This window comes from Mytilus californianus, unplaced genomic scaffold (genome assembly GCF_021869535.1).
Source record: "Mytilus californianus isolate M0D057914Y unplaced genomic scaffold, xbMytCali1.0.p SCAF_3, whole genome shotgun sequence".
Taxonomy (NCBI): Eukaryota; Metazoa; Mollusca; class Bivalvia; order Mytilida; family Mytilidae; genus Mytilus; species Mytilus californianus.
In genome coordinates this window covers 28,737,385-28,809,473 of record NW_026262679.1, presented here as the reverse complement: position 1 = coordinate 28,809,473, position 72,089 = coordinate 28,737,385, and the positions used below count along the sequence as shown (strand labels likewise).

Sequence of the window (72,089 nt, the reverse complement as noted above, 5' to 3'; positions counted from 1 at the left end):
TATTCGAAAATACTGATAATTATAACGATAGACCAGTTAACGGTGCTTTTGAGATAGCAAGTGGTAGGCTGCGTTGCCATTCCTGTTATACTTATAAATAAGTATCATTGGTACAAAAATGATCGACACAGAGTTCTTTTTTATTGATAAGGTGTAATACCACCACTGATACTCCCCTATTAGTCTTTGTTAAATTTGCACGTTTCAAAAATTTGTGCAGAATTTATCTTTGTTTCAAATAAAGAAATACTTGGCATGAGTCAAGTTTTATACTGTCCAGTACTATAGACAAAATTGCACACAACATTTCATTGCATATAAGAAAATAACCATCACTGGAAGTTAACCAATCAAATTTTCACCCATTTTTTCTGTGTACAAGCTTGAGTAACCATGTAACCTCAAGTTTCCAAAATATTCTATAGAAACACAAATAAAAAAGGTACTTTGAAACACCCAAGATATATGTTTATGACTCAGAAATTTTTTACTGCAATGAAATGTAGGATTAATTTCCTACAACTGTCAAATTCAAAAACTGTGTTATAGTAGTTTCAGAGTTACGTAATGGAGGATCAGGAGGTAAAGTGTTTCCGAGGGATAAACCCATTACATTTGGAGAATATGACATATTATTATTCAATGCATTGAAGAACAATTTTTTGGAAAACAAGAAATGAGGTCTGTTATGAATTGAAATGAACATCAGTACAAGAGTGTGAAGGAAAAACTAGGAGAATATCCAATTGCATTTTTTTATTAAAGGAGGGATGTATTCTGAAATGGTGATATGTATGTTAAACAATCAGTTTTCAGAATACATTGGAGTGTGTCTATTGAAATCCAGTTAACAGATAGCGTATTGACTGCTGTTTATGGAAGATAGTGCTATTGAAAAGGAAATAGTAGTTGAGGATATTGAAAGTGATTATTAGGGAAAGAGTAGTGAAGAAGATATGGAGGACCTTTAAAACTGACAATTTGCCATATTTGACTGAAACCATCAATTATTTAATGTTTATTTACCACCTTTTATGTTGAAATACAATCTAGATAGCCAAAAACGGTTGAATCAAACATGATCTGCAGTCCAAGATAAACAAAATACCAGTGAGACTTAAACCATCGATTAACTTCTTATATAAGTGATTACTCCTAAATAAGGATAATTTTAACTATTTAAACCTTTTTGCTTATACTAGTATAATATATATAGACACATACTGTAAAATTAACAACTCTAGGTGGCCTGTTGCTTGCCAAATTTCTGTCTGTTAAGTGGCAGGCAAAATCTCTCGCCCATATCTATACTCAAGTGGTTGATGCTGGTTGGTTTGAATTTCAAGCGGGCTGAAATATTAATTATAGTAAAATCATGGCGGTTGGAAGGAATTTTTTTTTCCCTTCTAACATGATTTTTTTTTTTTATGTTTGTCATGCATAGTGAAACATTGACAACTTTTAACAATAAGAAAAAATAAAATTTTACAGCAGTTAATGTGCTTGCACAGTCTGTCAGATGATTCCTTAAAGAAACGTACTCGTGACCAATGCGTAACCTAGCAGTCAAACCATGATAGAAAAAATATAATATTGAGTTCAATTCATGTTATAAAATCACTACGAGCACATGTAAAAAGCCATCATCGAGCCGAAGGAACACCACTTCCATTGCTATTCGTCAACTCCACAAAGATATTCAATGTGAAGAATGGTACATTGGACGAACTGAAAATTCGCTACGCGAACGATTCCGAGTTCATAGACAACAAATAAGGACCCTAGCACAAGAATGATCTATTTAAGTAAGTGAACATCTAGAAGTGTGTGCGGACGAACAATATTCTGTGTTCCCATTTTACAAAATGAGTGCAACAAATGAGTTCAAAAGTTTTGCGAATCACCCTACTTTCAATTATCTTAACATCATAAGCCGTCGTCGTTACATTCGCCAGAGGAGTGTCAAGAGGCACGAAAACGTAAGCGAACATTATTTGATTTTTATTGTGATTTAGTTCTTTTTATTTATATATATCTGTACATAGTGAAACTTACAACTTTATTCTATATATGTATGATTATATAAATTGTGTGTGTTCCCTATGGCAACATTTCACAAAATGGTAAAAATCAATCATTTTCATTGTCGTCGTCGTCGTCATCCAAAATTTCTTTCCATGATGTGCATTAAGGTAACAAGTACGTAAATGGCTTGTGCAGCGATTTTTAAAAAGAAAGTGTATACAGTTAGAACTTTAAAAATATAATGAAAAATCGAAAAATTTAAGTGGGTAACCGATCTTCTTTCGGAGTTACAGCCATTTGAAAATGTGAGGAAACCACTATCAAGTACATAGATATAACGTCAAATGTACCAACATATTTGAAATTTAATGGTTAATTTATTCTACCGTGAAAACCAATCCTACGATTTTTCTATAAAAATTAAATGTTGTTAGGATGGAAATTTCCTTTCTTTTGGTATATAATTTTTATGGGATTACCGAAATCCTTTTTTATATATCAGCCGTCAAAAAAGTGTTGCTGACGTAAAAAGAGTCGAAATTGCATGATGTCGCCACCATGGACTTCGCGACGTCAGTTTCCATCAGCAGAATCATTGTCTACCAACTTTAAATAATGTCATAAGAAACAATCAGTACGAATGAACGATCGCTTCATAAAGGTGTCTCTTTGGTTTTAATATATTCTTCTCAATTAATGTGCTAAAGAGCAATATAAAACCATTATACTGTCTAAAGAGAGTAATACACAAACTTACCGATTATTATTTTTTACGGATTATATGAAATCTTTTGAATTTAGAACTTTTTTTCGATCAATGTGAGATGTACGTCAATGAACAACAATTCAACGACAAAAAAGTGTTTAAACATATGTCAATCTCTAAATGGTACAGATCTAGAAAAGTTATGAAAAAAGTTCTATTCTTTTGCCGATTTCTTTTTCTAATTCTTTGAAATTCTTTAATGCAATTGTGGTAATTTAAACACAACAACAAATTGTATCTTTATGATGGTCTTAAAGAATACTACAGTGCTGGACAGGGACTGAGACTTCAAGGTTGAACAGCCAAATTCCGAACAGATACAACCTTGACTACGTTATTTATTTAAGAATTAAAAAATTGTGTATTTTCAAATATTATAGATATAATTGTTTTACTGAAAATGAAAAATCATGCCTCAACAGTGCAGAAAATAAATAGTACATAAAAATAAATAACCCATCCAAACCCCCCACCAGAATATCACTGATGCCCCTGATTTATCTGCATTTGTATATCTTGATTTGTTTTAATGGTATTGATATTATCAACAGTATAAAAACTATTTCGAACATCTAAAAAAAATACTCATGGAATATATTTTCTGTTTTTACTGCGTACAATCTTCAAAAACGCTGCAAAGAACATCACCATTACCATCACAACGCAAATTAAAAATAACGTCACAAAAATTTTGCATATATGACGTCATTTCCTTTATTTAGAGGGATTCATAGCCACTGTCTCATTCAACCCCGGTCTCCCCTACATCACCTTCATTTAATGGCTGATTCATGTCATTGTATTCATTAAGCAGAACATCATTTTCAATACATGGTATGTTACTATCAACACACATGTGCAAAATAAACACACCAGCAATTATACTACAATATTTTGTAAGTGTAAAACATAGGCATTATCAATTTCTTCTAAAGCGAGATTTCACAATTCCAATTAGCTGCTCTATTGTTACCCTAGTTCCGCAATTTCTCCTATAGTACTCGTCCTCAACTGGAGTAGTGGGGTTCATAAATAGAACTAGTATCCAAGGTTTCCTAGCGTAACCGCTGCTACTTGTAATCAAACGGCATAAAAACGTTTAAGAGAAAAGGTGTTCAGCAAAGGGAAAAAAATCAAAAAAGCAATGAGGATGAATGGTTGTTAAACGTCCATCGGCAAATAAAACGCATATTCAGGACGATGACATGTTAATGCAATATGAATATTAACCCTTCTTTGTACTAACCGACACGATGAGCTGAATTTGTAACGTGATAGTTCACAAGATAACAGTCAAAAGGAAAACATGTCATCTTACCCAGAAACATTATTCTATCTCCGAGCCAATCAGTCTTAGTATTACTCCTAAAAGCCAAGTGTTTAGCGAAGAAGCAGCAAATACCAATTTGTTAGTCTTTGGTTGAACCCGGCTACGGTTCGAAATAACGACCTCGCGAACAGGCTACCACGAAACCATCGAGGCGGTTAACCTATGAAAAAGGCAAGAAAACACAGGATATAAGAGAAAGATCTAAGGTGGCGTCACCGAACTGATTGTTCTCACTGTGACGTAATAACATAGGCATTGTGACATAGGAAATTTATGGGAAAGAACACGAATTTGAAAGTCGTCTATTTTATTTTTTTCTCGCTTAATCGATTTATGGCTATTGAACAGCGGTATACTACTGTTGCCTTTATTTATCTATTAAGAGCTGAAAAAAATAACCTCGGATAATAGTGTGAATATTCTGAAATACAAAATGCAGGAATCAGTTGTGTACAAAAATGAAAACAAATGTTTGCACGATAAAGCCGCAAAATAATAAGCATGCATAGCAACAGATGAAACTGAAGAGTCAATCCTAAAACAAAATCTAACATCCTCCTTGATAATCATCTGTCATTTATTTTATACCAAAGGAAGATACTTCCCAATCACGAGACATTAATATGTACATTTTACATTTTCATCCCGCCACGGTAATACTTGTTAGTAATGTCCATCTTCATTGGCTATGGTTGACTCCATTACTTTCAAAGCGCGTTTATCCTCCTTCGTTTGGATTGTTTCACAATTTGTCTTGTTCAGGCCTTTTATAGCTGATTATATTTGAAACTACCGATCTGTTTTAAATGTATTATTTTCACAGAAAAAAAATCCAGTTTGAAACATTGTAGATAGATTGAACATGCATATTCAGCTTTAAAATCACTGCAGTTGTGCCTGCTGGTATATAATTTATAACACGAACGGTGGAACATTTGTGTTGTGATCACATTGAGAGTTATTAAGTCTATGTGCAGGACTTCGAGGCCCATTTTAGCGTACTGACTTGATGTGCGTGTGTCGGGTATCTACTGTGAAATCTAACTCACTTCTCCAAGGGCGGACACTGGGCTGAGTACCAACCAAATATTTAGTGCCTTGGTTATCTGGATTAAGGTATCTTTATATCCAAGTAACTTCATTTTTGTTCCAACGGTGTGTGGAAGCTAGTAATCGACCATGGTGAGTCCCATTCTCACCAGGTTGTCCTTTGCTATGTGGTCCTTCATTACTTAATGGACTAGAGCTCTGGGACTGCTTACTTGAAACAGCATGCCTACGAACCATTTTCCATCCTTCCCAAATTTTCTTATACTTGTCTGCCCCTTCTTTTCTCTCGATCTATCCTAATAAGGCAGCTCTTGTCCTGATGGCAATGGTGCTAGTCCATTATTATGTCTTTATCACCCTGATGTTCTCTTCTAGTCTCTTTGCTAACAAAAACCTATTTGGTTCAGCGAGGAAGTCCTTACCATCGCGAGGTCACTGTGCATGGATAGCTTGTACATGCGTCCAAGGGTTCTCTCACAGTCTACACATCATGCACAGACTAATCTGTATAAAGAGTTTTCTAATTAGCACGACTTTTCAGATCTTTCTTTTCAAATGTCACGTGATAAAGCCAACTCTTTGACGATACTACTGAGCTCATTCTGTAATACAAAGAAAACTAAAATTAGTGTATGTATTCTTTACAAAACGTTAAATCCCTCACAACCACCACCATTCTCATTTTATGCTTATCTACATGGAAAGCCAGCATCCGTAGGCATGTGAACTTAACTCAAATTATGCAAATAAAACCAACAATAGTTGATTCAAAACAACTGGAACTCTGTGAAATGACTGTAGACTTCCTGTATTCAAAGATAAACTTGACTAGACTTCTCCTTATTCAGGATATCCTATCCTGTGTCTCATTGTTTTGTCAAATGAGTGGCCGAACACTCTCCCCGACAGATCTGCCATATAAATACATACTGCAGTATATTCAAAAAATAAAATGACGAACAAGTACATATAAGTCTTCAATTTATCCACCAACATATAGCAAACTAGCCAATATAATTTCTGGCCATTATTCACTTCCTTCAAGTCAATCATTCTTCGAAATCCGCTGCTCACGATGTAACATTAGTCTACCCGCTACAGTGCCAAATAAAGGCTACAGTAGTATACCGCTGTTCAATAGTCATAAATCGATTAAGCGAAAACAAATCCGGGTTACAAACTAAAACCGAGGGAAACACATCAATTATAAGAGGAAAACAACAGAACAACAGAAACACTGAACTGCAACAAAACCAAACGCCAACATACATAGACACGGTCTATTTGATAACAACTTCCATATTCATGACTTGGTACAGGACATTTAAAGAAAAAATGGTGGTTTGAACCTGGTTTCATGGCATGCTAAACATCCCGCTTTATGACAATGTTAAAAGATATCGCTAAAACACTACGTGACAGAAATACAGCACAAACACACGCAAGAACATTCATAAGACATAACAGAGAAACGCACAAATAAATAATTTAATAGTCGACACAACATGCAAACCACAGAACAACAACGAACATATTCCATCAATGAAAAACACCACAGAATATCAAAAACAATTCGTCCAAACAATTTTCATGACAATGATGGTATGGAAAGGAAAAAATTTCAAAGTTTAAACAACTTTTTTCAATACCTGTTGGTTTTTACTTTTGTTAGTTGGCAACTCCTCTAAAATTTAATTATTTCCTCATCAATGACAATAGCTTTGTCTCCAAATCTTGTTTTTTGTTCCTGAATAATGCTTGTGACTCCATTAATAATGATATACCGCTGTCATTCATAGGAAAACACTCATACTTGGGATAATAGTTTCCAGTAACAGAACACAATAACAAAACTCATATCAATAAACAATCTGCAAAACTCATTTGCTAGAAACAAATTTTCGATTTCCTTTCTATAAATACATTGCTCCATTTAACATGGGGTCTTTCGAGAGAAGCATGTCCTATAACAATGTCAATGAACAAAAGACAAAAGAACTAATCAATTAAAAAAAAGCTGAGCGTTGAAGCTATGCATTTTCTGAAATGTGCCTATAATTATTGTCAGAACATGAAAATTCCCAATTGAAAATTAAATGATAGAACTTGAACATAAAATATTCGGATTGTTTACTTAATTAATAAACTGAAAGTTTGACAGCATGAGCAGTATGAGAGTATCGATATTTGACTGAACTATGACGGTTTTTCCGTATCCTGTAAGCAAAACTACCAGCACATCTTTCTCTTTTTTACATACTTCAATTGCTCTTGTTTGTTGTTCTTTAAGAATAGAATATTTTGTAGTAATAACAGAGTAGTATTTCAGAAACGTCATCTACATACACAGACGCCATATTCAACTGGAACTGTTTATCGACGTTAACAAACCAGGAATTTAAACGCGCAAGTTCAAGGTCATCATTAGCCCATACCGATCGTTAATATATATATATATTCCGAAGGCATACTGAATATTTTACGGAGGGAATCAACCAAATGAGCTGATAGACACAAAAAAACTTTCAGCCAATTAGAAGACGTGCTACATCCAAAATTAAATTATTTTGTAATAGATTGAGCCGTAACTTTTCTCAATTCAATAGTTTAATATTTTTCATGTCGGGCATTATACACTACAAAAAAATTGAAAACAACACGTTTAATAATTCCATGCATCCGAAGCGCTTTTCTGGATTTACCTTCATCAGGAACGCTCAATGCCAAACATTTGAAATTCGAGGGATGTATAAGTACCGAAACAGTTGAAGAGCTACATGACAAAAATACCTAAAACAAATAGCCAAATTCATCTAAGGTCAACTTTGCCTGAGGGAGTTGAAACCTTAGTTTCTTTATAATTTCAAAATTTTTAAACGGACAATTTTAGAAAAGTTTGTTATAAATCATGTTAGTACCGAAGTACTGACTACTGAGCTGATGATACCCTCGGGGACTGATAGTCCACCTGCAGAGGTATCGACCCAGTGATGTAAAAAATTGAAAACAACACGTTTAATAATTTCATGCGTCCGAAGCGCTTTTCTGGATTTACCTTCATCAGGAACGTTCAATGCCAAACATTTGAAATTCGAGGGATGTATAAGTACCGAAACAGTTGAAGAGCTACATGACAAAAATACCTAAAACAAATAGCCAAATTCATCTAAGGTCAACTTTGCCTGAGGGAGTTGAAACCTTAGTTTCTTTATAATTTCAAAATTTTTAAACAGACAATTTTAGAAAAGTTTGTTATAAATCATGTCAGTACCGAAGTGCTGACTACTGAGCTGATGATACCCTCGGGGACTGATAGGCCACCAGCAGAGGTATCGACAATATACGGTATGGTTTTTTTCGTTGTTGAAGCCGTACGGTTATCTATGTCTTACATCAACTTTATTTGACCTTTGATACATAGTTGTCTCATTGACAATAAAACACATCTTTTTGTTTTTATATTGGCAAAGTAAATACACGATGAAATATACATCCATTTGTTTTACATCTTCTTTTTTTAAATGCTACATGTACATAGCCGGTTGATAAATAATAGCCTGACCCAGGAATATATGCTTCAATAGCTACACATGTTATTTAACAAGTGAAACCCTCTACCCTCGCTACTGATTATCCCCGAGATTATTTTTTTTATGTGAAACAAATTTTATGGTACTCGAGGTAAAGTTCGAAAATGAAGTAAACAGGTCCTAACTCTAAAACTACGTTAGTAGCATTGACTAGTTCAAGATCTCCGAAACCATGCAATAATACAAAATTGTATTCCAGAGTAAGGCACGAACAATTCAGAAGATTGACGACCGTAACTCAAAAATATTCCTCTCGAACTATCCATCTTCTTTAATATCGCCTTAAAAATGTAATCTATCTCTTTTTTAAAAGGAATATTCATCCAATAACTAGCTAGTGTACAATTCCTTCTATTTTTTGGAACGGCCACCCACGGACCCCTCAAAGATTTGTTGCTTTTGCTCTTAAAGTGAAGACAGCGTGGCACTATATCACTATAGGCGTCGGATGAAACGTTTCCATCTAACCGGACGTGGCTGTGTATTTATTCATCCAAACGGACGCCCAGCTTTGATAAGGATTTCACTGCCGGTCAGACGACGACCAAAAGTGCCCATACTTTGTGTTTATTTTCTCTGCTCACTTGGGGTTTCTAGTAGTTATAAATTAAAAATTTTAAATTAAATTAGTCCTTTCCCTTGGAATGATACTTTCTTCTTGGCGCTACGTGTATTTGCCCCAATTCAGTTCTAAGACACATATTTGAATCTGTTCTCTAAAGATGAAATATGTTTTCCTCTATGTAATTATGTCGTTCCAAGTAGTGAGTATGTTATTGTTTCAAAGGAACAATTCTTACGTCGAAATGCTATTTCGTTTCCTCGCCAAATATTTTCACTTTTATAAAGTTTGAGATCTGCTCCCTGCCATAAGATACTAATATGTTTTCTTCAAAGAGATGTGACATTCATTTCTGATTCCTAAACGGAGAAATAACTTTTAAAAAAAAAGAAAGAACAAAAACTAATTCCTGACTGTGGGAATTTAGAAATTATTAAGAAACTAAGGTTTCAACTCCCTCAGACAAAGTTGATCTTAGATGGATTTGGCAATAAAAATTTATTAAATTTCCAAAGAAGCTATAAAGCAGCATTAAAATCTACAAGGACCGAAATGAAAAGTGGGGCGAAAGGAGAGGTTAGAGCTGACTTGGACAAGACAAATATGATTTTTCGTTATAAAATGAGTAAATATTTGTCTTCGAAATGTGTTTGTTGTGTACAAATCAGCATTTGAAAGAAATTTTTAAACTAATTAGAATCGAGATCGATTTCTTACTTCCTAATTTCAAAACAGATTCCATTCTTTCCAATGCCTTCTTTCGCATATGCTAATCTCTATAAGCTGCACTATGGACATCCGATATTGCAGGTTCTGCTTTGTACAGTTCTATTAAAAGAACACCTTTCCCTTAATTATCTTCTATGCTTACTTATCTCACGTTCGTCCTTTCGTTTTCAACCATTATTGAAGTTCGCGGCGAGTTTTAAAAGGTCGAAAATATTATGATACAAGACTATATAGAACAACGATAATTTTTAATAAAAAGAACAGATTTTTTCAAATAATTGTCGAAGTATTTGAACAATTCAAGCTTTAAACAATATAGTGATACAGAGAGGGTGTTTTTTTTTGTAAGTTATGAAGAAAAAGGGGAGGTTCTGTACATGTATGTTTCCTTAAATTATTTTTCTTTGTTTTATATAGCTGTTTGTAGTATCAGCCGAGCAAGAAATCGCACAGGTTTGTCGTTCCTCCATTCTCACGATGCAATTTCGAACCGATTTGTCGTATATAAATGGGGTACCAACCGATTTTGAAACGACATTTTGATTAAACAAACGACATACTGATTAAACAAACGACATACGATTTTAGTGTTCACAACGTGCGATTCTTGTTGAAAATAAATCGGATGGAAAATAGTAACGTGTAAAGCTACCGTTAGTGCATTTAAATAGATTTAACCGTAATTTTCAGTTTGACACAACAATGCGTTTTAAGGCTCCACGGACAAATCACTGGGAAACTTTATTTCCAACAGTAAATACACTTTTGACCGTCGACAAGTATTCAAATCCCATTATTTATTCTACAATATGATTCCAATTGTAATAAAATGTAAGTCTCGTGGTTAGGTGGCAGTTTTAAATTCTGGATGTGGGTTCCAACAAACAAAATGATTGGCTTATCTTGAGCATCGTAGTACCATGTTCCCCTTTTTGAATAGGATAACTCTACACCATATGATAAAATTGCATCATTTCTATGTTATCCTGCTTAAATATGATAACTCCATACCAGAGGGTAACATAGCAATTAATGCTTTGTCTATTTGAATAGAATAATCCCCTACCATATGTTAACATGGTATACCATATCGTCTATTGAACAACGTAACCCCACTAACATAAGATCTATTTAATAGGATAACCTCAGTTGCATCGGATGTTTTCGTATATATTATAATTGATTTCAACAAGAGTCGTGCTTACCTATGTCACCTTCCTCAAACTGCCTGTATGTGGAAGTTATTTCAAATATAGGAATCATGTGTGCTGTCTGGACATCTGAAAATAATGTTGATAATTCTAAAGTTGGCATCATAGATACATTGGACATTTATTTATTGAATGAATTTGTCTTCGGTTTACATACTGGTACTGTAATCATTGTCATTATAGGCGCCTTGATATCAATCTGCATACCATCAAGTACGTCTACCACATTTGGGAAAAGAGCTCTTTTGTAGAAATAGTTTTTATTAGCACCTGCTTTGACTTCATTTGGGGAAAAACTCACCAATGATACCAAGTGTATAATAGTGTATGCCAGACGCGCGTTTCGTCTGCAAAAGATTCATCAGTGACGCCTGAATCATGAAATTTTAAAGGCCAAATAAAGTACGTAGTTGAGAGGCATTGAGGGCCAAAGATTCCGAATCTGTATGTATTCATTTATTCTAAACAATGCTTCTGTTTTACGTCACATATAAGATCACTCCCGGTTTTTGGTGGGGTTCGTGTTGCTAGTCCTTAGTTTTCTTTGCTTTGTTTTGTGTACTGTTTGTCTGTGTTTTTTGTCATGGCATTATCGGTTTGTTTTCGACTTATGAGTTTTGAATATCCATTTGGTAGCAATATACAGGAATTTGGTTTAGGATTTTGGCCATGGTGAATTTTTTAAACATGAAAGTTCTTGTGCAATAAAATTAATTTTTAGATAGCTATAGAATAATTTAGCCTTCAAAGTGGGTTTATATGAACATCAATATTGGGTTTTTATTGCATGTTATATAGGCCATTTGTTGTTTGACAGTCCATATTTTCACATCCGTACCGCTCATAGGTCCAGAAATTATTGTAGTGTTTTTCAACAAATATTAGACGCTCGAACTTTTCAATTTAATTTTATGGAAAATTGAGGTGAAATGCATAAGATCTTTTTTTTTTTTTACCTCTTGATAGATAAATGTCAATGGTTTCAGAAAAGGTATTACTCTAATAAATTAAAATTCTACTTTGGACCAAATTTTGGGGACTTTTGTGACATTTTCACCCCTTTTTTGCAATATTTTATATCAAATAAATGCAGATTGTTGCCATGGTTACACCAAAAAGAGATTATATTTCATCATTTTAACTATTGGAAATAAAATATATGATGGATGCTGTTTCCATTCATATGCACTTAACTTATTTGTTAGAAAGCAAGGAAAATAGGGTGGTTAAAAATTATGAGTGTCAATTTTAAGTTCTTTTCCTAACAGTGTATTGCTACCTTTCGCCTCTCTTTTGTGAATCTGTTAACAATTGGTTGGATCATTCCAAAAACAACCCCTATATAATATTCTAAAAACATCCACTGACCGAAAACTGCAACACAGCCAAAGCCTGCAGGTTTACAGGAATACATTGAGATCCCCATATCTGGTCTCATTACACAGCTCAATGATTTTATGACTCGGAAACCTGTATGCCCTTAATAGAAAATCATTAGGCCTTAAGGGTTAGGTATATCCAAAAATAATCTTTCTCGTCTAGTGAATCTTTCGTTTTCTCTTAATATTAGAGCTGCATTTGAAAATACAAATTAGTCGTGAAGTTAAGACAGTTTTGTGAATACGGTGCCAGGTAACTTTTATCTCGTATTCCTATTATGGTTCATTAGTATTGTCTCGACCAAGAGTACTTTTGTTTTCTCTGTTAGGGATACTGTGGGAAGTCCCACCGTCTTCAAGGTGTTGTCTTTTAGTTTTCAATTGTTTCGATTCTTTTATATAAAGTATCACAGTATTCTCCAATTCTGGCAGCAGTTCTGAGTATTTTCATCTTGCAGATGCTTTAGATTCAAAAAAAGTTTACTGACAAAGGAGATTGTTATTTTGAAAAATTATGGAAAGAACTGCAAACTGAATCTGTTCATTCCAAAATCTGTAAATTTTCACTTATCGAACCATAGTAAGAAAAGTTAGTATAACTCTATGAGTTCACTAGCAAAATATTTATACATAGATTTATCAATAATTTTTAATATGAAATCCAATTTGAAGAGATTTATTTTGAACAAATTTAAATTAAAGTATTATTAGTATAATCTTTAAACGATGACAGAAAAAAATATGTCATTTGGAAATAAACTCAGAACATATAGACTCTTTAAGAGAAATATAAGTTTTGAACCCTATCTGTCTATAGGCAATAGGAATCAGAGAATTCAGACGACAAAATTCAGAATAAGTAACCATGATCTTGAAATAGAGAGAGGTTGATACAGAAGACTTCATGCAATAATTCCCAGTTCAATTTTATTGCCGATAGCACTGAATATGCTATAGCAACGAAAATATATTTCCAACATGACAAATGATAAACAGCAGGGAGCAATACATAAAAAGCATAATAAGAAAAAAAATAACATTTAATTTAAGAACATTATGTGATCTGATTGACCATTATAAAAATAAACAGATGCCTATTTTATGTAAGCTCACAATTTCTTCATAAGTAAAACAGACGTTAATTTAACTAAAATACTGTAGCTTAGTAATGTTTGGCCAAGAACGACAAAATGTTAACATATATTTAGACGTAATTGATCTATTGGCAGGGCATACTAATAAAAAGTGGTATTCGTTTCCAACACACTGCATTTTACAACATTTGCACAAACGTAATTCTTGAGCCATATTAGTATATCATCCTGTTGCAATGTTCAGCTTTCGTGTACCACTACGCAATTTAGTTAAAACGTATGAATTATAACAGTAATCGTAACTTAATATTCTTATAAATACTAAGTGTTTTGGCCACTTTCTACTGATGCTAACCCGCTTTGTAAATACTGATCTTCAATCCTATTCTTAATAACATCAATATATTCATTATTATTTCTATGTTTTCAACGCTTTTCTATTCATAGTCCCATCAGCAGGAGGTATAGAAGGTCCTTCCTAGTTATTGGGTAGTATAGTTTATCATGATTAATTTAATGTGTTGCTTTACTTAACCAGACTAGCTAGATCAGTTGAAGAATTAGAACCGTCTTTATATAGATTAAAGTTGACAGCTTTTTTTTTTATTTTGTTGACGGTTTGTAGTGCTGGCATTGAATCGATAGAGTATTTAAGCTGACAAATTTCATGTTCTTGTTTCTAAAGTGCGGTTTATATAACGGATGTGATTGCTTATTTCCTCACGGTACTTGTTTCAAAAATATGTCATCATCAGAAATTGTTCTACATTAAAGATATATATATATATATATATATATATATAGATCACCCCCGGTTTTTGGTAGGGGTTCGTGTTGCTCAGTCTTTGGTTTTCTATGTTGTTTTGTGTACTGTTGTTTGTCTGTTTGTCTTTTTCTTTTTTAGCCATAGCCTTTTTAGTTTGTGTTCGACTTGTGAGTTTGACTGTCCCTCTGGTATCTTTCGCCCCTCTTTTGGTATCCTTCGCCTCTCTCTTGTTAGTAAGGTGGAATCTCAAGCAAACTTAATTTATATCCAGGATATTTCTTTAAAAGATCAGTAACTTCTTGGTTGTTATTAACTATCGTTTTTACATAATCTTCTGTTTTAAATCTGAGTTACTGTGACTATCATAAATAGTTATATCATACACATAGGGCAATGTTGTTTATATGGCCAATTTTAAGATCTAAGTTTTCCTTCAACCATTCTTGAGAGTAATAGCAATGTACGATCTAATTGACTCCACCATTTAGACTATTTTCTACTAAATTGAAAAGTATTGTTCTACATAGTTTCCTTTACTGTCTGTAAAGATTACTGATGATAACCGTTTTTTACCTGTTGCTATCTCAAATGACTCGGCAAGGTATGTCAAAAGTTTATGTTTAGTTATGAATATACAATAAGCTCAATAAATCTATATATTCCTCTACAATATTCTTTGACACGTCAGCACAAATACAATAAAAATCGGAATGTTTTAAAGTTTAGATTATTCATATATATGTACAATACTATATTATTCTACGCTATTATATACAGCTGTGAAAAGCAAAAGCAGGAAAAGCATTCGGGAACAACAGGTAGTTCATGCTAGTATGTGCAAAAAGCAAGTTAAGCACTAAAATGTTTTAGAAATTAATTAATTCAAGTAAAACTTCACCAGCCCATTATCATTGATATATATGGTCATAATTATAAGTTAAATATTTACACAACTTTGATTTTTTTTTCGAAAGACTACGGATTTTCTACCCCAGGAGTAGATCACCTTTAAGTTAGCTTTATTTGTCAAAACCTTTCGGAATGTTTGGTTCTCGATGCTCTTCAACTTCGTACTTTATTTGGCCTCTTAAACTCGTTGATTCGAGCGTCACTGACGAGTCTTATAGACGAAACGCGCGTCTGGCGTACACAATTTTAATCCTTGTATCTATATGATGACTTTATTTGCAGAATATAAGAGTATATGCATATATCATAAACACTAGCTTAATTGTTTTAAGATAGCAATATGGATTAAATTACGGCGTCAGTGGTTTACCGATGTTCAAATCTCGTACATTGATTACGAAGAGACAAATCAAGGTAACAAACAAAAACTGAGGGAAAAGCATGAACTCCAAAAGGAGAACGAACAGTTGCGTGGAAAGGGTAAGCGTTTCTCTATATAGACTTCTACCCAGTAGCCTGCACCTCGGTGTAACTGTTGGGAGAGTGAACGGTTGCGTGGACAGGGTAAGCGTTTCTCTATATAGACTTCTACCCAGTAGCCAGCACCTCGTTGTAACAGTTGGCATGAAATACGGATATTGTGTTCTAAAAATTTGCTGTTACAAAATTTTGGAAATTGTTTTGAACTAAGGAATATATCTCCCTCGTTCAAAGCTTTGATTCCTTGCCCGGCTTTGGCTATACCTCTCTCGTTCAAAGCTTTGATTCCTTGCCCGGCTTTGGCTATACCTCTCTCGTTCAAAGCTTTGATTCCTTGCCCGGCTTTGGCTATACCTCTCTCGTTCAAAGCTTTGATTCCTTGCCCGGCTTTGGCTATACCTTCTGTCATTTTTGATTTATCAGCTCTTCGATGTATTTAAATAAAGTTTGGATTTTCACATTTTTGTCTTGCATTACTGAAGAGACATTTGGTTTGAGAAAATATCTACTTTATATAAAATATTTGCAGTACACAATAGACATTTGTATCACAAACAACCTGATATTTATAGACGGTCATTAAGAAGAAAATGAATAAACGAAGTTTTGAATGGAATATATTTACTGTATAGATAAAATTACCATTTGGGTTACTTTAACTTCGAACTTCTTAATATGTTCATGTCTGGCGGTATAACCATATTGCAAGAAACTTTTATTCTAGAATTATAAATACTACATGTATTATTTTTTGTAATTTGATCTTCATTGACAGTTCAAAGAGTTCTATAAATTCATAAAAATTCGATACACCCCCAAATTACATATAATTATACTTCGCCCCAATCCAAACATGTATCTATTAAAGATTTCACTTTCAAGTTGGATACATGTACTTGTGTTTGTATTTAGTTATTCTATCTATGGGAATATACTGTTCTCTAAATATGTCGTTTTACAAGTGTACATGTCCGATATTATTGTTTTTGTATTAATTATCAAATAAAACATATTATAGTTCTCCAATCAAATCATTTATGAGTATTAAAGGTAAGCGATAAACTACGTAATACAATGCCTTTAGGCCCAACATGACGAGTTCAGTGATTGATAGTATTTGACAGTTGTCTTATGGATCCCCGTTCATCTCTGCTATAGGCTACGACCATCATTCTTACTTCTTAAGAAAAATACAAAGCTGCTCAACACATTACTATTTTATTATATTGTTTATTTTCTGTTTCCTTTTATCAAATATGATATGGATGTTCTGTTAATTCATAAGTGAAGATATATACACTCGTAAAAGGACAAAAAAGTTAAATCGTTCCGCTTTGATTCACACCTGGATAAAGCACGTGTTTACAGGTGAATTTTGTATGTACCTATGGTCATTTGTAAACTTCTAAAGATTAAGAATAGTTTGTGATTATTGACAAATGATAATGAGAGAATAAGAATCATAATTGGATCCGTTTAATGAAGATATATTGACATTATGGATTACTCATCAAATTTGTTTAGAGTACAAATAGTTATTGTGATTGTATTGACAGTTATTTTACATTATACGAATGCTAAAAATTCTTCACAAGGTAAGACATAATGTCCTATTAAGTTGCGGTTTTGTATTCGCATCTAAATTATATTATCCATGCATGCTGAGGTGCTGGGAAACTTTGATTTCCTTACCTGTATATCCCAAACGGCATTATTGCGTCTTTATTGTATAAGTGAAATTTGGGAATTCAACTGAGGGGATTTTAGAACTGGAGACAATAATATTAGAGGCGGATTAGGGGCGCCCCCTCCTTATGGAGCTACATATAAGGTTAATGCTTATATAGACTTTTTACATGTCCCAGCCCAGACGTTGCCTAGTTTGCCACCTCCCTTTTTAATCCTGGATCCGCATCTAAGTATTTTTTTAGTAAAAGGAGATAATGGGAATACGTCCATGGGAGGGTTTATACATAACATCATCAATTACCAAAAGGCATCTTTATATAGATGTTATGAATTATAATTGATTCAATTTGATGACGAAGACTATCCAATATGCTATCTAAATATTCGTTTTTCATTGAATGTAAATATAAATGTTCAGTGCACTCAAACTGGTAAAGTTCGGAAATTTAAACTGTTACAGTAGAAAAATTACCAAAATTTCTTTTGTATAGTGCATGCATTAAGTAGCAGCTGCAGTTTTATAATTATGTGGACCTGTTTGTTGAAAGGTGTTAGATAACTGGATTCCGAATTTATAATTCCATGTTACTACTACTTCCGCTATCAGTTCAATGAATACGATGACTTTACCGCATGATGTAAGTGAAGTTAATTGTCACACACACAATCAACGTTAACTTTTTGAAAATGTTAGCATGGTTTCGCAAAACAACTTCATCTGTGATCGCAGAAAATGTCTTCTGTGAACAAACAGAATATTTTTTTTAAACCAAACGATTTAGCAATAGTTGATATCCTAATGTAAGCTTTTAAAAAGGAAATTATTCTAGCAAGATGGACTCAACAAACACGTTTTCACACATCTGTATTCGTAATGGTTATATATATATATATATTATGATGAATTCCTTAGTACTGACAGCTATTGTTTTGTAACATGTAAGCATTTGCCCTATCGAAATATTGAATGTTTATCTATAATGTTAAACACCAACATTCTGGCATCTTCTGAGAAAACTTGCAGATTGTTATTCATAATTTAAGTTGCATAATTCGTTTTGTTGGAAGTCTTAACACAAACTTTCCTAAACGTGACAGTATATATTTACACATTCCTGGCTTGCAAATTTTTAGGTTTGAGCGTTCCCGAGGAAAATAAATCCAGAAAACCTCATCGGGCACACGAAGTTTACGAAGAGTTATTTTCATTTAGTACAATGCCATGCTGTTATGAAAGCAATTGAGTGTTTACTTCTTGTTTTCCCAAGCGTCGAATGGATGGTAATCAGTTAGAGTATGAAGCAAAAATAAAAAGTGAAGTCGTTTAAGGATACATTTCAACGTTTGATAGCTGAATGCTTTAGGTGTTTCTCTGTTCATAAACTACGGTGTTTTATAACTTTCTACTTAAAAGATTCCCGAATGATGATAATGTGGCCATTAAGCAATTACTCGCCCAAAGAAAAATGCAGAAACGGTTAAACGAAAAAACAAATTTTTCTTTTTTTTTTGGGGGGGGGGGGGGAGTAATGATTGGGGAGGAAATTAGTTTGAAACTTTATATAGTATAAACCTTTGTTAGGAATTTTGGTACGCCCTTTGTTAATCTTTTCATCTTACTTATTGTTTTCGACGTCTTCCGGAATGTGATTTCTTAGTCAATGCTTACAACAACTAGCGCATAACAATTAGTTAATTACAGTTTTGATTTTCTTTTTTTATGTATTTGCACACATTCTAACCAAAACAAGACAAAGGAGTTCAGTTTAGACCTTTATATAGTTATATGATTGATCATTATTGATATCTATTGTCTTATATACGATTAATTGGTCTATTGTGGATACTATTAGATATATGACGCAAATATATTGCACTTAACTTGTGAAATGGATTTTAAAAAAAGATTTCAGGGGATGAATAACGTTTTTAATTAAACACCTCAAATTGAACTCCAATAGTTTGATCTTGAACAAGAAAGAAACTTTACTTTCGTGTGGTATTTCCCTACCCAACATAAATGGCATATGGAACCTGTTTCAGTGGTCGTTTGTTGATTTTGTTCTTAAGTGTTTCTCGTTTTGTATATAGATTAGACCGTTGGTTTTCCTGTTTGAATTGTTTTACACTAGTCATTGTGGTGCCCTTTATAGCTTGCTTTTCGGTGTGAGCCAAGTCTCCATGTTGAAGGCCGTACTTTGACCTATAATTGTTTACTTTTTACACATTGTGACTTGGATGGAGAGTGTCTCATTGGCACTCATACCACATCTTATTTCTATATACGCGAATAAGTTCATGATTTTTCATGATGAAAACAGTGTTTGAAAGAAAATATTATTGATTTTTTTCCAAAAATTAAAAGTTTGACTTATTAAACTTCGCTCCCTGAAACCTTTTTTTTTCTTCTTTCCGAAACCTTTTTACGCAGGTCACTGTTGTGTGGTTAAAAAAGAAAAAGATATGTAGGCTCCCTAATAATGTCTATTTGACCAAGGAAACCCTACAACACTGTTCCACATGTTCAGCTTTTTATCCTTAAATTATATAGAATTCGTAAAAAGTGTATTGTATTTGGACTAATTTACATTTTCACTGCGACAATATGAGATATAGACAACAAAGACCAGTGTTGATTGATTGATTGTTGTTTGCTTATTGTTCAGTGGCAAATATTACATGCATGTTAAGGATGATAACAAATTAACAATACATACAATAGGTAGGTTCGGCAAATACAATGGCCGACCTGGAAATTTGGACTGCCATTGGGAAATGAGGACATGTTAGATAGGGACAGACATTTTTTTCTGTTTGACCTATCTTTAATGTGCAGTGAGCCTGACACACTCTCTACACGAGGCATCGTTTATCAGACGTTGCTGCGAATTTATACATCCACACAAACAAACGGACGCCCCACTTTTAAAAGGGTTTTACTGTCGGTTAAGAAAAGACCAAGTGTCCATATTTCGCTACCCAAGTGACCCTTGTGTTGACTAGTGTTTAATTTGTTAATAAATTATATTCATTTTACTCTTTGAGCATATCGTCTTATAGCTCAACGAAGGTAGGATGTTTGTCATGATTTGCGGTTGGTAATAATATATTGTGATTCAATTGTGTTATTCAACAGCACAAGCTATGCCTATATTGATTGGTCACAGTACCTCTAGTTTTCAGCTATATTCAGGACGATAATGCGTTATATAATGTCATATGAATATGAATCCAGCCATATATATATAAAAAGTATTGTTTTGTTTAAGGACCAGAGATTTTTAAAATTTCTACATGCCGCCCTCAAGGTCACACCGATATCTACTAAGGTGGTTCATATAAGTAGAAGGTTAGGTCAGCATGGGGATCATTTTATGCTGCCCTTTTGATTTACCAGCTTGTCAGACATTAATATTAAAGTTCTTTAAAACACTTATATCGTATTGTATGTACGTTTGTGATGTGAAAATATCGAGAGGGGGCTGTAATCCTCTTTATCTTGAAACTACCATGGAATGTATTTTGGACCAACAGGATTTTCCGTTCAGAAGTCATATCAGATGATGTTTATTATGAAATTATTTAACGACATATAGTTGTAAGTTTAAATCCTGATCCTGTAACTATGACTCTGACTGTACACACAAGAAGAATGCATGTCATAAAATGTATTGTTTGTCTTGTGATGTTGTGCATCCTGTACATACTTGTGTTTTACGATGTCGATGATATAGATCCTGTTTTAGTATGTTTGACTGTGTGGCATCATAAATCAAAAATATTTGGTAAACAAATACCTTTATTTTTTATAAAGCATACATCATCATTTATTTTACTGATGCATTTAAACTTCATTCATCATTTTAAAAACATTCTAATGTTTTCAAGGTGTTTAAAACAAAACTTTTATAAAGTATTTCCTGAATTATGTATGATATACGTTTTACCTCAAAATAATCAGTGTTACCATAAAATGAAATATAAACATACATAGTAATGTTTTACCTTTGGTCAAATATATTCATTTTATAAAGTTTATTTTAACATTTCCAAAAATAATGACCCATTTTAAGTTAAAGGCCTTGTTAACAATTTTACTTTCTGGTATGAACTACTTTGTCATTGGCATTCTTTATATTCTTCAACTGTTGTACGAGGACACGCTTGTTCAAGTCTGACAAATCTGGTTTCAGCAATATAACTGATCGTAAAACATCTACTTTACCTTTACATATAAAATGTATACCATTATACAACATTTGTTAAGTTGGCGAGAAATAATGTTAGAAAAGGCATAATATTTTCCTATCCTTATGGCAATATTTATAACGTCCTTGACACGTTTTGCAAGTACATCTGTGGACTGAAGTAATCTTATATAAGGATATTGAGGAATATTGAATAACATCAGTTATTATACACCAGTCAAACGTGTTGTCGATTACAATGTTACTCTCCCCGACTCTTCTGTAAACAATAAACTGTTTTTGTGCAATTTAGTGAGTTTATTGATATCATTGTTGTATACTGTTACTTTCCCCGACTCTTCTGTAAACAATTAACTGTTTTTTGTACAATTTATTGAGTTTATTGATATCATTGTTGTAGACTGTTACTCTCCCCGACTCTTCTGTAAACAATAAACTGTTTTTTGTACAATTTAGTGAGTTTATTGATATCATTGTTGTAGACTGTTACTCTCCCCGACTCTTCTGTAAACAATAAACTGGTTTTTTTTTTTTTGTACAATTTAGTGAGTTTATTGATATCATAGTGGTAGACTGTTGTTTGTCGTTTTTTGTCATGGCGTTGTCGGTTGGTCTTCGGTAACCTCCGCCTCTCTTGTATCGCTGTAAACTTTCTCTTGGTTTAGCAACTATATTTTTTTAATCAGAGTTCTGTTATGCGATTTATCACAAATCAATTGTTAGCAGTTCGCCCTCCTCGTATTTGATGACACGGAGACTAGGATTTTCTGTTGTTTTTTATTTTATGTTAATCGATGTTGAATAATAGATTGCATTATTTTTTTTTACTTTTCTTCACTATATACCAAGAGAAGAAAGATTGAGACGTAGAAATCACATGTTCTCAATCATTAATGTCACTAGATATAAGGTGTGCATGACATTTTAACACAATTTTCTACTTATGTGTTGTTAGACGTGTTATTAACTTGAGATGATCTTAGTAAAAGCAAAACTGTATTGTTGTCGATAATTCCCCTCTTTCGTCTTTCCTAATTTTGTAACGACATGATTAATTTGGCTAGGTATTGAGACAAATATTTTTATATGCAAAGTTTTTAGTAAAATGGGTATTACAAGAAGAGAAAGTAGATACCAAAGTAGTAATTGAAACACATAAATCGAATAAAAAAACAAACAGCAGCATGACCCAAACGAAAATACGATGAAGAGAAAACGATTGAACAAAATGGACCCTTACCAAAACCGGGCATAAAGTCTAGTGATCCTTTAGGTTGACCAATTATATCTTCTCTAGCGGCACCTGTCATGTAACTCATTGGAAGGGGAAATTTTGTGGTAGTCTCGTTCGGTGATTTCACAATTGTGGAAAATAGGAAGGGATTGCGGTTTCGAAAAGTGGAACATATACGTAATAATCTTATAATAAACCCAAGCCCGGGAATATCGTATAGACTAGGGAAAATATACTCAACATACAGGTGTTAGTAGAATAAATGTTCGTACACAGAAATGGAAAGCTCACAAGGGGGATGTTGATATCATTTCTTAAATTTAGTTCTCAATCGATCCCAATTGATAATTACTAGATATCAGTCCAGATATAAACAGAACTGTTTCTGTTATCCGATATTTCAAGTTCAATGGGATAGATGCGATCACAATAGTCACCAGAGTTTGAATTATTTAGTGAAAAGACATTTTCTGTATAGCGAAATATAACTTCGTTAAATTTTTCTAGAAGCTCCTGTATAAATTGTGCCTCATAAGAACAAGCCGGCAAGCAGGGTTGTATATCGTTCGTTTTATTACAAACGGGACCTTGACAATGTCATTCATGAACAGTAGAGGGAATAAGATTGGGTTATGCAAATCACTTTAACACCATTGTTTTAAACTGTACCAAATCAGAACAAATTGCACTTTTTATGAATAATTTGTCAATGTACAATTTTTATTTTTGTGAAAGTGGTTTGGGTGTATGAAATTATAAGTGGTCGCGAATTTAATCTATCTTATTGTTTGGCAGACTATATATGAATCACGATGACTGCTTGTTCATAATTTTGAGTAATGTTGTCTTTTTATAATTATATAGTATACCATTTTATCAAACTAATTAACCTCAAAAGGAAGATAAATCAAATAATTTATCGAATAATGTCGATCTATGCTTTAAGAAACCGTCGTGTCCTTTCAGCATAGTTCGCATATTTACTGTTGATTGACTATGGTTTATAGTTTAAATTACAATACATAATAAGATCAGTTAATTTCTAAAGATGTATTCGTTTACTACTTAAAATTGAAATTGTAATTTGGCATTCAAATCAGCTTTCAACTTGATTGAAACATCGGATTGGAATTTTGAAACGCATATTAAGATTGTAGACAGAATTTGTACTATTATTGGTTGATTTTATTTTTTTTTACTATGAACTCGGATCTTTAATTAGAAGTACACGACTGTTGCCATCTGTACTTGAAAGGACCTGTAAAATTTAGGTGTATACCGTAACAAATTCATTGTCCTGACACTGAACTCAAACTGTCATCGAACATTCATATGTTTAAGAGGTCATGGTTGCAAAATTTGTCATTGATTCCTGTTGGAGTTTAATGGCTTGTAAATCATGTTGTGCATGTATAAAGTCATACGCTCTTGGTCATGTTTACTCGGTACTCGGAAAACAAAACTTGTGCTCTTAACACCAAATCAAGTATTTTGTTTTGGTTGAATTCTGAGTTTGGGTACGAATTCAAATTTTGGACTCCTTGCACTGAGTAAAGTTTTATAACTGAGAGCTCTGGTGCTTGAAATGGAAAAATGCACATACATGTACATGTTTATATACAATTTATCAGGAATACATGAACGAATGCGAGCCTTGTTTAGTAATATGGATATGGTATTTTGAACTCTTTTTTTATACATTCATATGGAAATTTAGCATTACGACCGCCTCGGTGGTCTCGTAGTAGCGTGTATGCCTCGAGAGCGGCGATCGTGGGTTCGAACCCCAGCCGGATTAAACCAAAGACTAAAATTGGTGTTTGCTGCTACTACGCTAAGCAAGCCGCGTTAGGAAGCAAGAGGAAAGACTGGTCGGGTCGGAGTCACAATAATGTCTCCGGGTAGGGTGATAAGTCTGCCTGTGGATTGTTACCTTGTGAACTAACACGTTCAAAACCCGGCTCAGCGTGTCGGTCTAGTACAAAGCAGGGTTAATATTCAAATCACATCAACATGTTATCGTCCTGAATATACATTTTATTTGCCGCTGGACGTTAATCAGTCACCCATCATCATAATGATCATCTTTACATTACGTGTGCGAAGGTGTGACAAGCGTAGATTGCAGCATCATCATAAATTTCATTTTATACATGTTGGAAAACTTTCACATTTTTCGTTCATTTTATTTAAGATTACGATACAAAATGTTAGATTTGAAATGCATACATAATTGTAATCATTTTAATGCTCCATCAATAACAACACATATAACCATTATCTTACATCTTGAATCGTCCGATTAAGTCGAGTGGTATGCCTTATTGCATTGGATAACCGAACATGTCCACGATGATGAACCGCAGTAGAATGACTGTTTCTTTGATATTTGGTTTTTTTTTTAGTTTGGTTTTATCCAATGATAATATAGGTTTTGTTTTATAGGAAATGATACAAAGTATTGTTAAACGTTCTGAATCAATATAATGAGTCGTGCAATTATGGCATTCTTCATTGACTGTTCAGCCATGAGGTTCCATGTTCATGATATTCTAATATCTATCTCTTTTTTGTTTTGAATTTTCTTTCAATCTTTTGCTTTTAGACTATAACATTAAACATACGTGAAAGCAATCACATAATATGCTTGCACCTATTTATTTTATAATATAAATATGCAAATTAAACAGTCTGTATTTATTTTAAATGTAGTTGCTGACACATTAATCTTTCATTTTTTCCCGTTAAAAATGTCAATATTATAAACAGATAGGTAGGAAAATCAAAAATATGTGGTTCGATGCGGTCTTTGTTGGGGATTTTATTGTCACCCAGAAAACACAAGTGATTATCATGAGTAATAATTTGTCTATACCTATGCAATCAGTCACTGTTATGACGGGGGGGAAACATGTTATCCTTTTAGGAAAAGAAATGATAATGAATCAAATCTTGTAAACAGCTGATAGCTATTCTTGTATGTACATGATATACCGCAACTGTTATAAATGTTATTGATTGTTTCAAAGGAAAACACCGCAGTTGGTGTAGGAATTTATGTCATGTTATGGCGTATTTTTTATGTATAATTCTTTTTTTTTAATTTAACTGTTATGTTTTACATCTTTTGCATTGTATATAGTTTTACTACACACTGTATGTTCTCGCTTAATTGGTCTTTATTACTTGGTGTGTTACACCCTTACGTGAGATTTTCTGTATACCTACACTGCTCTAGGGTCATTATATCTTGAGGGAAACTGAATCATCCAATTTTTAGAGAATTATGTTGAAAGTAAAGCTATTCATTGTATTAGGGATACAAATTTAATCAATTTTTAGCGATGTCCTTCGATGCAAAATTTAACAATAAAACATGTTAAATTTCCATCAAATTTGTATCAAATTGCCTGCCACCGTAATATATCGCGCTGACTAACTTTGATTTAGAAATATGTAAAATTGTGAAACAGTATTTTAAAAGTATATGATATATAGTCTTAAATTCAATTTCTCGTAGGAGTAGGATTGTACTACTTTTATAGATTTTAACACGTGAGTGACACAAATAGTGAACAAATACGGGGTAAGTTGGCCCTAATCCTTAGAGACGGACCTATGACAAACAAAGATAACGGACTATATACCTCAGAACTATTTGTCAGAAAGTGCTGTAATGGTTTGGTTTCCTTTTCAGCGAATCTATTACGGGTGATTTCTATAACAGATTCTAGATCGAGTTAAAATGAGCTTTGTTTGATTTCTTTACCACAAAACTGTCTTAGGAAATAGGATATATTTTATAAGGTGCTATGTTCTAGCTGGTGATTGATTTGAGTCCATGGTGAAAATTTGGACACAAATCTCGTTTATTTGAAAGTTTAGCGTCCAACAATTGATTCTAAAGTCATTGGATAAACAAATTATATAAAGCTTAGAAAAAAGACTGTCATTCGACAATTAAATTCACCAAACAACTGAACGACAGTAAGTAGGGTTAAATTTTTATTTATTTTTGTATAATACATGAACTGATGAAAAATTATTGTACATTTCACTAAAGAAGTGAAATAATCCAACAAAAAATCATTATGTTTCGAAAATTCCTAATCATTTAAGTCCTTCTTGCACATGTATATAAGTGGTTGGTACCGACTGTCATGCCTGGAAATGTACGAACAGGAATTACTGTGGGAATGTGTCAATCATACAAAGAAAAAACAGTCTGGTCAAATATGTAATTCTTCCGTAATTTATCGTCATACATATGACTCAGGTGTGAATGATTGGGCTTTATTTTTATTGCTTATTACCAAAATTTTATATTTTATAACGATTCCGCATTGTTTAGATGCTTATTCATAAACAATCGATCGAAACTGGATTACACAGTCCCAGTATAGACAAATGTCTTAGAATGGAAGCTAATCACTTTGATTTGTAAGATATAGAAACTCAGTAGGGGGTAACATTGTTTGTATACAGACTTCCCGGTCAATAATGCTTTGATAGTGTAAATAATTAAGGCAAAATACACAAAACCACTATATATATGTCAAAAATATAAATTAACTAAACAAGAGATATAAGCGACTGAGATCTTTTTTTCTGTCTTGAAAATTGCATATCGATTGCGGTGATTACAATTGGTGTTCAATACATCAAATGTAAAATTGAACCAACACGAACTTTAAATTAAAGCACATTTGCCGTCTTTCGTGGTTCTTTCGATATTTTATTCTCTTTTAAAACATTGGAACCGAAAATAACTAAATTTGGCATGTTTATTTTAATGGTTGTATATACATGTCTCATCTTTTTTTAAAGATACAGATGTCCTTTTTCTGAGTAATTTGGTTGTTGTTTCATTGAACGGTATAACCCACATCTCCTTTCATACATACTAGTTTGAGATTGAATCCTCAATTTGGTGTAACAAGTCATCAGTATTAAGTTTCACTTTTCAAACTTAATATACGCATTATTTTTCTCTGTAAGCTAATTATGACATGTCATCCGAATAAATATTACAAACGCTAAGCAAACAATAGTATATATAACAAAGATATAGACCAAAAATCACCACGAGAAAAAAGCCAACCATAACACCACAAGCCAGAATCTTAGTTATGAGAACATTGACGTTTGAGCTTTTTAGAAAATTTAACAAATACCGGAGGTTAGATCGAATGTTTTGTTTTCTGTAGTTAATATATTTAGTGTCAGATCGGAATAAAAGATAGTCTATTTCAAGGCTGATACAAACTTCAGAATATATAATAAATATATATATATAGCTACAAGCCATAGAGGTCACCAGGATCACATTACTGAATGTTAAACGCTTAAACGGCCGAAACGATGGGCTGTCTTTTGTGGTGCATTTTTATGCATAATTTGCAAAATACTTGCATTCAATAATGTGGGGACTCATTGTGTACCCACTGTGGTAGTTATTAAATCTGTACAAATATTCAAATAGATACTGAAGTTATCAAAATAGTATCTGGCTACCTATATTTAACACTTTTTATGGTTGTTTTGTCCGTTTAAGCGTCATATTTACTGTCAAGATGACGTGTTAAATATAGGAGTTAGATGAAAGGTCATTTGTACGTTTTAGATTAACTTAATTTATCATAGTGTTTATTTTTTATCGCCAATAAGAAGGATCATGAAGTTGATTATAAGTTGTGTATCTGAATGTTGTATTGTTTGGTATTTTCCACCCTTTTAAACTAACAGTTTACAAAACTTTGAATTTTTCGAAATACTAAGGATTTTCTAAAAAGGAAGAGATTACCTAAGCTGTATTTTTCAAAAACCTTTCGAAATTTTGGGTCCACAATGCTCTCCAGCTTCGTACTTTATTTAGCCTTTTTTACTTTTTTGATTCGAGCGTAACTGATGCGTCTTTTGTAGATGAAACGCGCGTCTGACGTACAAAATATCAATCCTAGTATCTATGATGAGATTCTTATATTTTCCAGTTAAGTTCCATTTTGTCAAAACTGTATTTTACACCATTTGCTCAATTTAAAATGATCTTTGCCCTCTTGAGACGAATGGTATAATTATTTGTATATGTATGTGTATATTTTTTTTTCTTTTGACACTCCCTCTTTTGCTTCGTTGTGAAATATTTTACCAAAGTTTTCAGTTCTTGAAATATAGTCACGTCATTCTTCACTTTTTGACTTATTGTAAAGGTTCAAGAAGTATATCCCCAATAATAACAGAATAACATCGAATTGAAAAACAAATCTTGTTGTATTGGGATTTTCAACCTAATTACACATGAAATTTGACACGGAATCTACTTAAACATCGAAAATGTGATTTAAAGTTCCATCTGCGACGGTAAATCATTGCAGTATTTTAGATATTTTGAATATCAGACTGACACATTGAAACAATTCATCGTGTTGATTGAGCAAATTGTTTACTTGGTGTAGTACAAATGAACACCGACTTCCTTTATTGAGACTAGATAATTACGATAAGTGCCTACGTTCGCTGGCTTTGAAATTCAAAACTTTTAAAAACTAGACGATGAAGAGAAATGTATTGGTTCATTTCAATAAATTGCTATCGTTACAAACCCTTTTTTCTCAATTAAACTATCAACTCGCAGGTTTGATGCACTATTAAATTGATCGGTACTTAAATTTAGGGGTTAAGGTGAGTTCGGGGTTAAAACCAGCTTCTTCTTTTGTCTTTTATGATTTATCTACTGAAATGTAGGCATTGTATATTAGTATTGATCGATATTTACCAAGGAAAAGTTGGGCTAATACTGAATGCAAATTATTTTCTATGGGATACAGTAAATAGCAAAGAGCAGCCAACGAATTCTATATATATCAACTAAAAAATGTTCCTTTAACTAATCCTACTAATTCGGCTGAGAATTGTGTGGACGTTGACCTACCTCTTCAAGAGTGGCGAATGATACCGAAGGGACATTCAAACTCATAAGTCGAAAATAAATTGTAAACCCATCTACTGCCTTAAAGGGTAAATGCATCTGTCTCCGCAATATTATACAATTATAGCCTTTGTATGAGGTCGATACAAGGATATATTGACCTGAAAGAAGTATATTGACTGAGGACGAAGTCCGAGGTCGATATACTTCTTTGGATCGATATATCCTGTATTGACCTCATACATAGGCTATACTTGTTATATTATTAATTTCCGACCATATTTGTATGAAAATCGTCGTTTGATTTTGTTGGAAATATATAGATATTATATTGTCTCCTAGACAATAACAACATATTAGTTGTTATTTCATTTATTTTTTATGTTTGTTTTTTAGATCTTATGAATTTGAAGATTTTTTTTCTTCAAATAGGCGATCATAGATATTTTTTAATTAAACTTTTATCAATATCATGAAATTCATTACATGACGTCACAAAGTATATCGGTTTTTAGATATTCTAAAAATAACCGTACAATATGCTTTTTGCTATGCAATATGCTTTTTGCTATCCGCCGTTTTCTGTCTACCTTCGAAAATATAATTTAACATGTGACTATCCCTGAACGAATCAAATTAGTTAAAATATACGAATTAATAATATTAGCAAATACATCAAGCTCCACCTGTCAACGATACATAGATGCAGTGTGTGTCAATTGTACCAAAAGATATGATGAAAAAACGTTACTAGCTGAGTCGAAATCAATACTTGGTGTCAATTAACTCAACTCAATTCCTGACGACGACCCCTTGTCCCTTTGTTATTGCTCACTTCTACAAATTTTGTGTTGTTTTTAGTTGGTTTTTTTTTTGCGTTTTGTTGCTGTCTTTCCTCGTCTCCTTTTATAAGTACTTCAATTAGACGAAATTATACCCTACAAATAGGTGAAATAAAGTACAGCATCACATGCTACGCCACTTTAATCACCGGCAAAACCACAACCAGTTATGACCATGATGGCGTTCAATGCGAGACTTACATAAGTAGTCAAGGTCGCTATAAACACTCCCATCATTAATTTTCAATTAATTACATTACTTACATGTATTAACGATGTTCTGAATACTTAGTGGAAATGTCAATGTTAAGTTAAAGATTACATTCATGAAGTAAATAAAATATTAATCTTTATTCCGGGAAGATAACATGCTCTTTACATGTAGTTGCTTAGGTTCTCGTCATTTTGGTTCTCTTGGATATGTAGTTGTCTCATTAGCAATCATACCACACCTCTTTATTTTATATTACATGTAGTTATAAACTTACTATCAATATGGTCCAAGAAACAACATAAACAAAAGAATTAATAAATCATAAATCATAATGGCATAAATCATTTGTAAATATACATCACATTTATACAGTTATACATGTAATAATAAAAGTAACATGTAAACAGTATATACATTAATATTTAATCAAAGCACATATCTTTGAATACAGAAATAGAACTTGAGGTTTTGATACAACTTTGTAAATTATTCCAGATTTGATTGCCATAGTAAACGAAATGTTTGTTTCTTTAAATTTGTTTTCTGTCGTGGAAATTGTATTCGTTATTTTAGAAATCCTCCATAAAAATCTAATAAACCATAATTTTTATTTGAAGTACTGTTTAAAGTTTCTATTTTATGGATAATTATTAACTAAATTTTAAGATTATAACGAATCGGCAAACAGGTGATTGATCAAGGTCAGAAAACCCAACACAGAATTCTAAAATACAATGTACAGAGTAACAGATACGCTGTTTTTTATTATTATAAAACCCATATCAAATTGATTGATATGCCGTTTATTTATTTATTTTATTTATTTCTTGGGGGAGGGGGGTCAGTAATCATTGTATAGGCTGATGAGTGTATGAGCGCGTGTGTTATATTTGTGGATGAACGGCGTTAAACATCTATTTGATTTCTGATGGGCCTCATGTTCCTCATATGTAATAACACATGGTTAGACTTTTAATGTAACAAGTTTGATTATAAGATGTAATACAATGTGCATGAATTTAAATACTATATAATAGTTTACTATGACTATGAAGGAACATTGCTTAAACGATTGCAGTTGTTAATGAATCTTTGGAAATTTTAATTGACCTTCAATTTATAGCATTACTAGACACTTTATTCATTCCATTGACGGCAACATTACATTTTGAACTCTTTCCCTCGTAATAAATAGTTTTTTTTTTCTTTTTTGATAATAACTATAATGACATATGATAATAAGTGAAATTGCATTTTCTATGAATATTGTATTTAAGGGCAAAAAGATTTATTGAGATGTTTTTTGCTCAAGTCGGTGTATTGTTTAGTAATACTTACACATAGGAAATGAAATTAAAATTCAACTTGCATTCCGTTGACATTTCATTTATGTATATATAAGTTGGTAATCAACATAATTGAACATGATCGATGGCTGCATTATCTTTATTATTTATAGCCGGGGAACATACATCATTCAAATGTATATCCATGTTTTTCAGTACACTTATTTCAAAGCCCCATTAAAATTACATTGTGTATAGATACGCCTTGTGTATTTCAAAATTATTTTATTTGAATGTTAGCAGATACCTTCATGTTTATCTAAATCTAGATCGTTCATGTCAAACTGTCTCTGGGAATTAACTGTTTTACAATTACATAAATTATGAACTTAATTGTTTATGGTAAAAATTTATCCATCAACAAATATAACATATATTCACAAATCCATGTATGTTTTTATTTTTTTATTTTAGCATTCTATGTACGGTTAAAAGATGGAAAGGATGCGAGTTCAGGGAGGGTAGAAATTTCCAAAGACAAAGCTAATTGGGGAACAATATGTGATGATTTCTGGGATAATGATGCAGCTACAGTTGTATGTCGACAGCTTGGATTTACCTGGGGTGTAAGTATATTGTATAACAAATGTCTAATTCTCTCTATCAACCGCCACGAGCAGTTAAAAAAGTATTAAGAAATGGCTAAACAATGATAGACAACGGCTTAGACAAAATAAATATTCTTATGATATTCAAGTTACCTAAATATGTTGGAGGTGCACTGGTTGATATTTAAGTCTGGAAAAACATGTGTTTTTTCATGTTAGTTGATAATGGACTTTGATCTCGCTTTCAGTAACTGTGTCTTTTGTCTTCTTGTTATTGAATTAGTGTGCTTTAATAAGTACAGATCTGTTGGTCAATTAAGCCAATGTAATTGAGTTTTTCAGTTTATTTATGATTTGTTGTTACAACACTTTCCAAGCTAAGTGAAGGTTAACCAATCACAAACATATACTAGTATTTAAAACCCTATCATAGTTATGTGCCTTTCACAAGAAAGGAGTCCGTAATTTAGCGGTTGTTGTTAGTTGCTCTCTGTAATAATTGTTTTTGTTTATTGTTGAAGAGTAAATACAGGCCTTGACCTCATGCTCGTGGTTCAGCGGTCGATGTAAAGTTTTTTGTGTTTTAGACCTTTGAAATATATTTTGTGTATGAAATATTGCAAGGTGTACTTGTCAGTCTGTGAGAGCTCATCTTACTTTACCTCATTTTCATTGTTCATTGGTCAGTGTTAAGATTTCATGGTAAGGTCGTTTCTTGGGTACTATATTAAGATCACACAGACCACTCATAGCACATGTATTACAATTTTGTTTTATCTAAGACTAAAGTATTGTATTACTACAAGTATTGTAAGTTACGAAAGCTTTTTTAATGTGTATATGTGAATGTGTTTTGGAAACAAAACCGATGCAAATTACTTAATCGTTTCAAAATTATGATATTTGTTTTTTTTAATATTTTCAGATAGCCCATTCATTAGCCCACTTTGGGCAGGGCAAAGGTCAGATATATTTAGATGAAGTTATTTGTAAAGGACACGAGACATCGCTGGACGAATGTCTGACTAATCCGTGGGGAGTACACAACTGTAATCACCAGGAAGATGCTGGCGTCTCCTGTTTCAACGTTACTTGTAGGTATTTATTTAATTAACAAAATGTCTGGGACTATTAACTATATAGTTAGTATAATAGTCCCAGAAAATGTTGAATATTGTTGTAAAAGCAATCTGAATAATTTAGTCTTTCTGCAGTAATTTCCAGTATCTCTGGATTGCATACCTTTTCGCCATTTCTCTCCCAAATTTTGGCTATTGGCATCGGTAATATTTAATAAACAATTCAGTAACTACGTGTCTGATATATAAACTTCATCAATTTTCGATTAACACAAACCATGATTTATAAAACGAAGAGTATCGTATCGTTGGAGTTAATTTGGATTGGGTGTTCAATTAAACTACTACTAATCCGCAGCATGTTAGTCTGTGCCTATTAATATCATTTATTTTATTTTTTGTACTTTTTGTTTTTGGCATGTGTTGACAGCCGGCTTGCCTTCAAGATCTACATCGCTGCCTTTTGTTTTTGTGGGTTTTTTTTTTTTTTTCGTTTGCAATGTTTGTTTGCTGTCTCATTGTTGATACCCTACGCTTCATTTTCTTTATATTATTCATAAAAGTTTTTATCCGCGCTCGTTGTATATGTCTCTCAGATACTTTCCTTTTAAATCCGTATAGTGAAAATTAGGTTTTATCAGAGACATATATACACATGTGTATATATGTCTCTGGTTTAATACATTTCAAATTACAAAAAAGAGAGGCCTCAGCGACTATTAAGTGACGAGGAGATTGATACAGTTAATAACTACAAGCATTGGTTAACGTTTCGTTCATATTTATTTGCTACTCGATATCTTCTTGGTCGACTTTAAATTGGACTTTTTTAAATGAAGCTTATTTGATTCGCTACAATTCCGGAATAAAACCGATTTTGTTTTCTTATAATAGTTAATATATGTTTACTTCCGGTTGAACAAAATTCGGTTGGCGGAAAAATTAAAAGCCTATTTTTAAGATTGTACATAACCTGATAATATGGGCATGTTATTCGAGATAGAAACGGAAAGTTGTAGGGCATACGGTTTTATAAAATTGATGACAATGAAGAAAAGTGAGAAGTCACGTATAAAAGTCGAATTGTAAGTCTGAAAATTCACAAATCTCTCAATTTTTATTTTTTGTTGTATTGCCAATTGAGAAAACTATCCACCAAATGACGTAGATGTAAGCAACTATAGGCCACTGTACAGCAATCAACAATTAGCAAAACCCATAGTGTATAGTTATCTTTAAAGGACTTGTATATAATTTAAACATATTTTCACTTATTTAGTGTAGTCAAGGACGTATAACTAACATATACGTCCTTGAGAAAAGTAAAACAATTCATGCAAAGCTAAAAACATAAACAAGATGGCAGGCATATTTTTAAGAAAAATAATAAACAAACCTGTGCACCTTAACATGCGTACCAAACATGCCACAACACACTTATATATATAGCAATAATAGTATTGTGGAGTTAGGACAAAATCATATTCCTAGTTAACTAATAGTTACTATTGGAATTCATCTATTTAATATAAAATTTGTAAGGGTTCCGCGGAACCCAGTGTCTCGCCTACTTTTTCTGTTAATCACAGGCTCAACAAAAATGAGGAAGTAAATCAATAAAAATATTCCTCTTGATACTATCTTTTGATTGTAAGAAGCTTCTGTCCATGTTTGGTAAAAATCCAGGATAGTTTATGAATCTAATAAATGTTTAAAAACTTTAACTGCAGACTGAATGTAATGTTAACTGGAAGAAAACAAAAATTTCCTTCTAGATACTAGCATACTATATAGTAAAATTTCACTGTTTAGTTTAAAAGAATATAGCACAAATAATTACCTCTTGGCAAACAGAATTTTTTCATGAACATGATGAATAAGAATATCTGGGCATGCTGGGTGGAATCTAAATTTTGTTTTTATTATGTTATGTTATTATTTAATTTTTTTCTATTACTGATAGCACAGTTGCGCTATGCCAAAAATCAAACAAATGTTGGACTGGTGGAGGTTAGTGGACCAAAGGGTTGGTCCGAGGTGTGTCATCATGGATGGGACGATATTGACGCTGGCGTCATTTGCAGAGAACTGGGTTATGTCTCTGGTAAAGCAATAACAAATGCAACGAGAGGATCTATTGGAATATCTCTGGGATTTTCTGATGCCTTCTACAAATTTAAATGCTCAGGAAAAGAGAAGAGGTTGTTGAATTGCTCTTACTCAGACTATTATTGGCAGAGCTGTGTTGATGGAAGTTTAGCTGGGGCTGTGTGCTACAATACATCATTAAATAATGTTGGCATGAGTAAGTTGTGTCCAATAATAAGCATAGTGATTTAAAAGATATATATATAAAATCAAAATAAGACTGTCATAAAGCTTTCACTCACCGTCTATCAGATATAATTATGAACACCTCAGAAGGTGATTCCTTCTCTGTTCTCATGAAAAGTTTACATGGACAGTCTTTACGCTTAACCACAAGTCCTACGGCTATGGCTTGTAAAATTAATCGGGGGCTTGTTAAATTCTTCTCTACAAGCCAACAGAAACCAACTAAAGTTTTCATAAAATTGAGCCCTGGGCTTGTGGACTCGAAAGTTTATCGTGAAGGCTGCATGGAAGACACATATCAGCTGGATTTATTTCTAGATTTCTTTTGTCAGATCTACAATTTTTTTTTTGATCTAAATAATAGAATTGTTAAGAATTCTTATCACCTTTTGAGAAATTGCAGACTTTGAATACTGGAATTAAGTCATTATTTTTCAAGTTATAAATGGAGACTGATTTTAAACTGACTCTGTTACTAAACTACCAATTGAGAAAATAAGTTCAAAAACTTTGCATATCAGTTTAATGAACTTTTGATTAACAAATGTAGCCATGTTAGTTGTATGAATATAGATGTTATACACATTATATTTCAGATTTTGATGTAAGAATTGTAGATGGTGGGGAAGCATGGGGTCGTGTTGAAGTCAAGCATCTTGGTGTGTGGGGTCATGCCTGCTCTTCTGAATGGTCCAATGTAGAAGCCACAGTAGTGTGTCGTAGTAAAGGATTCATTGGTGGAGTAGTATTTGGTACCAAACATCAACCAGATAAAGTTGCGTGGGTCAGTGGTTTAAAGTGCACAGGGAAGGAAACATCTCTTTATTACTGTAAAAGTTCTTCTTGGTTTCATCCAGTGTTTTGGTGCCCTGCTGTTTCTGTGCTGTGTTATAAAAAGGAAGGTTTGTAGCTATTGTTGCTAATAGTATCCAAACATAGTTCCAACTGATCATCATGTAAATGATGTAGGAATATCCTTGATGTTCAAAATAACATGATAGAATTTGTTTGTATACCAGGTGACTTGAACTAAATAAAAGACACAAGAAAATTATAGAATATAATTTACATGAAACATGACCAAGGGTGCAATCAGAATTACAATTTTAACCGACAACATCATTACCTAAATTAAGAAGCCTATTGAAAGAAAAACAGTTGTAGATAATACACTTCACAGAAAAAATAAAGACTGACCAACTAAAAACTTTAAAAAATTGAAGATATTGACATAGTTCCTGTCTCACTAGAAACACCTGTTATGTGACTAATGTTAATACTAGTTGCTAAACATTGTACTTCAATTGTACTTACATCCTAGTCTGTGGTCTATTATGAGCTTAAACTGCCAATGGCAACAAGTTTACATGTACATACAAAAACATTAAATGTTGTATGATTAAATTGAGTGCATGATAGGTTCAATATATAATCAGTAAACTAAAAGTATTATTGAGTATGAAGATACATAAAATATTGAAAATACATGTAAGTGTCCATACATAAAATATTGAAAATACATGTAAGTGTCCAAAACAATATATTTCACAATTCATGGCTGATAAAAAATATAGAAATGGCAAGAATGTGATTTACCTCGAGCTCACTAATCTTAGAACACTACCTTTAAAATGTTGAATTTACATCTATTGATTCATTAAAGTTCTGGTACAAAAATATTTGTCTGAAACAGGTACAATAATTTGATTTGACCTTTTCAAAATGAATCTATTGACATCAATATTTGTTACGTCATTAAAAACATTTTTTCGAATCAACTTTTTGGTGGATAGAGCATAACCTACTGTAAACAACAAGTTTCCCCTTTTCTGTGCTGTAATATTCAATCCTAAAACATTATGAAAGGGAAATTAAATTTGCTCTTTGTTTAGTTTATTACATTTTATAGTCTGATATTTGGCGCAGTTTCTGCTTCCTTTGGACAATGAGCCAGAATTTCTGGCTAGTCATTTTAATAATTGTTACTTTTTTGTATCCTTGTTATTTATCTTGAATCTTGGGAAACAAAAGACAGTGAAGAATGCTTAATCACTTAAAATGACGTAAAAAAACTATCTTAAAAAAATGTTGGCCCAGGTGCTTTGGTAAATTTATTTTTCATTTTGGTCAAAAGACCATTTGGAATTTTAATTATTTTTAATCTTCTAAAACAGTTTTTTCATGACATCTGCTCCAAGTAAATATGTAAAGATTCATGAAAATATGGTTGATATGCTTATGTTTTGGAGTTTAATGTGGCATCCTTTTTGCTGAACTAGTATACATTATTGTTTAGGGGCCAGCTGAGGCCCGCCTCCAGGTGTGGGATTTTCCCGCTGTGTTGAAGACACATTTGGTGGCCTTGGGCTGTTTCCTGCTCTTTGGTCGGGTTGTTGTCTCTTTGACACAATTCCTGTTTCCATTTTCAATTCTATTCAATATGTCATGTGTATACATACTTGATGTAAATATGATAGGTTTAAGAAATGCTGTTACGGCTAATACAGATAGTTTTTATTATACTTTTACACAGCTAATTGTGCTGTATTGTTTGATCGAGACCCTTAGATGAACCTAAAAGTAATAAATCCTGAAAATGTTAACTATGACATGTTTAAGCTTATGGACGTTACATTTTTATTACATGTTATTACTTGTACATGTATATGAACTAGTAACCTGCAATTATTAAGATATCATATTGATTATGTCATGATCATATTTCATAATCTATGGCCCTATATTCCCTCAGGCTTATGGAAAGAATACACTAATGACAGTCACATACATGTAGAAAATTGCATAGTTTGTATATTTTTGAATAGTAAATTATACATTATGCATTCACATATTAAAATGAGACTTTCCAATAGATCTACAAATATTTCATAGAGTATAGCGTACATAGATTGCATGTTCTTTTAAATACCCAAAGACATCAAAGTTACACATTGTTTTAACTTGTAAAAAAAAATTCATACAAATTTTCATAAGATTGTCATCCTCATTACTGGTATATTATATTCAAGATGAAAACATGTCAATAACTTATGAATGATTGATTGACAGTAATTTAGTCCACATGCAGCATATCAAACTTAAACAAAATGAAATGTCATTAAAATAAATTCAAGCGAAAGGACCCATAAACATGATAAAATGGATTGATAATTTATGAATTCACAGTTCAATTGGAATATGGAAAATCATATGGACTTATAACATGTATATTGAAATATAGGCCTCCAAAGAGCCGCAAATATATTATAGTTGTATAAATACATGTACATATATGTATTAATTCTCTCTTTTGATAACTATGCTTACATAATTTTATTATACATTTTCAGCCCCTAAAATGAGTATTGTAGGAGGTGGACAGACAGGGCGTGTAGAAATAACTTATGATGGACAAACAGGGTCTGTCTGTAATAAATACTGGTCCAAGACTAATTCTAGAGTTCTGTGTAAAGAGAAGGGGTTTGCTGACGGAGAAACAACTAATTTGGGGAATGGTGGAACAGGAAATGTCTTCCTTAGTGGTGTTATATGTACAGGAGTAGAGAAATCCATCCTAATGTGTAACAATTCAGGATGGGGTGTAGCTGATGATGAATGCTCTAATAATAAAAGAGATGTAGAAGTATTGTGTTATACAGATGGTATGTATATTATGGAATTGACCATTTGGTGTAATTAAAAAAGTGCTATGCTACTGTTGACCCTAACAACAGATGGTATGTATATTATGGAATGGACCATTTGGTGTAAACATAAAACTCCTATAGTATTCTACTGTCGATCCTAACAACACTCTTATTGTACCTTGTTTCAATTATTTAAATGTCTTTCTAAAAAATGATAAATCTGATTTATTAGCCACTTACTGTTTCTTCTGTATTAACAATAAAATCTGATTGAAATCCTATGTCCACACTACGCTTTGGATTTGACATAAGATTAATACAACTGTTACTGTACATGCCTTTACTATTTTCAGTCAGATTGTTACAGTCAAGTAGACCTGATAATGGTGTTGTGAATATCTTTGTAACCTCTGAACAAAGCTGGTTTGATATTTGTCTGAGTGGATTTGGAATGTTTGAATCACGACTTGTTTGTAAGGAGCTAGGTTATAATAATGGAACAGTCCTGCCACAGGGAAGTTTTGGAAAGTACAACAAATATCCTCTAACAAAGATAAGCTGTAAAGGAACAGAAGATTCTATATTTAAATGTAATTTCCAAACAAAAAAAGTTTGCAGTAACAAATATTTTGGATATGCAGCTGTCAGTTGTTACAATGGAAGTTCTGATACTGGTAAGCAATATATTGAATGTTTGTAAGCAATCTTAATATCTTATGAATTATGTATATTATTATTTTTGAAACACAGTAACAGCAAATGAGCAGTATTACCAAACTAAAAGAGTTTAATTTTAACACAAACCATTATATTACACAACTGAAACATTTTCATTATTTTGGATTATTCATTTTCTTTCATTTCCAGATGATGGAAAAATAATTTCATGCAGTGATTTATTTACAGATGGAATTTTATTTTAATATGGCTGCCTTATTTCACTTCAATGTTTACATTCTTTTCTTATTTATAACTTAACATGCTCAGCACATGTGTAATCCATCTACAGCTTCATTTGTACAGGTTTAATTGAAGGTATGCTAATAGTGAAATCTTATTTCAAAATTCAGCTTTAATAAATTTTTGAAACAAAAAAATATTATATTTTAGATATTTGTGTACTTCGTAGATAATGTTCCTTTAATAAATCACTACCACCAGTTCATTCCTTTGAAAAATGAGAAACCTTAATGGTATTGTATTTTTATGCCCCTGCTGCAAGGCGAAGGGGGCATTAAGTGTTACCCTTGACCATCCATCCATCCATCCCTCTTTCCAACTCCCATTTTCATTTGAAAAGCAAGCTTAAGCAGGGGCATTCGTGTCCTCAGACGTATTCTTCTCTTTCTCTTTTTTTTTCCATCCATCCATCCCTCTTTCCCACTCCCATTTTCATTTGAAAAGCAAGCTTAAGCGGGGGCATTCGTGTCCTCAGACACATTCTTCTTTTTTCTCTTTTTTTTATGAATATTTTATCAATTTTCCCTTAGTCATTGTAGTACAAATGTATAGCAAGGGAATGTCAATATTCACCTTGAAATTCTCAAAAGTTTTATTCCATGAATACTGACATGACTGACATGATTTATGGATGTGTGAATAAATGATTAAATGTCAGATATGTAAATTTCAATGTTTTCAATCATATTAAGGACTAGAAGTCTAGAACATTTAGAATTTTTTGTATGTGAAATAAATATGAACTAGGGTTTTAACATCCTAGCTAACGAAGCAACAGTCCACAGTATATATATAGCATCATACAAGGGAACATTAGTCCAACTTCAAAAAAACTGATATTGTTCCTCTTTCTAATAAATGATGCTGAGCAGAGAAGATACAAAGACTAATTTTTAAAGTCTGGTTTGACATGACAAAGACCCACTTACTTCCTTTCTTAAGGTTAGCCCAAGATAGCTGAGATAGTTATAAATCTTGTTTTTATTTCATTCCATTAAATATTAATTTTCATTGTTTAGTGATGAACGGAATTTGAAATCGTTTATAACCTTCTACTTAAAATTATTTACTGCCCTATCATGCCTATGTATATTTTGACTTATTATATTTATATTTTTAGTGGTAAAAGTGAACATAGGACTGGAATCAGAAGGTGGTCTTCATAGTTATGGAGCTGTTTCTGTCCGAGCCTTCAACACATGGGGACAAGTGTGTTCTTCCTTCTGGGACGACAAAGCAGCTAATGTTCTGTGTAAGACTAAGAGATACACAGGAGGTGTGGCTACTGTCTATCATAAGCCTTCCTCTGTTCCTGTACTGGTGTCTGAGTACCATTGCTTTGGGAATGAAAGTGATTTCTCCCAATGTAAAGGAGATACTGGTGTATGTTACAGTTCATCAGTGGCAGGGGCCATTTGTTATACTAGTTTTGGTAAGAATGATTAATGTTATGTTTAAAACAAAAATGTTTGAGTTACTATATATACCAGTTCACTATTTTTCGACAAAGTACCAAAGGTCAATAAAAAATAATAAATATATGTGTATTTTTTACAATCTTGTGAATTAATAACTTATTTACTTGAATCATGGACTATGTAACAGATTGTCTGTCTGAAGAAGTGTAAGACATAACCATATTTTTATGATTCTCTGTTAAGATCGGTCATAATGATACATAACTTCAAACATTTTGGGTCAGAAATTTCATTTGTTGACGTAGTAATGAACAAAACAAAAAGTAGAACAGAGTGTGGTAGAAACCTTATAAGTTTAATGTGCAAACAGGGAGTGTATTTTAATCTGGATAGAGGAAGTTTTGTTGTTTTTATTTTCTAGATTAGAGATATTATCAAATGCGAAAGTCATTTTAGCCAGTAGTACATATTGTATGTTAGTATTTATATCAAAAGTTTGGTTTTTTTTTTAATTTCAGCACCCAGTACATTGTTGGAAGGTGGAGGGACCAACTATGGTAGAGTTATCATCCGTATAGACGATGAATTAGGATCTGTTTGTGACAATAAATGGGGTCAACAAGAGGCTACAGTGGTTTGTAGGAGTATGGGATTTAATTCTGGAGAACCTATGGTGTAAGTCTTTATACAGTCATACTTATTGTTTCTTCTATGTTGTAATTTTTGACAATCCTGCAACAAGTGTCATGAAATGAGAGACAGGAATTCGAATCAGACAGCGATAACAAGGGAATAAACTTTTATTGTCATAAAGCCTTAAATTTCAGATGGTAGAAGAGTTGGGTAATCTATATCTAGTTTACAAATGCCTTGTAGTCTGAATTTTCCGTCTGGCATTTGTGTGTTGTCCTTGACCTTATTTGTATGGTTCATTGACTGCTTAAAAAACTGTATCATTGTTTAATCACATGCTTTCTTTTTCCAATTACTTTAGTGATAAGACTACTATACATGTATTTGATATATAGAATCATTGTATGGTATAGATGTCTGATGATATAGACTGACCTCATTTCAAGAAATACTGAGGTTGCAGGGATAGTTTTCATAATACACTTGTACTGTGGATTCATTTATATTTTTGTGGATTGGGGAAAAATTGTTTATTTTTAAAAGTATGAATTCAACAATTGAAAATTTTTTGAAAATTTTTTGAAAACTTAAAAGTATGAATTCAACAATTGAAAAAAAAAAATAGAGATGATAAAATGAGACACCATTGGATTGGAATGATGTGCAGAAAACTTTAGTTAATGATTCTTCATTATCTAGCCATTTGGTATCCAGATCCAGAGTTTTTCTTTTATCTTTCATGGTTCAATGATCGTTAATTTTCTTGCTTATGTCAGTTTCTTAGATACTATAAGTATTTAGTGTGTAGAATGATTGTAAGGTGTGCATGTTTATCTGACAGTGTTTATCAATGACAGAGTGTAAGAAACGTACAATGCATGGAAGAAATAAGAATTTTAAAATATTTTGCCAAATGTATATTTGAGAAGTATGTTTAAAAAATAAAAATGAAATACTGAGGTTGCAGGGATAGTTTTCATAATACACTAGTACTGTGGATTCATTTATATTTTTTTGTGGATTGGGGAAAAATTGTTTATTTTTGTGGATATTGGATTTTGTGGTTTTGCTAAAGTCTGCATAAAAGTCGATGGAAAATTTGACTACATTGGACATTTGAATTCCTGGTTTACCTATGCCCATGAAATCCAGGAAAATTGATATTCTATGAATAATAATGAATCCACAGTATAGGAAATATGTTAGGACTTATAGAATGTTAGGGGAAATTTAAACTATGTAGTAGCAAACATCCAGTAATTAATTTTTACAGAATTACATTGTCTTTTTTGTCATTGCTGATATGTAGATCAACTGTTTTAGCATATTTCAACCTATTTTTTTAGGGTAAAGCCTGGTAAAAAGCCTGCTTTCCTGTCTAACATTTGGTGTACTGGTACTGAGACATCACTATTAGGATGTTCTAGTTATGGCTATAGAGTTCTCAATATACCAGATTGTAAAGATCATGTAGGGGTCTATTGCTGGAAGAATGGTAATATACATTTGATTTGCCTTTGTATTAGGGAAAAGTGAAATTGTGTAATTGAGATGTTGTTAGGATATAAACAGTACAAAATACTATAATAATGCATATAGTAAATCATCAGCTAGTTGATAAAGGTAACCAAGATTTACATGTTTCTCAATTTATATAAATACCAGGTAGTTCAAATTTTTGAAAACTTAGAAGAATCAGAAAGCGAGACATAGCGATCCTACATTCCGTCGGCGGCAGCGTCCACAAATATTCACTCTGTGGTTAAAGTTTTTGAAATTTTAATAACTTTCTTAAACTACCCTGTATTTCTACCAAACTTGGACAGAAGCTTGTTTATGCTCATAAGATAGTATCCAGAACTAAATTTTGTAAAATATAAAATCCTGTTTATTTGTATTTTACTTATAAATGGACTTAGTTTTTCTGCCAGTTAACATTACATCCACTCTGTTGTTGAAGTTTTAAAATTTTAATAACTTTCTTAAAATATCCTGGATTTGTACCAAACTTGGACAGAAGCTTGTTTATGATCATAAGATAGTATCCAGAACTAAATTTTGTAAAAAAAAAATCCTGTTTATCTGTATTTTACTTAAAAATGGACTTTGTTTTTCAGCCAGTTAACATTACATTCACTCTGTGGTTAAAGTTTTAAAAAATTTAATTACTTTCTTAAACTATCCTGGATTTGTACCAAACTTGGACAGAAGCTTGTTTATGATCAAAAGATAGTATCTAGAAGGAAATTTTGTAAAAATCTATTTCCTGTTTTTCCATATATTTAATACTTATAAATGGACATTTTTTCTTCCAGTTAACATTACTAATCACTGTCATTACATACAGTCTGTTGTTAAAATTTTTAAAACATTTATTAAATTCATAAATTATCCCGGATTTTTACCAAACCTGGACAGAAGCTTCTTACAATCAAAAGATAGTATCTAGAGGAAAATTTTTAATAATTTTTTCCCCATTTTTGTTGAGCCTGTGACTTTTGTCTCAAAAGCGAGACATAGCGATCCTACATTCCGTCGTCGTCTGAATTAAGGGATAAATCATCAAGCAATGTCAAAATTATCTTCTTTATCATTTGTTCATTCAATAAATTTATGTTTCAACTCTTTTATAAATCATAAATTTGATTGCATACTGTATTCATTTTTTACAAGCATAACTTTTTTCATACATTTCAAATGTTTTATTTCATTAACTGTAAATCTATTATGTGCATTCCCCTATCACACTGAAAACATAGACAACAGCAAAAGTAGGCGAGACACTGGGTTCCCCGGAACCCTTACAAATTTTTCTTTTGTCTTGCCTTTCAAAATTGGTTTATTCAAGATTGACAACAGAAATAAAGATGTCAGTTGAGAGGAATGTTTGGTTTAAAAATTAATCTTTCATATGACCATTGAATTTGTCTGTTGAAGGTCTGTTTGGATTCACCTGCATTCTATATCCACAAAAAGTACATCCCAAGATATAGATAGTGTGATCCGAGGATTTTGATTGATCACGATTGTCTCTCTTGGGAAAAGTTCAAAAATAGGAACCAACAAACTTTTTGTGTAGATTTTTCTAGAATAGTGTTTTGGGGCTATTTTCACAATCATGAATGTGCAATCAGGACAAGGGATCAAAATTGTGTAGTTCACACATACATCATGAAAGTTGGCAGATATAAAACAGCACATCCCAATATATAAATTATACTGTTGCTTTTACAGTTTTAGTTTCAAAATATCCTGTATATCTGCCCTGTTGATTTTGTTTACTGGTGAAGGTTTATGTCTCTTACACTTCTATATCTTCTGGTTTATTGACATGAAAAGCCAATGTAATAAAATGAATAACTTATCTAAGAAAACAATTTCTAAAAATATTTAACAAGTGACTGTATCAATTCATATACAAATGTATCATCTTTACTTACCGGGTACATTTGACTTTTATAATATTACTTAATGTATTAATTTAAATTACATTTTAGTGAAACTGTTAGATGGTAAAAAAGGAACAGGTTACATTACAGGAAGAGTAGAAGTGTTAATTCAAAACAAATTTTACAGTATCTGTGCCACCAACTTTACCCAGGCTAGTGCTGATATTGTCTGTCGAGATATAGGCTTCGATAAAGCTAGGATTCTAGGACCAGGATCATTTGGATTCCTCAAATCCTTTGGTACTACTTACAATGTGGACTGTAAAGGAACTGAGAAGACCTTAAGTGATTGTAAGATGACTGTGACTACAAAATGTAACTCAGTTACTGTCAACTATGCCAGTCTGCTGTGTATAAACGGTAGTTTTGTACCTGGTAGGTGTTTTAAGTTCTAGGCTTATAAGAGTATGAACCCTCCGTTAGAATCTCTTGTCCAGTCTTTTTTTCTGTTTAAAAATTCAGTTTGGGTTTTGAATACTCCTCCAGGGAAAAGAAAATAATATTTACCGTTTCAATAACTATGAATTTCTGGAATAGATGTTTGGTCTTTATATGCCTTCATTAATAAAATCTTGTTTGAAACAATCAATATGTGTTCATCAACCAATTTCAATGCAGTTGGAGATGGCTGTAAGGACAGTGTCTTAAAAAACCCTGCACATATAAAGTTTCCTAGAAAAAAAAATTTTAAATGCTGTTTGTTTTGTCTGAAAGTAATTGTTACCGAAAATACAACATAAAAGCAGAGTTATCATGTAGCTTCTAAGTGCAAAATTTTAGTCAAACAATGCATATTTTGAAGGGCCTTTTGACAACCCCTACTTTTTTCAAACCCTGGCAGTTCTGTTTTCGTATTGTTAAAGTTTATAGTCATGTGTATAGCTTTTCTGTATAGGTTGCAATAAACACTGCTGACAAATAATCAAAAACATGTATAATAAAATATCTACTGCAGTATTTACATATATGTAAGGGGTGTTTTATTATTCAATCAGTTGGTGTATGAAGCCACTTTTTGTTAACTCCTAACACACAGCAAGTAAATGTTTTATAAATTCTTTATAAATCATTACCATTTTTTTTAAAGTACAATTACCCAGCGGTAGTTTGTTTAAAGTTCATCTGGCTGATGTCAATAATATGTATAAGCCCAAATATGGGTTATCGGTTAAATTGTACTTTAAATTCATAAATTTTTGCGATAGTTGTATTATTGCTAAAATTGCAAAGGAATTTTGATATTATTTGTATACAGTATTAAATGAAATCGCAAAAATTAATCTTGTAATTTTGTCTGTTTTTCAAAAAATGCAATAAGTCCATGCAAAAAATTCTGAATATACAGTATTTGAAATGCATTTAGCTGAATGGAAAAAGTATTTTACAGTATTTTTATACACTTTTATGAGATACTATTGCACTTTAACTCAAACTTTTTGAAATATTTTTAATCATTTTTATTTTAGAGAAGAAGTTCTATATATCAGATGGTTACCATGGGTCTGTTTTGGCTGAACAGTATGGTATGAATGGTACAATCTGTACTGAAGGCTGGGATGACAAGGATGCCAACGCTTTCTGCCATATGGTTGGTTACAAAGGGGGTGTTGTCTTTGGCCCTCAAGAAGTGTATTCAAGGTCAATGCCGGTTTGGTATACAAATTTTAATTGTACAGGAACAGAGTCTTCTCCGTCAGAATGTGATGCTAGTCCACATGTATCACTAGATTGTGTACGGTCCATTAAGAATGCTGGTGTACTGTGTTACAATTCTACAGGTATGAACCCTGTAAGATTCTACAGGTGTAAATTACAAAATGCAATCATTTAATTAAACCAATCAAAAGGATCAGATATAAACAAATTCATTGGATTAAAAAAAAATCACAAAACATTTTAAACAACAATTTAATCAGTTAAAGATGATTGGAAACCAATAGATATTAAAACAGAAAAGCATATAATTAACTGAACCTTTTTTCTTTTTTTACATTATCCAATATATATAGATTATGGTTAATTATTAATTATATTAAAGTTATTTTTCCGAAACCTAAAAATGAACATGATAAATATCAAAGTTTGAAAAAATCTTTTTCAGTTGAAGGCAAAAAAAAATATGGTGCTTTGACAGAAAAGAGACTTGTAATATACAGTTGCCTATAATTGCGTACATCCACTTTATTTGAACTTTGGTGGATAGCTGTCTCATTGGCAATCATACCTCATGATCTCCTTATTTTTATATTGTAATTATTATAAATTTTTCAGGATAAACTATTGTTCAATTAAATTATTTCAGGTGTAGAAATCAAGCTTGTTGACGGAAAGAAACACTATGGTAGAGTAGAGATTGTTTATGATGGAGTTTCTGGTACAGTATGTGATTATGACTGGAGCAAGTATGATGCCAGGGTTCTGTGTCAACAGCTTGGTTATCCTGATGGTACTGCCTATAAAGGTTCTTATCATGGATCAGGGACTGGAAATGTATACCTATCTGGAATGTTCTGTGACAGTACTGAGTCCAGTTTACTAGAATGTCCCAGTCGTGGATGGGGTAATGTCCAGTCCTACTGTACTCAACATATGACTGATGCTGGAGTCACTTGTTCAAGAAGAGGTATAGCATAAGTTACTTAGATACATTGGTTTAAACTGTCTTACTTTTATATATAATACAATATTGAACCTATGATATTTTTTTCTACTTTGTTTATTAACCTGATAAAATGATCAGAATTGTATTTAAAGTGTGTATGTCTTTTCATCAATAAAAATTGAAATGATTTTCAATTAATAAAATCTAAATGTAAAGATGAAAGATGATCTTGAATAAATGTACAACACTCATAGCAATGATCACATGATAATGTATTTGATAATTACTATCAAAGAAAACAGCTTTATGTGTTTTATTAATGTAAGCTCCAGGGTCCTCCTGATCAGGGTGACACTTTAGTTTATGAAAAGTTCTACCACCTACTGTAAATTCAGAAATTATTGCGAGGTTTTTATTAATGCGAATAATGCGACTCATTGAGTATCGCAATAATAAGAACTCGCATTCTGAAATCTGATACACATATCTTAAGCAAATGTTTCTGAAATCGCAATAATAAATCTCGCATTTTTGTCCTTTTTTCAAAAATCGCAATAATAAATGAACGCATTAATTTCTGAATTTACAGTATTTCATAAGTTCTTTTCTTGTTTGATATGATAATTTTGATCCAATGAATGTTTTTGTTTTTTTACATTGACTTTTATGTTAAAAATGTCACCAGAATTATAATATCTGCTAGTGACACAATAGGGAACACTATATATAACATGAAAGAAAAATTCCTGTCAGATAAAGTTTCTTTACTCAAAACCTTTTAATTTTCAAAGTACCTGTACACTTAAAACATTAGCTTAACTGTATATTTTAGTAAATTAAGACTTATAATTTCAAATTAATTTGAAAAATGGTTGAATAATAGAAACTATTTTGCTCCACTATGGAAGATTAAATCGCATATCTTTAAATCATATAAAATGATATATTTATCAATGTCATTTATTTCTGTATGATTTTAGTGAATACCAGTCCAGGAGATGATTATGGTGCTCTCCAGATTTGGTCAAACAAGCTATACACGATGGTCTGTTCTGATAACTTCGATGACAATGATGCCACCGTGGCATGTCGAGATATGGGATATGCCTATGGGAAGAGCCTGTGTTGCTCAGCATTTGGGTCACATGATTACCAAATATCAGTAACAGGTCTACAGTGCCTTGGTAATGAACCTACCCTGAAGGACTGCAAAACTATAGATGGACTTAAGAGATGTGCTAGTAAAAAATATGCCTCAGTTGTCTGTACTGACAAGGAACCATCACATAAAGGTAAGTACCAATCACTGATTTACTGCTGTATAAGAAGGTATAAGTGAGCAGCTGAATGGGGTTAACAGAACAGAGAATAATAGGCAAAAGTTGCAGAATTAAGGGCAAAAATAAAAATAAAGAATGGAGAAAAATAGGCAAAAAAAAAAGAATAGAATAATGGGGTGTTAAAATATAAAGATTAGAGAATAATGGGCAAAAAAGATAAAGAATAGAGAATAATGGGCAAAAAAGATAAAGAATAGAGAATAATGGGCAAAAAAGATAAAGAATAGAGAATAATGGGCAAAAAAGATAAAGAATAGAGAATAATGGGCAAAAAAGATAAAGAATAGAGAAAAATGGTCAAAAAAATAAAAGAATAAAGAAATGAAGGACCCCCATCCAGACCATCATAAGTCACAATCTGATTGATGGGTCCTAAAAAAGTAGGTACCAACCAATTCATAGAAAACTGCACAAAAGCTTTAATACTAAGTGAGGTTTTTTCATATTTTTTTTTCTTATCTATAAATCTATATTGCCATTCTGAGTTGACAATTTGTGTAGGAGTTGTGGGACTTTCACCAATTGTAGCCAATTGTAGCATTATCATTTTTGTTATATGATACTTTATGAAGTCTACTTCTTTCATTCTTGTAATAGCTGTTTGTTGATATGTTTAGTTGACCATACTAAAGCACTATTTTAATTTGATAATGTTTGCATGTCAGAGTTACAGACATGGACAATTTTTTGCCTATTGCGGCGCTAGCTAGCAGGGTGAAATCTTGTGCATATTTCTCTTCTAGGACCATATATCCCAAGCTTTCATAGTTAGATATTTCATCTTGTGTATTTGATCTGACTATGCCAGCATTTTAATTTGCCTAATTTTTGCAGAAGCTCAAGCTGACTTCTTTTTCTTAATTTTCCACATTTTACATGGAAATGGCAACAATCAGGGGAATTATTACAAATACCTGAAAGAGGAAGACAATGTAATGTGTTTAGCTGTACGTAATACACTGTTTTAAAAAAGAAAACTAGAGAACAACATGCATGTATAACCAAAAGGGACATTTCCCTATACTAGTGCAGAGCAATCTTGTATTGTGTGTACCAGTTATGGTATTATGACATATCTTTCAGGGTTTGAGCTCCGATTTGAGAATGGAACTTTTGGCAAACTATGGGTAGATTACTACAATCATGAGGGTTTGGTGTGTACAAATGGTTACGACAGTAATGATGCAATGGTTGCATGTCGACAGAAAGGATTTCTGGGAGGTTTTGGTTACAAATATCGCCATGACGTATTACCACATGTACCTCGATCACGGACCGACGATATCAGATGGTTAAACAACCTGAATTGTACTGGCACTGAGAGTGACTTAGATAAATGTGGAAACTTAGCCTGGGGTCAGATAGACAACTGTTCTATCAGTAGTTCTGCTGCAGCATTCTGTTATAAAACTAAAGGTACTGTACAAATTATGTTAAAACAACTTAACCTTATCTAAATATTATTTACATCTTCTGTTCCATTGGAATTTTGTTATTATTTATATTGTTTTTTACATGAAAATTTTAATTGTAAAAGATATTAATTATAAGAAATCAAAAATAGTATTTAATAGATTTGAATGTTTCTGTATAGACATAGCTTTAAGCTTGTATACATAAACCCTGTCTTAATATGTTTTGACTGCAAGCACAATTCCAATTTTATTCCTCCTTACAAACCTATCTTTTAAACATGTAATTTATAGTATTTATGTATTTACAGAGACAGCAGGCTTTGAATTAAGAATAACAGGTGGAAAGTCCAAATCAGAAGGTCTTGTAGAGGTCAAAATCAATGGAACATGGGGAAGTATTTGTGGATGGTATATGACAAACAAGGTTGCCACAGTGATATGTCGTCAGAGAGGATTTATGTATGGTGTGTATGTTGTGAATCATTCCTATGGCAACACAACTGGTCCTGTGTGGATCAGTAGAGCCTACTGTCATGGGAATGAGAGCAGTATACTAGACTGTGAGTTAGTAGGTCTAGCTGAGAAACCAGATACAGCATGTGCTGCACACGAGAAGGATATTGGTGTCAAATGTTATGCAAGTGGTAAGTTAACATATTTACATCATGTACATATGTTACAGATGTACCTTGATTGTTTTGCAGTGTACATATTTATTTTCATAATTGATCAGCATGGTCAAAATTCCTATTGAATATGATAGCACAACAAATCTACATCTCTAATAGCTTTGTTTTCATATTTTTTCCCTTGTTTTTTAGGACTTAGAAATAAAATTTTGAAATTTGTGTACAAATAATCACTGTAATGCTATACTCTGATCAAAGGGTCAAAGAATGATCAAAGGGTCAAAGGATGCAAATATTTATTTTCATTACTGCTAAGAATGATATTGGATACAATTAAATTTGAAACACAATAAAAACTCCTGTCTTTAATAGCTTTGTTTTCTTAACTTTATATGCTTTAGACAAATTGGCTCAGATCTGTAGTTTTCACAAAGTGTAACTATAGTAGAAAAAATGTAAAAAATTGTCAAAGTCTAAGTATTATATTACAGTGATTAAAGTAATTTTATTTTCAAATTGAAATAGATATAATTTCCTGTTTAACCTTTTACAGTCAGACTGTCTGGACTTGGACTTGCCAATTATGGACAACTTCAGGTATTTAAGAAAGATTCTTGGTATTCTGTTTGTGATGAAAACTTCAATGATACTGATGCTAAGGTTGCATGTCAGTCAATGGGATATACAGATGGCAGGGCCCAGTGTTGTTCTGCCCAGGGAACATGGCTGACTTCTCGTCCAATAGGAATAACTAATGTCCAGTGTACTGGCAAGGAGAAGTTCAATGATTGTCCACATGAAGAGGGTTCATGTTCAACTAAACATTACGTGTCTGTGGCTTGTACAGATTCTGATGCTACTAAATATTGTAAGTACACAAAACTTTAGTCAACATGGAAATAAATGTTGTACTTGTACTCTTTTCCATAATTTGTAGACATCTATATAAATATAAGATAAGGTATGATTGACAACCAACCAAAGCAAGAAGATGTAAACAACTATGCAGCCCTGAATGGCCATCAACAATGCATAAAACCAAGAGGTAAGCTATAAAAGACCCGAAATGACAAAATGTAAAGCAATTCAGATGAGAAAACCAAGGGCAAGCAAAGTAATAGTCCTACAGAAAGTAGCTTGAACGAATGGGACAGAAATACTAAAGAAAACCCCAAGAAAAAGAAAGAATTAATATAACCACAAAGAAAATGGAGAAAACCAAATAAACCTGATATCCAAAACTTTTTAAAAAAATATGATATGCATAACATATATAGAAAAAGGTAAAACGTACATTTCTTTCATTGCCTAATACTACTGATAATTGATAATCATAATGTTTAATTATTTTATCATTGTTTTCCAGCTGTCCATGTTACCAGGCCAAGTGGATTATTCTTTGGTAATGTAGAGGTCCAGCGATATGGAATCTGGGGATCAATCTGTGATGTAGGATGGGATAATGATGATGCACAAGTAGTCTGTCGTGAATTAGGTTTCGCTGGTGGTAATGCTACCAGGGGAACAGTACTTAGACATGTGCCTACATTGTTTGGGCATGTTAACTGTTCTGGAACAGAGAAGACATTGCATGGGTGTCCCATGGCAACATTCAGAGAGGACCATCAATGTAATGATAGATCTTCTAGGGCTGCTATTGTTTGCTCAAAGAAAGCAGGTATTATTTATATTATAGCCCAACTCTAGGAGTAGGTGCTTTATTGCTATCACATTGTCTGTTCGTCCAACAAATATTTTTATTCTTGTCACACTTTTCTCATGATCTACTTAACAGGATGACTTCATATTTGATCAGTAGCTTAACAGGGATAAGTTGACATGTGATTGCTTTTAAGATTTACGATTTGTCAGACGGCTATTTTCATTTTCAGATACTTTTGAATTATGAACAGGGGTACTCTAAGTAAGCCAACACATGCATTTTTATTAACATAAACCTATTATTTTTTACAGAAAACTTGCTGACACTATAATGTTCACAACATAACATCTATGAAAAATGTTAATTTTGGTCATGTTTGTCTATACCAATCTTTGCCAAAAGTTTTAAATATAAAAAATACCTATGATAGACAAATGATATAGATTATAAGCTCACTTTGAGTAAAGGACCTTTAAAACATCAAAATGCTGAAAAACTGACTGAAGACTCAATGAAACAGGAAACATTGCAGCATAAGAATTGGTTAATGATATGATGTATTATTATTTACAGAGGGTGTGCAGTTTAGAATTGGTGAAGAATATGAAGGAAGTGGTCGAGCAGAAATATATCTGAATGGGAGATGGGGTACAGTTTGTAATGTATACTGGGATGATGTTGATGCTGAAGTCTTCTGTAGGCAGTTAGGACCCTTTGTAGGAGGAGTTCAGGCTAATCCTACAACTGTAGGCACTAGTGATCAGGATATCTGGATGACAAGGGTGGAGTGTATGGGAAATGAGACAAACTTCCTGCAGTGTGAAGCATCATGGTATCCAGCTCAGACACAAAGATGTACACATGGCAATGATGCTGGAGTTGTTTGTTTCAAATCTGGTAAACTTTTAATGTAGTCAATAATTGTCAATGCAAAGCAAATATAGAAAAGTGTTTAATCTAGTTCATATATTACATACTCTGTTTATTAATTTTGATTTTAAAATTTTAGTTAATTTGTATATCCATAGTCATTCAATAAGAACTTGTTTTTTAAATCAATAAGAAATGAAATTGTACTGTTATTTTTATATGTGTAAAGCCTAAAGGTAAAAAGCACTTTCAGTCAGTTCAATGTGTATAAACATGTTTAACCCCGCCACATTCTTTATGTGCCTGTCCCAAGTCAGGAGCCTGTAGTTCAGTGGTTGTCGTTGGTTCATGTCGGTCATATTTGTTTTTCGATAATTGTTTTGTTATAAATTAGGATGTTAGTTTTCTCAATTGTTTCATATTTTTCATGTCAGTGCCTTTTATAGCCGACTATACAGTATGGGTTTTTCTCATTGTTGAAGGCCGTACAGTTGCCTATAATTGTTTACATCCACTTCATTTGAACTTTGGTGGATAGTTGTCTCATTGGCAATCATACCTCATCTCCTTATTTTTATATAATGTAGCTATAGTGAAAGGTGGTTTTTTTTTTGTAGTGCGTTTAATGAGAGGGAACTATAGAAGTAATGGTATGGTTGAGGTATATCACAAGAACAAAGGTTGGAGTACAGTCTGTGCCAGTGGATTTGGTGAAACAGAAGCAGGTAAATGTTGGTAAATCATCTGAATTTAATGGGTGATTTATTTTATAACACATTTTTCACGCTTGGCATGAAGTCATTAAATTTTGATATGCCTTTTGAGAATTGCAAATCCTTCAATCTTCATCAACATTTAGCTTTAATCTGTGGTTATAAAAATTCTTTTTTAGAAATAAATAACTTTGTTAAAGCTTCATTATTATAAAACTCAGATAGAAGCTTTTTTCAAGATCAAGAAATAGCATTTGAAGGAAAAGGTCATTTTTTGGCATTCAACATTACATTGTTTCACTGACAGTAGCAATCACAGGCAAGACATAGGGCTCTGTGGAACCATTTACAAATTTTATGATACAAGTACAGACATTATTTATTTAGACTCAATGGCTATAACATGCCAAAATTGTTTATGTTTATCTAAAATGAACTGCTTATATACAAAAACAATAAATCATTTATTCGATCAAAATTATAGCAACCCTAACAAAAATATGTAAATTAGAATGTTTTACTTGGAATTCAATATTATTGGTTGGGTTCTTATTTTTGTGGGTTGGGGTTACCCACTAATTTAAGTATTCCACTAAATACAAATTTTCTATAAGCTTTTATACAGTATTTTTGTTAACAAAAACATTTCTATAAATCATTGATTCACTGAAATACTTTTTCCTAAAATCAAATTATTACCATCAATAATAAAGAATCCACAGTATTCAACTTATCTTATTGTTATATACAGTAAGTATATAGTGATGAACAATACAAAGTTGTCAATACAGTTTGTCTGATGTGAATAGATTAAACAGGAACTGTCAAGGATCTGCTGTCAACACCAAATTCTCCAAATAACCCCAACAAATTTAAATAAAACATAAGACAACTTCAGACAAGGTTCCAGACATATTTTAATACCTGGTGGGGTTATAATAGGTTTCTTTTTAAATCTCAAACTTTTTTCTTCTAAAAGTAATATGGTATTAGTAATGTACACATACATATATATATTACAGATGTCGCCTGTAGGATTCTAGGATATGAACATGGATTACCGCTATGCTGCTCACCGTTTGGTTTTAGCTTCATCACTCCATTGTTTGGAAGGTTACAGTGTAAAGGAAAGGAAAAGCATCTGACAGATTGTCCCAGTACTGCTATAGTCTGTACTAGTCCACAGAATTATGCCTCACTTGCATGTTATAATGGGATCCGTACACAAAGTAAGTTTATTTATTCTGTCTTAGTATTGGTAAAGTTTGTAAGTCTACAGGTTATAATAAGATTTTTACCTAGAGCAAATATATTTTACAATCTAAAAGTACTGCTATATTCAGACCACAAAATCAAACACAGATTTAATATATTATACATGTACATTGTCAAAGTATTGCTATATTCAATCCACACAATGATAGCACACAAGCTATCATGCTTAAAGTGAACATTGTGAAAGTATTACATGCAATAAAAAATTGAAGAATTAATCAACTATATTTGTACCGCCAGAGATAAATCGTAAGATTGGCAATTAAAAAGGAGAGCATACATAATAGGTTCAGAAATTTAACTTACATTGGCTTATCTATAACACCTGTTCAAGAAAACAAGAATTATTTTACATGCAAAAAGCATTCTACCAATACAGGTCATTAGTTTAAACTCACTACTCCCATCATGACAAGACTGTGTATCATGCACAGCTAAACAGATGCTGTCTTCATGCAAGTCTCATTGTTGGACAGAAGTCCAGGAGATGATATTTTATATTTCAATAACTCTGTCTTCTTTAGTATAGGTGAATAGTTTTAGGTCCCAATAATTTCATAGTCTGTAACAGTACACCAGATTATACCTTAAAGACATGTAAAAAGACTGTCACTGAAAAAATGAAACACAATCTATTAACTATATATAGTGTAATTTCTTTAAAAAAAACTTTTCAAATCCTTTTGAATTAAAAATTTAAGGTGTATGACATTTATAGCCATCACAACCAGTCTTTTTTCACTTTTTTGAGTTTCAAATTACTGTCGAGGAATGTTCCCAAACAAATGTCTTCACGGGAATTTGTTACAAGTATTTTCATGTATTTGTAAAGGGATGGAAGGACTTTTTTTTTCAGGATGTCCTGATTGAGCCGTTTAATGCGCAGGAATTTGGGAATAGCCAGTAAAATCATCAGTAATTCAGTATTTAATTATATCGTGATGGGGGTAACAGACACATTATTTTCACAGGAATTCAAGACTTGGCATCTCTTTTATTGGGAAGTTGGAATGAGACCCCTCCCCCTCTTTAAAGTTTACAAGATTGCTGAAATTATGAAATGTTTATATACTTTTAGATTACACACTTAGACTAGCTGGAGGATCGAGTTATACTGGTCAAGTCAACATTACTTACCTTGGAATAGAGGGTCGTATCTGTATTGATGGCTGGAATGACAAGGCTTCCAGAGTTGTCTGTCATGAGCTGGGCTATCCTGATGGCATGTCATACTTCCATTACAAGAGTGATATGGATGCTGTAGGCCCCTATTGGACAACAAATGTCACATGTCATGGTAACGAGTCTAGTATCAACCAGTGTAGCCATGTTGGATTTGGGAATGTAAAAGAATGTAAAGGAAAGCATTATGCTGGGGTGCTGTGCTTTGACAGAGAAGGTAAATACCAAGTGTTGATATATGTGCATTTGTTTTAATTATATTTTTTCTTATTGTTGAAAGTGTACAATCCATGGTATATATATATATAAACAAAAATTGCAAGAGGTAAGCCTAGTTCTAATCTTTTGAATGTTATGGCTTATGCTCTTGTCTCAATTCTTACACAAAAAATTTAGTTTATTTTTTAAAAAACATTGATTTTCACAAATTGAATTGTACTACTTTAAGGTGTATACTACCGTTTAGCTGGAGGAAATGATAGATCAGGTCGTGTAGAGGTGTCTGTCCATGGAGAATGGGGAACCATTTGTGATCATTACTGGGACCAGTATGATGCTGACGTATTCTGTAGACAGCTTGGGTTCAACACAGGAGATTCTTACTATGGTGACAATTTACCTCCAGGTTCTGGGACACAGTGGGATGGTAAAATACACTGTAGTGGGAAGGAAGAAAGTCTTGATCTTTGTCCTCATGAAGGATGGGTTGTTGGAAACTCCAGATTCTGTCTGGGACATAAAGATGATGCTGCTGTTATGTGTTATACTAATGGTAAAATTTTATGACAATTGTAACATCTAAATTTATTATTCCTCACTGTAAAAGATAATTCTTAACTTACATAAATAATTTCATGAAATGAAAAAGGAATTTCTGATTACATTTTCTATGAAATCAATGCTTATAATTTTAAAGTCAATACAAACATGAGGAACCTTCACTGTAAACATGATTAACATGGAAATCTGAATGATCTTTCTTCTTCAGTTAAACTATACAAAGGTTACACCCCAGGCAGTAGCAATGGAGCTGTGTTATATTACCACAACAGGACGTGGTTACGTGTGTGTGACACAGGATTTACAGACATGTCAGCTAGAGTGGTGTGTGAGGAGCTAGGTTATACAGACGGACAAGCTATCTGTTGTTCAGCATTTGGTAAAACCAGTGAACCCGTATTGACAAATTACACACTCCGATGTACTGGTAGGGAGAAGTCTGTAACGGAATGTTTACGTGAAGAGCAATGTGAAAGTGACCAGTATGCTTCTGTGATGTGTTTTAATGAAACAAAGATAGCAGATAAAGGTAAACAATTTATACTGTAAACCAATTTATTCTTTCTAACTTTATACATGTACTCATATTAGAAAAGAACCAAGCTTGACATATTTGTGACAATTTATTATTCACAATAATTAGTGAGCTTGCAGTTGAATAATACATATATTGAAGGAAGTAAAATTTAGCATTTGATAGTAGTTTTGTCTCTCCTGTGACGAAAGTAGTGGAAAGCAAGACATGGGCATTGCTTTTCAGGCGAAGGCAATGACAACGGCGTCAACAATGTTAAGTTTTCTGCTAAAGTTAGTTTGATAGGAACTACTTGTGATAGATCATTGATATTTAATATAAAGTTGCATTACTATCAGTACATATCAATTTGATGACTATTTTGAGGCCCTGCCCCCTTGGACATGGTCCAGTGACTTTGAATTAATTAGCAATTTTCAATGTTAAGTTTTCTGCTTGATAGATTGATAGGAACTGCTTTCAGTAGACAACAATATTTTCTATAAAGTTACATTACTTATAAAAAGAAGATGTGGTATGATTGCAAATGAGACAACTCTCCACAAGAGACCAAATGACACAGAAAATAACAACTATAGATCACCGTATGGCCTTCAACAACGAGCAAAGCCCATACCGCATAGTCAGATATAAAAGGCCCCGAAATGACATATGTAAAACAATTCAAACGAGAAAACTAACGACCTAATTTATGTACAAAATAATGAAAGAAAAACAAATATGAAACACAGTAACAAACGACAACCACTGAATTACAGGTTCTGTTCATCTCAGTTTGTCGACCATTTTGAGGCCCTGCCCACTAGATCATGGTCCAGCCTATTTGAATTAATAAGCAATGTTAATGTCCATCAGATTGTCTTTCTGTTTCAACAGTTTGTTACTGTATAATTGAATATTAAAAATGGAGAAATTATTAAATGTGATCGTAATACAGCAATCCATTCTTACAAAATATCAAAAAGGAATTAACATAAAATAACACACTCTATATTTCATCAAAGTTTGATAGTAATTTCATATACAATGCAAAAGGGCCTTTATACCCTTATGATTTACTTAAGACATAGCAGCTATATGCAAGGAAGCCTTATATAGAGAATGCAGTGTGCTGCAAATAATAACTCTGGCAAGGTTTTTTTATCAGAAAAAGGTAAAAAGCAAATGTTTTATGGTGGAAATAATTTTTTCTTTCAGAAAAATATTCACTAAAGTTACAGGATAGAAACAAAGGGCAAGTAATTGTTACACATCTAGGTGCTACTGGTAGGATATGTGGTAAAAACTGGGATGATGTTGATGCTGGTGTGTTCTGTAGAGAACAGGGATACAGACATGGTATAGCCTACAAACATGATGAACAGTCTACCTCAGAGAGTTCTAGGGGTCCTTATTGGCTGAGTGACTTTAACTGTACAGGAGAGGAAAAGGCACTACTTGACTGTCCTCATCAATCTAGAATGTCATTAGGAAACTGTTCTGATTCACATATCGCTTCAGTATTGTGCTTTAAGGATGAAGGTATGCTTTTGTTAACAGATAGTTGGAATAATTTTTGTATTTGTCTTGTTTTTATTGTAGATATTTGGCAATACATTTTATGTGAATTTGGTATCAAACATGGTATAGTACAATATAAACATAACATGTAGAGAGTGTATACCCTGAATGAAGCTTTAAGCACAATTATAAAATAGAGTACAGCTGTTAGAATAACGGTTACAGTCATAAACATGCCTTTAATATAGAAACACTTTAATGCTTATGTCTGATGATACCTTTTTCATTTGTTATGTTATGTGGAAGATTGTATACATGCAGTGTTTTGAGTAATTTTAATCAATTTCTTGTAAAAATATGCTAGCACTATTAAAGATACAGAAATAAGAGTTTTTTATGCCCCCACTGCTAGGTGAAGGGGCATTAAGTGTTACCCTTGACCGTCTGTCCTTCCATCTGTCTTTCCATCTGTCCTTCCATCCATCCAAAAAGTATTTTCACATATTATAAGCAAGCTTGAGCAGGGGCATTCATGTCCTCAGACACATTCTTTTTTTTATTTTTAGATGAATTGGGAAAAAAATGTTATACAATGGTCATGTAATACAGACCTATCTTAATTTTGCTGATTTTTATCTAACTTGTAATTTATTTAGGTTTAAAACTGAAATTAGATTAAACAAATGACTGATTGAAAAAAGCTTAAAAAGACTGCTATTAACATATTGATATTGTTTATATGACAGGAATAAAGTATTATATGAGTGAAGGTGGCTCTCATTATGGCAGAGTTGAGATATCAGTTGGTGGCATCAATGGCACAATATGTGATGCTGGATGGGACAATAAAGATGCTTCTGTATTCTGTCGTCAGTTTGGATTCACTGAGGGTGTGGCATTACCTAGCGCAACTTATGGACAGGGTCGTGGACCTATTTGGCTAAGCCATCTTCAGTGTAGTGGAAATGAAAAGAATCTTCATCAGTGTCCACATCGAGGATTTAATGATCAGTTCTCAGAGAGTAACTGGATTCTGTCGATCATATGTGATTCGCATCGAGATGATGCTTCTGTATTTTGTTATAAAAATGGTAAGTCTTGTACTTATATTTTTTTTAAATATGTAAACTGTTATGACAATGAATCAACATTTAAAGAATGTAAAATATTGACACTTTACCTCAAAGCAGCATTTTAAAAAGTAACAGGTATTTGGGATATTTTAATTTATTCAATGTTTATTTAATACAAACTATAGCTATTGTATAATGAAAAATACTGAGAAAATATCAACATGCTATTTAGAAAGTTTCACAAATTTATTTTGGTTTTCATCTTAACTTAACCCTTTTAAAATTGTATAAAACCTGAAAAATAACAATGTTTTACTTTTATTTTATTATGCAAAAAAAATATTCATATTGTAAACACAATTATATCTTATCTTGATTCACAAAGTAAAATGACTTATTAAAGAATAATACTTCTTTCAGTTCGTCTTAATGAAGGACATGATGCCAGGATGGGAGGAGTAGAATTCCACCGTAATGGGGAGTGGTATAGCATCTGTGATGAAGGGTTTGATGACCAAGCTGCTAGGGTTACCTGTAGAAGTCTGGGAAATAACTTTACTGATGGTCTCGCCATTAGAGGCTCAGCTTTTGGCAAGATTAAAGGAAAGACTTTTATCTCAGACCTGAGATGTATTGGAACTGAATCTGACCTGTCTGAATGTCAAATGAAGTTTAATGCCACAACTTGCACTTCATATGCTTCTGTATACTGTAGTAATACAACTATAGAAAAGAAAGGTATTTTGAAGCTTGATTATAATATTATTTATAATTTATGCAGTATTCTCTTATGGTTGTGGCCTGTTATCTATTTCATGTATGAAGAGATATTTCTCGTATCACACTGCACGGAGTGTAATCTGAAAAAGTGATATGAAAACTGAGTTAATTTGATTGGCTTATCCAGCATCATGTGACAATATTACGATATTCCCATTGGCTATTGGTTAGGTCATTGATAACTTTCAAAGGTTAAGACGATGTACATTTCCTCCATGGCAAGAAATATGTGATTTCTTCGATAATATACAAAACACTCACACTTTTCACCTGTAATTTTTCTTTTATCAAAATTTATTACATTCTGAGGCGTACAAAAAGTTTTAAAATGTTGTATGTCGAAGTTTGTCGCCGGAACAGGACATATGACGTCATACTGGTATGTGCAAAAGACTAGATCAACCATTCGCGGAATTTTTAATTTAACACAATGAGAGTGTTGACAATAAGAGAAATAGGTTTAACAACTTGTGAGAATTGGATATCTCTTGATATCCACTCCTGTTATTTAATTTAAATAGTAATAATAAACTCGCCAAAGGCTCATATATTATTGTATTGAAATAAAATAACTGGAGTTTATATCAAGCGATATCCAATTCTCACTCGTTATGAAACCTATAAAAATGATTTACAAAAGAGGGTCTGTTAAAAACTGTGTGTAATGTCTTCCCATATCTTTTTCTTATGCTTAATTTAAAAATCATGTTTGATATATAGTGAACTATACTATGTGAGAGAAAAAAAGATGTCTTATTAGGGTCTTCCTTTTAAAAGAAAACTTAAAATTTCATTTATGGTAGAAAGGGATCAGCGAAATATGTTTTTTTAGTTAAACCAGTTTACCAATGGTTTATCCAGAAACTTGATTTATCATTAGTACATAGTATGATTGCAAATGAAACAACTATCCATCAGAGTCCTAATAAAGTGGATTTACGCAAATGTATGTTGAGTCATCAAAATTCTGGGTATATTTGTAGGATTTGCACCTCGAATAGCCTCAGACAGTTTAGCCAGTACTGTTCATGGTATCCTAGAGGTCAGAGTTAATGGTGTTTGGGGGCGTGTTTGTATGCAGGACTGGGATGATCGTGATGCTAATGTCACATGTAAAGAGCTAGGTTATGCTGGAGGTGTGGCTTACTTGCATATTATGAAGAACAGAAAGCCAATATTAATGAGAGGAGTGAAATGTACAGGCCTGGAGAATTCCTTAGCTGATTGTGTTCATTCTGCGAAGGCTGACCTAGATTCTTGTAGCTTTAATTCAAATGATGCTGGAGTATTGTGTTACAATTCCACAGGTAAGTTGTCTTCATATTTCAATCGTAAAAATATAACAGTTCTAGGAACCTTTATCTAAGACTTCAAATTTATTTACACAGTAAAATGACTTGAGTGACCTATTAGAGAATTGTTTCTGTTCAGATGAATTAACTGTAAACCAACTTATTGTTGTAAGTAATTAATTTGCAGAACTTCTTGTTTTGTGAGTAAATAAATTATGTGTAAATAAATTGTTGCAACTATTTTGAACTTTCATCTCCTCTTACATGAATTTTTCAATTAAGTTAGCATGGTAAGAAAATTAAAACAAAAATTGCTGTGATTTGGCTAAAAATGCCTAAATGTGAAAAAAAAGGTATCAGGGAAAATAAGTTAATTATTTCATAATGTTTTGCAAGGAAATTTTAAAACAATATACAAAAAGAATAATTTTTAAATGTTTTCTTTTATTAGGTATACAGTACAGGTTACAGGGAAGTAAGAATCCATCTGTGGGCAGAGTAGAAATAAGTTACGATGGATCCTGGGGTTCAGTCTGTTCATGGTCATGGAAGACTGCTGATGCTAAAGTCATGTGTAAACAACTCCATTACACTGATGGTATAGTCAACTACAATGTCAACAAAACTCTTACATCATTACCTCGTTGGATAACAGGATTTTTCTGTCAGGGTTCGGAAAAGACGATGATGACATGTCTGAATACAGGATTTAATTCTTCATTCTTGGATGATCTTTGCATGAGGAGAACAGATGAACCAGGGGCTTACACAGAATGTTTTAATGAAACTGTTGGTATGTTTTACATTTAAATGTCAAGTTTTCAAACATCTGTAGTGGAAGATTTACATATAAACATGCCCCTCCTTCAGTGGTTAAGGGATATTACGACCTGGGCATATTCTTTTTTTTAATTAGAAATGGTTTATTTTGTTTCATTTCAGCTATATATAGTAGGCATTGTCACAAATGTTCTTGCTAATAAACATATTTTCAATGTATAGCCAACATATTGCTCTTAATACAGTTTTTTTTTTGCCAGGAGGAAGTGATGCTTTTGTTTGGGTGTGGATGGGCTGTTTTTTTTTAATCAAGAATAAAGAAATTAAAAAGAAAAATTGCTGTGAATTAGTTGAATTTCTTTAGTTCATGTACCAATATTCATGCTTCAAGAAAAACTTTGAGGATATTCAGTTGTGTGTAGGGTTTAGTTATTTGCTTTTACAAAAGAAAGTATTTGTTTTAGACTTTTGAGTCTAGGCTCCCTTTATTCATGAAATCTTTGGAAAATGCAATAATGAATCATCATAAAACACCAGTATTTCAAAGAAAAAAAACCAAATCAATTCAAGTAAAAATAAGAAGATGTAGTATGATTGCCAATGAGACAACTATCCACCAGTGACCAAATTACGTACATGTAGATTGTTTCTTTTTTTTCATAAGACAGTTTTACCAACTTATTTCAGAGCCAACACAAATACGTTTGATGAATGGTAAAGACAAATACTCAGGGCGTGTGGAAGTGTACGTTAAGGGACCAAATAAATGGGGTACAGTGTGTGATGATTTCTGGAATGACCAGGCTGCCAGTGTAGTGTGTCGACAACTCAACTTTACTGGTGGGACTGTGGTTCGAGGAGGAAAGTTTGGAACAGGATCTGGACCAATCTGGTTTGACAATGTGAAGTGTAAAGGGACGGAAGAATCCCTTTATAAGTGTGGACACAGAGGGATAGGTACACATAACTGTAACCACACTGAGGATGTTGGAGTTATATGTATGGGTATGTAGAAAATAAAATTTGCAATCAACATGTTAACTTGTTTCAAAGTAAAGTAAATCGTGAAGCTAAATTTTTAGCAAAAAGGGAAAAAAGGAAGCATCAAATGATTTGTAAATGAATCAAACATTCAACTTGACAATAACTAAACACAGTATTACAATTTACAGTTAAACAATATTTTTGAAAATATGATCCTGAATCTCAATAATTAGTCAATAGTCAGTAATTATGTTTAATCATTATTTGAAGAAGGCATTTACTCGACCTCCCCAAAACACACACATTCACACATAAATAGAGACAATGGAATGTTTCCAGCATTGAACATATCTGTAATTCATTCATTCATGATATCTGTAATCTATTCAGGTACTGTATTAGGTCAACTCCATGGTGGGTGCATGTTTAATTATATGTTATGTTAATTTATATTTACTCTACATATAAGATATTTTTTAGTATTGTTTTTTCAATAAGTTTCAAGTGTTAAGACAGTTTGGTAGCAAAATTCAAAGAAAGAAATGCTTCAATGTTTCATGCAAAAATGTGTTTGGTTATTTGCATAAAAAACTTCTACATAATATTTTGAGATTTCCTGTGCAGCGAAGTAGTTTCTCCTCTAAAATAAATTCATTTGATACCAAAATTAAAAAAAAATTAAATATATTGAGTGAGAAATATAATATTTTAGTGGATAAAGTTGTGAACTGAAGACTGTATGTAGGAACAAATAGTCCATTTTTTTTGCCAGTTAATGGATATGAATCATTTGTAATCAGCTGCTTAAGTTTATAAATGAATTGTAGAAACAACTTTTTCAAATACAGAAATGAAAGAAAATCTTGTGTTTAAATGAAAAAAATTTTCAATACATGCCACAGTTGATAAAAAGAATTGAAATATTTGCATATTGAATATTCAGATGTTCAACATAAAGATATTTTTATCTTTTTTTATTTCAGCTCCAACAATACCTACAATATTAGTTACAAGTACAGCTACTCCAACAACAACAACATTAAGATCAACAACAACAACAGTCCAATCTACAACAACAGAAACAACTTCACAAAGTTCAACAACCAGGACAACAAGTACTCAGAAACCAACACCATCCCCAACAACAACAAGACCAACTACTTCAACTCAACAAACTTCTACATCAACACGAGCCACAACTACAAAACCAACAACCACCAGGACAACTAGCACATCAACAACAACTAAAACAACGACAGTTATTATTCCAGTTACAACCACAAATTCTAATGTTACTGTGATTCCAAGTAAACAACAAAAATCTGAAAATAATTTGGGTGTAGTGATAGCAGTGCCGATCGTCATATTTGTGATAATTTTGATAGCATTACTTGTTGTCTTTATTGTAAGGATTAGAAGATTCAAACGAGGTGTTCCACATGAACGTTTCCATGATGATATTATAGAAAACAACCAAGACAGTCTTGGTATGAATAATCAACTGTATGATCTTAGCCTTCAGCCAACAGGCAATGGTTATGCAGAAGGTTCTCGTCCATCTCAAGATGGAGATAAGTTAAAATTATCCAAAAATGGCAATGCATATTATGCTAAAAATGACAGTTTTAGTAGTGAAACGTCTCCGAACTCATTCGCTAATCCTCTATATGGTAATTCTAGTATGGAAACAAATGTAGAACAAAAAGAAATAGATTTACTTAATGACAGTTCTACGGCTTAACAGTGTAGCATTATATAAGTAATGTCAAATAAGTGCTTGATATTGGTGCAGTTCTTTGACCCAAGTTAAGGAGGATAGTACTGACATCTTAAAATACATATTTACTGTCAGGTTTTGTGGTATGCTTTAAAGATGGTAAATAGTACATGTGAATGACAAGAAAAGTATGCAAGGTTATATACACTATTAACATTGTAAGTTCCCACTTCATCAAAAATGATTCATGGTGTTTAAGTATTCGATTTTTATATTTGTAAAATAAGTTACATAAGATTTTTTTGATCTGGTATTTATGGAATATATAGAAAGTATACAAAGTTCAAATTGTAAAACTGTTTACACTGATAATTTCTCTTTTAAAAACAGTGGACACAGTGTCTGTGATGCTATAAAAGTTTTCCAAATTGTTGAATTTTTTTATATATACCTTTAACATGTATAAGAAAAATAAATACATTGGGCCATAAAAAATCATCATGAGCTCACTTGACATGTTGAACAGCACATATTTATGTTATGCATTTATTGGAGTTAATTTTTCTGGCAATGATACAGATTGAAAACATATCCCTCCTCAAAGGCTTAACTAATCTTGTATTCCATCATATTTTATGAAGGTTAAACCTTTTTTTTACTGTGTATTTATTGTAGCTTCAGGATTAAACAACAAAATGTTTCAAATCACACAAACATATAATAAAAATATGTGTTATTCTTTTGGATTGTACCATTTGCATGTAAATTAATACTGAATGAGAATATTAGATTTCCTTTCCAACAAATTGATTCTATTCTACCTTTTTTAAGCAGATTCCCATTATTTTCAGTTTTCAGAATTTGGAAATTTTCTTCATTATACATGTACATTGTGATTAGCTTTGGTACAAGCATTTTTAATTTTTAATTTTGTGGGCAAAATTACCCCAAGTTTAAAAAGCCTAAAATTGAATTCTCTGAATGCAGATTTGTATTTTCTTGCATGATTTACACGACTTAAAAGTGCTAAAACAACTTTATTTATTTTATTTTATCTGATGCATTTTTTCAAATCTTTAATTTGATTCTTCTGAGTGAATCTTCTCAAATTCTTGTTATAGATCATTGTAAGAATGTATGAAATATTATAAATAATCTGAGTGTTATATCCTTATGTTAATGATCGTCAAGCATTGCCAAAACGAGTTATCTATGTGATAATTATTTTGCTTTGCCAAAATATATCTGTTCATAATGTCATCGTTTTTTTTTAAACCATATTTGATCATATATTATTTATATTTAAATGTTATTATTTCTGATTTGTGTAATAAGTTTGAATATTCTTTTAGTGAAATTATTATTACAATTATCAATCATCAAGAATATTTTTTTACATAAAATGTATTAAGTTGAATAATATTCTACATATTAATTTTAATGTTGTCAAGTGTAAGATTGATTGAATGAAAAGTGAGATCATGATTAGTGTAAAAACTAAACATGTTTGAAGCAGTGCAAATAATTTAAGGTCAACATGATTTTTAGTTCAGGAATAATACATGTTTTAATTTGTAGTGAAACAAAGAAAACTTGGATAAATCATTTAAAAAGTGGTTTTCTTATGGTGAAGAGAGCATAATGTAAGATTTAAGATATAATAAAGATTAAACATGCTTTAAAAGGAACACAATATCTAAAGTGTGCAAAAAACGTTTTGTTTATAAATGGTAGATGAATGTGGGATCTTCATTTAAAAGAGAAAATTTGATTGTCCTTCTCAATACCAAATAAGTGTCATTTAAAGCCAGCATTTCACACAAGTTCCAAGAGAAGTTTTGAAAGCCCTTTCTATATTTGTTACTCTTATATATTAAACGGTTAGTTGGTGCTATTTTTTATTTTTTCTTTCTAGTTTATAGGCATGATAGGTTCAGCATCTTTTTGAAAATCTTGAAAAATACATTGTTGGGATATTTGATTTTTTAAAAGTATTCAAGTGGATATGGTTAAGCTGAGTACCATCTAAAAGTTTTGAATACTTGCACAGGGTTTGATTTCATAATAGTCCATTAGTTTTGTTGGAAAGGACTTTGTATTTTTACCTTTAGTAGTCCTGCTGACTACTTAGGTCTTTTAAAACATATGTTCTGTTTTATTACAAAAAAAGATAAAAAGTTTGGAATAAGACTTCAAATTAAATCCTACTTAAGATTGAATGTACATGAATATGATTATACGATTCACTATGAATAATTGCCTCTTCCAAAGAAAACAGTTGTAATTTGTCATAAAAATTAAACGCCTTAGAAGTAGGGCATTTATTTTAATGTTATTGTGACTACATAATAGAAGATTTCTGCATAATGACTACCAGAAGTTTTATTAAGAGCAAATCTCTTCTGTTACTATATATAGAAAGCATATAAAGGTTATTTGATGATTAGTTTTGTACTGTGTTATAATGTTGGGTGTGTTTTTTAAAACAATTAGTACATCACAAGTATGGTTGTGTGGTATGTTATTGTATCTCATTGATGAATGATTTAACTAGTGATTAATATGTTGATATTTTTATGAAATCATTATATCATATTATAGTCATGTGATAAACATTAAATCTGTCTCATAATACTTTGGGTTTTATTTTATTTTTGTCTCACCTTGATAGAGTCAAAAAGCAAGACTTAGGTATGCTGTTTCTGGCATCAGCGGGGGTGGCAGCGTCATCAACAATGTATTTGTTTGTGATTAGATCAGTTTAAGAGGAACCACTAGTGGTAGGTCAATAATATTTGGTATGCCATTGTATAAGCATTGGTGCATCTCATTTCGATGGAGATTATTTGGCCCTGCCCCCTCAGTCATGGTCTATTAACTTTGAAACATTTGCTTAGATAACATGTATTAGTTTGTGATTAGTACAGTTTAAGGGGAACCACAAGTAGCTAATTTATGATATTTGGTATGCAGTTGTATTAGCATTGGCACATCTCATTTCCATGGAGATTATTTGGTCCAGCCCCCAAAGTCATGGTCTAGGACTTTGAATGTTTTGCATTGTTTACAAGTTAAAGTTTGTGTTTAAGTGAGTTTAAAGGGAACTAAGGGAGCTACCATTTGATTTTTATGGGGGGGGGGGCTAGGATGAAATTTGAAAAAAAGGCAGGACAGGAGTTTTGAGTAAAAAAAAAGGCAGGATGACCAACTTGGCAAAAAAAAAAAGGCCGGATGACAATTTATGTAAAAAAAGTCAGGATAAACTAATAAAAAAAAAGGCAGGACTGAATAGAGTGAAAAATAAAAAGGCAGGACAGAGATTACAACCTAAAAAAAATGCAGGACAAAATTTTTCAACCTAGCCCCCCCCCCCCCCATAAAAGTTATTGCCATTTTAATATCAAGATTGGCATTATACTATCATAATTACAAAAAGGTGAGCCATATTTGTCAACAGTTTACTATTGTATATAGATATAAGAAGATGTGGTATGAGTGCCAATGAGACAACTCTCCATCCAAGTCAAAATTAATAAAAGTAAACCATTATAGGTCAATGTACAGTCTTCAACACGGAGCCTTGGCTCACACCGAACAGCAAGCTTTAAAGGGCCCCAAAAATTACTAGTGTAAAACCATTCAAACGGGAAAACCAACGGTATGCCTTTACTTTACTTCTACAGGAATGCAATGCAACATTTAAAACTTGAGAAATAAAATAAAAATCTTATTGAATAAGAAGATGTGGAATGATTGCAAATGAGACCGCAATCCACCAAAAGACAAAAGGACAAGGATGCTAACAAGCAAAGGTCAACAATAAACAAAACTCATACTGTATAGTAAGCTATTAAAGGGACATAATCTATGGTTCAGACAATTGGTTTTTTTTTGTTTTTTTAAACATCTGTAAAGCAGAATATTGAAATAATATTTCCGTTAGCAGTCATTTTGGTTCAGTTTTGTCAAAATAAGCTAATGAAAAATATCTCTGATGCATTTTTGGCTTGCAAGTCAATAATTCAACTTCATTTGTTTGGATGTGAATTTAATTGAATCGTAGCTGGAGATTGTTTATACAAATCTATACATGTGCAATTATTAAAAAGAAAAGAATGTCAGAATTGAAAAGTGAAACAAGAGAGCCACAGAGAAGAACCATTTCCTTGAATGATTTGGTCCACAAAAAATCCTTGTTTTACAGGTAAATGGATGATTTACATATTTTTTTATTCTATGACATGAAATCAAACAGACCTAGAAAAATAGTCATTTTATTGTTGCATGTGCTGTCTGTGTATTTGAATTAAAATTTAGGTTTATATAGGGTCATTTGACAACAACGTTCTTAGGAGGTCATCTGGACGGTTTATTATAAATCTAAAATACACACAAAATCCTGATATATTGTAACAAGTTCATGCATTGTTAATTGTTTCTTTTGGACTTTTTGTAATTTGGATATACATTTTAATATGTTATGAATCAAATATGAGAAACGAGTCAAATCAGTGAACATGAATTCGACAGCTAATGCCC

General features: G+C 32.3%; 1 protein-coding gene across 1 annotated transcript; it reads left to right on the top strand.

The window, feature by feature from the left end:
• Positions 1-18,854: 18,854 nt before the first annotated feature.
• LOC127733437 (deleted in malignant brain tumors 1 protein-like) lies at positions 18,855-70,184 on the top strand. The gene is made up of 31 exons (XM_052242799.1): positions 18,855-18,861; positions 32,767-32,918; positions 33,826-33,994; positions 35,943-36,284; positions 36,910-37,215; positions 39,664-39,975; positions 40,314-40,634; positions 42,041-42,352; positions 42,857-43,013; positions 44,318-44,466; positions 46,469-46,795; positions 47,887-48,198; positions 48,723-49,043; positions 50,003-50,314; positions 51,446-51,778; positions 52,086-52,421; positions 52,960-53,274; positions 53,773-54,084; positions 54,643-54,966; positions 55,557-55,664; positions 56,675-56,881; positions 58,006-58,326; positions 58,558-58,881; positions 59,098-59,418; positions 60,622-60,945; positions 61,671-62,015; positions 62,418-62,735; positions 63,761-64,084; positions 64,521-64,862; positions 65,537-65,854; positions 66,817-70,184. The coding sequence occupies exons 1-31, from the start codon at positions 18,855-18,857 to the stop codon at positions 67,572-67,574; spliced, it is 9,129 nt and encodes a 3,042-aa protein (XP_052098759.1). The 3' UTR covers positions 67,575-70,184.
• The last annotated feature ends 1,905 nt before the right edge of the window (positions 70,185-72,089 follow it).

What these genes read in the sequence shown, in the direction of transcription:
- LOC127733437 (XM_052242799.1), top strand. An exon ending in TAATGGGATCCGTACACAAA is followed by an intron (nt 56,882 to 58,005) that starts GTAAGTTTATTT and finishes ATATACTTTTAG; the next exon opens with ATTACACACTTAGACTAGCT. An exon ending in ATTGTGCTTTAAGGATGAAG is followed by an intron (nt 60,946 to 61,670) that starts GTATGCTTTTGT and finishes TTTATATGACAG; the next exon opens with GAATAAAGTATTATATGAGT.